At 37.3% G+C, this 72089-nt stretch overlaps 1 pseudogene; it reads left to right on the top strand.

Moving 5' to 3' along the window:
• Nucleotides 1-24792: 24792 nt before the first annotated feature.
• On the top strand, nt 24793-58157 carry LOC102666586 (ethylene-responsive transcription factor CRF1-like; annotated as a pseudogene).
• Nucleotides 58158-72089: the final 13932 nt, after the last annotated feature.

The following is a 72089-nucleotide window of genomic DNA, read 5'->3' as shown; positions in this document are numbered from 1 at the left end:
TTACGTAATCATCCCTTTTTTGCTTTCTGGAGCGTTACAGAACTTTACGGAATGCACACTAACACTTCCTTTTAATTTCCGGCATGTCATGGAACTTCACGGATTGTGCTACAACGCTTTTCTTTTGGCTTCTGGCATGTCTCGGAACTTCACAAATTGCCTAACGATGGGTGCCAAATACCTCGAAGTGGTCAAACGAGGGTTGCATCCCAACAATGGATGGTCCTCGGACGAAATTAGGGTATGACAGTTGCCCCTCTTTACTTGTGTTTTATTGGAGATAAAAGGGAAGTAAAGATAAGACACTAATTTCGTTCGAGCGAAACACCATTCAGCCAGTGAACCTCCTTGCCAGTGGAACCTGCAAAAATTTGAAAATGATCAGTACCGACACATCATCCTGATACTGTCGAATTTGTTCCTCTTGGTTGATACAAGACGCAGAATGACCATAATTTATCTCTGCATTTTGTTGGACATGATCGAGCCTGGGCAGCGAGACACAGAATGACCATAATTTGTCTCTGCGTGCCACCGAACACGATAGCCTCTGGATGGTGAAAAGGTGCACGGAATGACCATAATTTGTCTCCGCCCACATCTCGACTTACTATCCCCAAATGACAAAGGGCGCATAATCTGTCTCGGTGCATTTATCACTTGACTTGCTGTTCCTGAATGATAAAGGGCGCAGAATTCGTCTATGCACGTTTATCACCCAATTTGTGAAATTTGAATGGCAAAGGGCGCAGAATTCGTCTATGCGCATTTACCACTCGACTCGCTGCTCCTAAATGACAAAGGGCACAAAATCTGTCTCCGCACGTTTACCACCCAACTTGTTGTTCCTGAATGATAAAGGGCGTAGAATTCATCTATGGGCGTTTATCACCCAATTTGCGAAATTTGAATGGCAAAGGAAGCAGAATTCGTCTATGCGCGTTTATCACTTGACTCACTGCTCCTGAATGATAAAGGGCGCAAAATCTGTCTCTGCGCGTTTACCACCCAACTTGTTGTTCCTGAATGATAAAGGGCGCATAATTTGTCTATGCGCGTTTATCACCCAATTTGCGAAATCTGAATGGCAAAGGGCCCAGAATTCGTTTATGCGCGTTTTCCACTTTACTCGCTGCTCCTGAATGATAAAGGGTGCAAAATCTGTCTCTACGCGTTTACCACCCAACTTGTTGTTCCTGAATGATAAAGGGTGCAAAATTTGTCTATGCGCGTTTATCACCCAATTTGCGAAATCTGAATGGCAAAGGGCGCAAAATTCGTTTATGCGCGTTTACCACTCGACTCGCTGCTCCTGAATGATAAAGGGCGCAGAATCTGTCTCTGCGTGTTTACCACCCAACCTGTTGTTCCTGAATGATAAAGGGCGCAGAATTCGTCTATGCGTGTTTACCACTCGACTCGCTGCTACTGAATGATAAAGGGCGCATAATTTTGTCTTTGCGCGTTTATCACTCATCGAGCATGCGGATAACCGCATGTCATCGGGCCCGCCGCCTCTGGATGACAAAAGGCGCAAAAGACGACGTTAGTCTCTGCGTGCTATCATGCTTTGAGTCTTATAGATAGCAAAAGAAAGTGCGGGACCAAATGGTTCCCGCATGTCATCGGGCCCGCCGCCTCTGGATGACAAAAGGCATAGAAGACGACGTTAGTCTCTGCGTGCTATCATGCTTTGAGTCTTAAGGATAGAAAAAAGTTTATACGGATAACCGCTAGGGTATTTCCGCTTGTCGCATGACTCCAAGGTCAGTATGACAGAGATTGTGGGGCGGCCGACAAAAGCGAGACTCTTGCTCCTACGTATCCTCAATGAGGAACTCAGACCTACGTAGTTCTGGATAACTTGTGAGACTAAAAATAGTCTCGATGTTTTCTTCACTAAAATGCGAGCATGCTTTAGTAAAGAGAGAAAACTTCCAACTAATCAGAGCAACATATGCTTTTCGGATGAAAAACAACGTGTCTACCGAGGAAGGGGAGTATGCTGATGAAATCTTCTCATAACCACAAATGAGATTTTGGATGTTAGCATTTCGTTTCTAAATGACCATTTAGAGGAAACACTGGGTTCAAGAAAAATAGAAGAAAATCACTCAAAGTGTATCAATCTCACACAGGTAAGTGTTTCGTCCTAATTCCGAACCATAGATATGCCATGACTTGATCTTGCAAATCACTTCCTATCAAATCAAAGATTACATGCGTGATCATGGATCAATAGGACTTTTTCTTGGGAATGGTGTTTTTTTTGTGGGAATTTTGGCTTTGAATGTTTTTGGCCTTTTCCTTTTCTGTTTTTGTTTAGTGCGGGGCGAAAAAGTCGCTGACACATAGGATTTTGGTTGGCAATCAAAGGGAGAGGACCACTTTAGGTTGTGGTTTCCTTTCTTTTCTTGTTTACTTGGTGACAAATCTGTATTGTTCAGATATTGTCTGGTACTAAGACCTTTCTGCATATTTCTTCTTTTCTCTTCCGATCTTTGATCGAGAATTCTCTTTCTTTTTTTGCTTTCCCCCATTTTCCTTGATTGGGAATTTTCCTTTTTTTCTTTCTTCTGAGTCTTTTGATCGGGAATTTTCTCCTTTTCTCTTCTTTTCTTTTTCTTTTTTTTGTTTTCTTTTGAGGGCAAGGTTTATGGTGAGTTGGGACTTCGGCTCAAGGCTTGTAGGATGGACATGATATATGTCAGGGTGTTGGTCTGGTTCAGGGATAAAAGGGAATGTCCCACATTATTTCCATGACACAAATGCAATAATGATGATATGGAAATTTTATGCAAAACTAGTCATGCATGCACCTATGTGCACACTCAAGTGTCGAAATTTTTTTGGTCATGTGATGCTAGGGCTCATAATTCATTTTCTCTATTTTAGTCAACCCAGTGTTTCCAAAATATGTTATTTTATCAATTTGTGCATTCATCCGAGTCTATCTTGGGTGTTCGGAAAAACTTTCACAGCATTTACCCTTCAAATGTGTACACACATTTTTTTTTTCAAAAACTAGTTATGATCAGTGATTTTTTTCAAAGAAAAGTTGGAAATGATCTCTTTTCACAAGCATGTTGTTTTTTAGCTAGACAACTTATTTTTCTTTTTTCTCTTTTTCTTTTTATCATGTGTTTATTTCTTTTCCTTGTTTGTTTTTGTTTTTTTTTTCTTTTCATGAGGTATTTTGCAACCTAAACATGTGTATATTTTTGTGAGGTATTTTTGCTATATACATGCATATCCAAGGTATCTTGCTACCTAAACATACATATATATTTTTTGTGAGGTATTTTTGCTATATACATGCATATCCAAGGTATCTTTCTACCTAAACATACATACATATATATATATATATATTTTGTGAAGTATTTTTTTGTTACATACATGCATATCCAAGATATCTTTCTACCTAAGCATACATATATATATTTTGTGAAGTATTTTTGTTACATACATGCATATCCAAGGTATCTTTCTACCTAAGCATACATATATATATATATATTGTGAAGTATTTTTTGTTACATACATGCATATCCAAGGTATCTTTCTACCTAAGCATACATATATATTTTGTGAGGAATGACCACCTTCCGAGCTTGTGCTTGTTTTATTTAAATTCCCAGGATCATGAGCAACTAGGTGTGTCCTACTATGACTTGAGAAACAAAAGTGATCAAATAACAAGCAGAGATTTAAAAGGTACTAGGTTGCCTCCTAGTAGCGCTTGTTTACCGTCTTGAGCTGGACGCATGATGACTTGTCGGTCACGGACCTAGTACTTTGCTTACCTTTGGCCTTGGACTTGGTTGCCTATTTGTCGGTCATGTGTCGTAGGCAATACTCTAACCTTTTTGTGGATGAGCTGAGGTGAACTCTAGAGGTGGTGGTGGTGCGTCTGCTGCCGGCCATCCCCAGGCTGTTGTGGTGTTTCTCCCTGCGCCTGCCTGGGGGCGCAATACTTCTTGATGAAAGCTCGATTAGTAGGAGACCTGCTGACCTTGCTGGGGGCGACAGGCACTCTGTAGAACTGACAGAGGCCCGTAATCAGAGCTGGCATCTCCAAGACCCAGTTGGACTTCTTCGGGTCCACTGGGTGTCTTGCGGGCGCGATCCCTTGCTGGGGGCGACGGGCACTCCGTAGAACTGACAGAGGCCCATAATCAGAGCTGGAAACCCTAGGACCTTGTTGGACTTCTTCGGGTCCACTGGGTGCCTTGTGGGCACGATCTCTGCAAATAGTGGATGGCATTAGAAACCAATTTGAACCATACGCATACTTACCTATGTCGCGATGGCATGACTTTGCTGGGGGGGTACGGGCACCCTGTAGGACTGATAGAGGCCCGTAACCAGAGCTGGAAACCCCAGAGCCCTGTTGGACTTCTTTGGGTCCACTAGGTGTCTTGTGGGTGCAACCCGTGTAAATAGTAGATGGCATTAGAAATCAGTTGGAAATAATGCATACCTACCTATGTCGGGACGACACAGACCAACTGATACTTTCGTAGGGGGAGATCAACATTACGGTCGCTGGGCAGAATGTTGCTAAGTAGCAACGTCATCCATATCCGCACTCGTTTCTTTGCAGCGGCACGGGTGAAATCTTGCCCCGATATGCATAGTAGCTGCACGATAGCCTCCTCCTCTGGTTGTGCTTGCACAGTTAGTCGCCCTCCAATATTAGGGGGTGGCCCGGGAAAAAGAATGGTTGAAAAGGGAAATTACTGGTCCCTTAACCGGGAGCCCAAGTCTTGGTTAAGCATTAAGGGCAGAGGACCTTAAATCCTATTAAGGTGTGGATATGGAGCTCACTGAAAGTGAGGACGTGTAGCCCTCAAAAGGCGAGGGAGAGCGCAACCCTCTGAACGCGAGGACGTGTCGCCCTCTAAAGGCGAGAGCGTGTAGCCTTCTGAAAAGGGGGACGTGTAGTCCTCTGAAAGCGAGGGCGTGTAGCCCTCCGAAGGCGAGGGCGTGTAGTCCTCTCAAGGGGAGGACATATAGTCCTCTGAAGACGAGGACATGCAGCCCTCCGAAGGCGAGGACGTGTAGTCCTCTCAAGGCGAGAACATCTAGTCCTCTGAAGGTGAGGGTGTGTGGCCCTTTGAAGATAAGGGCGTGTAGCCCTTTGAAGGTGAGGGCGTGTAGCCCTTTGAAGGTGAGGGGGTGTAGTCCTCTGAAGGTGAGGGCGTGTAGCCCTTTGAAGGTGAGGGCGTGTAGCCCTTTGAAGGTGAGAGCGTGTAGTCCTCTAAAGGTGAGGGCATGTAGCCCTTTGAAGATGAGGGCGTGTAGCCCTTTGAAGGCGAGGACAGGTAGTCCTCTGAAGGTGAGGGCATGCAGCCCTTTGAAGGCGAGGACATGTAGTCCTCTGAAGGTGAAGGCGTGCAGCCCTCTGATGGCAAGGACGTATAGTTCTCTAAAGGCGATGACGTGTAGTCATCTAAAGGTGAGGGTACTAGTACCCAAAGGTCCATCCTTATGAGAAAGCAAGAGATCGACTCATTGAGAGAGCCGGTCATCCCAAATTCAAAAGATTAGATGTAGGAAATCTATGTAGTTAACATGATGTTTAGTGATGCAGATGCATGCAACCTTTGTTGTGAAATTTGGTAAATGCGGACTTCATATGAAATAATGCAATGTAATGGAAAGTTGTACAATGTTCATGTCATTCTTTCCTTGTTTTGTGATTTTGATTTTGATATAATTTTTTTTGGAAAACACAGATTGACTGTCCTTTTGAAAGAGGTGATAATTCATGCAACCTTACCCTATCTTTTGCAAATCTCTCCGAGAACTCCCTCCGAGTGTATGTTCTGTTTGATTTAGTCACTTGACCATTTTGGAGTGACGACCATGGAGCCGTTTGACCTTTAATCAATCCATATAAATTCCAGGGTTTGTCCCCTTTTTTTTTAAAAAAAACATCAACGGATGAGAACTTTTGATCTGCCCCTATGTTCACTTGAGGCTCATGCACGATGCCCCTCATTGCCCTAGTGTAGGGCTTTAAGGTACCAATTGTTATCTTTCGCATGACCTTGTAACAGGGAACCTATTGGGTGAGAACTTCTAATCTGCCCCTAGGTTCGTTTGAGGTTTATGCATGGTGCCTTTCATTGCCCCAGTGTAGGGCTTTGAGGTATCCATTTTTATTTTGTTTTCACAACCTTGTAGTGAGGAAGAATGAAAGAAGCAGTTGATTCTTGCAAAAAGAATTTTCCAAGGACGAGAAATAGTTGAAGGATTTTTTCAGTTGATGGATTAAGTCAAATGACTCCTATGTAGAAGCAAGATGCTTTGATGTTTTGATGATGCCAAAGGATCAAGTGTTTCTAAGTTTTATTCAAGACAAGAATCCAAGAAAATCAAGATATATGATCAAGTTGATCTCTAGAATCTTAGAAAGAAGTTCCCAAATTGGAAAAGCAAAAGGTTTGGCCAAAGAATTCTATCTAAATTATTTCAATTTGAGATTTACTCTCTGGTAATCGATTACCAGCAGCTGAAAATGTTTATAACAGTCACTAGAAATTTGAATTCAAAATTTATAATGTGTAATTGATTACACATGGATGGTAATTGATTACCAGCAGTTTACTGAACGTTTTAATTCAAATTTCAAAACCTGTAATCGATTACACAAGTCTTGTAATCGATTACCAAAGGAGATTTTCAGAAAATAATTTCCAAGAGTCACATCTATTCAAATGGTTTATGAATGGCCATCAAAGGTGACTTGGAAACACGAATTTAAAGAGAGTTTTCATTGCCCAAAAAGTTTTATCCTCTCAAAAGATTAAGAGTTTTTCTGAACTGAACTGTCTTATCCTCTCAAAAAGATTCCTTGGTCAACCACTTGCATATTCAATAAGGAATTTTGATTGATCTTCATTGTACAATCTATCTCTTTTAAGAGAGATTTCTTCTTCTCTTCTTCTTATTTCTGAAAAGGGATTAAGAGACCGTGGGTCTCTTGTTGTAGAGGATTCCTGAACACAAGGGAAGGGTTGTCCCTGTGTGGTTTAGACTTTGTAAAAGGAGTTTTACAAAGAGAGTGGAAAATCTCAAGTGGGTTGCTTGAGGACTGAAAGTAGGCACGGGAAGTGGCCAGACCAGTATAAATCAAGTTTACATTCCTCTCTTCCCTTAAACTTCTTTTATTTATTGCTATTTTTCTTTTGCTTTAAAGAAGTTTATTTTGAATTGTCTTTTAAGTAATTTATGTTAAGGGTGCATTGTTAATCCAAAAAGAGAGAGTGAAAGTTTAATTGGGGAATAGTCTTTGTATCTTAATTCAACCCCCCCCCCCTTCTTAAGATAACTGAGGCCATTTTTCCAACATCCTATTCTTGATAACTCACTTCTCTCTAAAAAGACAAACTTTCCGAAATGATAAAATGAGGTCACATGAACGTCTTGAAAACACAGTCAATCAAATGTTTTTTTTTTATCTTTTTGAACTTTTTTTATTTTTATTTGTTTTGAACTTTACTCGTTGTTTTACGGCACCCTCACCAACGTGCAAGACGAGTAATTTCTGATTGAACGGTCTTGGAAGTCAACACTCAGGAGCGTAGGTCACTTTGAGCAAACAAACCAATGGCTTAGACTCACATTCCAGTGGAAGTTGAATAAGCAAAGATGTGTTTGTGAAAGGATGAGAGAGACAAGGATGTCAAATTCATCCATTATTTAGCATTGTAATTGTGGTTTACAATAATGGCATAAACTTGAAAATCCTGATGAGTCATTAGAGACATCTAACAACTGCTTTCAAAATTGCCCCATGTGTGGTGTCGTTTGTCAATGTTAGGATTCACAAGCGATTCTCCTCAAATTTCAGCCAGCCCGCATCAATTAGACTTTGCACCTTACGCTTCAGGATCATACAATGCTCAATGGAATGCCCCGGGGCTCTTCCATGATATGCACATGTTGCGTTCGAGTCGTATCCTCGGACAAATGGAGGTTGAGGAAACCTAGCAGGGGTTATGGCAAACATTGAATCGTCGAGTAGATATGGAGCAAGTTAGCATAGGACACCAGAATTGGGGTGAATTCTACAGGCTTTTTGCTGCAAAATTCCTTCCTTGGTTGGTGTTTTGGTTTGTGCTAAAGGTGGTGTTTAGCATTGGTTGTGTGGAAGGTGGGTTTTGTGGTTGATTTAGGGATGGCCTTTGTGGATAACTGGGTGGTAGGTAAGGAGAAGGGTTGTTATTGGCTAAGTAATGACATTGTTGGGTTGGTGGGAAACTTGGCCGTATAGGAATGGCAGTCACAACATGGGTTTCTCCCTCATCCTCACCCTCTTCATTTGCCCCAGTTTTCTCATTCATCAAAGCAGGATGATTAAATTTGCCTCTTTTCAGACCCACTTCGATATTTTCACTGGCGAAACCAAATCTGTAAAACTTGAAGGTGTGTAACCCACCATTTTTCATAGTAGAACACCGGTAATGTGTCTACTATCATTGTAATAATCTCTTTCTCTGTTATTGGGGGCACTACTTGAGTTGCCAAGTCTCTCCATCTTTGGGCGTATTCTTTGAAAGATTTGTGCCCCCTTTTTGCACATGTTCTGTAGTTGCATCCTATCCGGAGCCATATCAGAATTGTACTGACACTGCCTAACGAAGGCAACCATTAGGTCCGTCTAAGAATGGACTCAGGAAGGTTCCTAAGTTAGTATACCAGGTGACAATTGTCCTAGTAAGACTTTCTTAGGAAAAATGTATCAGCAGTTTCTCATCTTTTGCGTATGCCCCCATCTTCCGACAATACATCTTTAGATGGTTCTTGGAGCAAGTAGTCCCCTTGTACTTGTCAAAGTCCGGCACCTTGAACTTGGGAATGACCATGTTCGGGTACTGGGAACAACTCTTCTAGGTTAGCAAAGGCACAATCTTCGCCTCCTTCAATGTCCTTGAGCCTTTCCTCTATATGATCCAACTTTCCCATTTCCGTCATAGCATGAAGGTTTTTAATCGCTGTGGAATGCAAGGGGTGTGGTTGTGGGTGATACTGAGGGCCCTCCAAAGTGTTTGGCATGGGTATACCACCAACTGCTTGCCCTCCAGTGGCATATCCGAGGCAAGGCTCGAAGTCGGCTAGATTGTGGTGGGGAATTTCATGTGTCTCCCCCATGGGTTGAGAGACATGTGCATGATCAACTTGAGGTTGTTGGCTTTCAATGAGTATGGGAGCGGAGTTATTGACATCCTCCTTGGGAGGCGAGCCATATGGCGGGAAGGCGTGCTTGTTTCGAATTTGCACATCATGGGGTCGTCCGTACTTCCCAAATCTTTGCCCACCATATCTGAGGTTGGATGATTCATTTGGTTTGAGATCAGATGGGGGCATCTGGTTCACCTTAGCAACAGCACTGGTAGCGGCAACTGCAACCGTATTGGCTTCCATTATCTTCTTCATGCTCATCATGGCCTCCACCATCGTGGCCATTTTCTCTTCCATGTCGGCCTTTATCTGCTCTTGCACCTCCTCTACTTCACCCATTACTCTAGCTCTAGCATGGGTTTGGTAGGCCGCACTGACCTCCATTATGGTCATCATGACCTCCATCATTGTGGCCATTTTCTCTTTCAAGGCCTCCGTGTCGGCCTTCATTTGCTCTTGCACCTCCTCTACTTCACCCATTACTCTAGCTCTAGCATAGGTTCGGTAAGGGCGCCGTAAAGCGTGTTTTTTCTTTTTGATAATAATGATTAAGTTCATTTTTTTTTGGCGAGGAAAGAATGCAATGAGCAATGCAACCAATGAAAAGGATGGATATATGGGAATGATGCACAGTTGAAGTATTACGGATTTTTATGCAGGACATGGGGTTGAATCAATTTAGATTTTTCAACATGGTCTGTGACATCTTTGTCAAGGCAAAACTGGAAGTAACAAGGACATCAACAATCCTAAATGTGTTAGGTAGTAGACGAAGCAGCGATGTAACTCGATCCCAATTTTTGCAAGATGGTTACTTCCATGCTTCAACTTGACATGATGGACCTTTTTGTAAAAGTATGAGCTTGATTCAACCCTATAATCCAAGGAATGGCAATTCTGATCGCCAATACTTCAACAACCTTTCCTAGGGATGAATGACTCGGACATACTTTAAGCTATGCATGGAAAATGTAATTATGAAATTGAGATGTCCGAAGAAACATCATTTCCTAGTTAACCATGCATTCAGTACCATGTTCACTCATTTTGTTTTTAAGTGAAACGGGTTTATGATCCCAACATGGTTGGCTCATGGTACCGAATATATGCAACTAAGAATGCATCATGAATTTTCATGCTTCCCTTTTTGCTTTTGTTTTGTAGAGGAAAATGCAAGGATCATGCATGAGCGAACATGAAAACAAAAGGTATGCAGTTTGTAGAACAAAAAGTATGTTGAACGTATATGCATGATGATGCAATGACTCATGCAAAATGTGAGGCTGGAATATGATAATAGACAATTGCAGGAACGATATGTTCATTATGATGCCATGAAGAGATGTTTATGCGATGCATGATATGAATGCATGCTTGAGATAAAATGCGGGAGTGATTTGATTCGCACTGATCTTTGAAACATGGGATAAACTCATTTTATTCAGAAAGTTTATAACTAGTCAAGATCTGAGCGACAATACTAACTTCCTAGCGGTTTCTAATTATATGGGCCATTAAGTCTATCATATGCTGACAATAGCTGAGAAGTCCATGGATCTCCTCGGGGGTGGAGTAGGTGTCCGCCATTGCTTTGGCCTTGTCTAGCAATCGGGGAAGTTCTTGACTCCCGTTCAAGGTAAGAGCAAATCGGTCCATCCATATTGTTGCCTCTTGATGTAACGAGTCGATCACCCTTCCTCTAGCCTCCTTTTCCGCGTACACTCGGGCATACTCGTTCGCCACTTTATGCTCATGGGCCGTGGCTAGATTTAATTCTTCTTGGTACTTGCTGATGATGGCTAACATGTTGGTCTTTGTCTCGCATAACCGCTGAGACAAACTTCTTTTGGACCTCGAGCAAGCCTTCAACTCATCCTTCAAGATCAAACTGTCTACTCGTGATTGGTCCCTTTCCTCTCTCCGGAGCTTAAGCTCGTTGTTGCTGCCTGTCATACCCTAATTTCGTCCGGGGACCTTTGCTCGATGACGTGCGACCATTCTTTGGTCCTCGTGAGGTGCTTGGCACCCATCATTAGGCAATTTGTGAAATTCCAGGACATGCCGAAAAAACCAAAAAATATTGATGCACAATCCGTAAGTTTCCGTGACACACCGGAAATCAAATGGAAGCATCGTTGCATAATTAAGTGAGGTTCCGTAACATTCCGTAAGTCAAAAAGGGGATGATTATGTAATCCGCAAGGTTCCGTAACATTACGGAAAGAAAACAAGTATCGTTACGAAATTCGTAAGTTTCCGTAACTTTACGAAAAAAGAATCACCAAAAAACAGCAGAGGGGGGTGTACTTAGTAAAAATGGGGGTGCAAATAGCACCCAGGCCCATTTGGGCCCTCCAGAAGATTCCTCCAGAAGGCGGTTGCTTCTGGAGGAAGCAACCCTGCTCGCCTGGGCGAGCTGAGCTCGCCTGGGCGAGCTGGGCGGCAACCACCTCCCCTATTTTGCTATAAATAGGGGAGGAAATGAAGAAGGAAGGGGTCCAGCCCCTTAGGCACTTCTCTCTCTTTCGAATTTGCTTGGAAAAATTATTTCCGTGAAGAAAATCTAAGCCGAGGCGCTTCCGAAACGTTTCCGTAACGTTTTCCGTAAGGAATCTCGCAAAGGTTTGAACCGTTCTTCGACGTTCTTCATTCGTTCTTCATCGTTCTTCGATCTTCAACGGGTAAGTACCTCGAACCAAGCTTTTCGATTCATTCTATGTACCCGTAGTGGTCCACATTGTGTTTCGTGCATTTTTATTCTCGTTTTGTTTACTTTTTATACCCCCTGTTGACGTGCTTAAGCCATTTTACTTAAGTCGTTTCTCGCTTAACTTAAAAATAAAATAAATTTCCACCGAACGTTTGAATTGTATTATCCATTAACTTCGGTTAAAATAAATTCCGACCGTTCGGTCATGCCGTAACCACGTTGGAAATCAAAAAAGAGGTAAAAAATAATATAAATAATAAAAAAAAAAACATCTTTTAGTAAAATAAAGCGGAAAATCAATCGGACGTTTTCTCTTTGGGATTTCTCATTCTTAATCGAATTGATTAATAACTAAAGTGAAACTAAGGCTAAAATCAACTCGCCTAGTCAAGCTCGTCCACAAAAATAGGCTTTTGAAGTTCGTCATTTCAATTTCCCACTAAGTAAAATGGATCATTTTTTAAGGTCCAACGCCTTAAAATGATCACCTCTTAAAGTAAAAAGAATCACTTGATAAAAAAAGAACTATGTAGGTCTGATTTTCTCATCCCAAATTGAGGAATACGTAGGAGCAAAGGGAAACACCCTTGTCGACCACAAAAAGGGAAAAAATATAAAAAGGGTATAAAGGATATAAGAACATAAAAGGGAACATAAAAATCAAAGTCATGTTTGCACATTCGATTAAAGGCTGTCGTCCCTTGGGACGGGCGTGTGGGGTGCTAATACCTTCCCCGTGCGTAAATACAACTCCCGAACCTTTCACTAAAAAGTTCGTAGATCTCGTCTTTTCCGGTTTTTCCGACGTTTTCCTCAAATAAACGTTGGTGGCGAATCCGCGCGTATTCCTTTCGTGGAACACGCATCCCGCGAGTCACGCGTCACCCTCCCGCCGAAGGGTAGGTTGCGACACTGCCCCACAGAGCCCCTCGGAACTTGTTTCGGCCATGCTCTTCCCTACGAGCCCTCTTGGTTTCTTGTTCCAAGGCTTTGGTGGTAGCTATATTTATATATCTCAGTTCGGCATTCTCCTTTCGGATTTTAAGAGATGCTGATTTGAACCTTTCTTTGACTGTTTGAGCTTGCTTGAGTTCCGTCCTAAGGGCCTGCACCTCTTCGTCTTCCTCCGGTGCCTCAACTTCCTCCCTTTTAGCGGTTCTCAAACTCGGGAGCCAATTCAAACCTTGCACGTGGGCTTTCAACTACTTACGGTAGCCACCGATGGGCCCATTGTTACTGCCCCTGAGTTCCTTGTCCTTCTTTTGCAACACCTCCCATGCCTTGCGGACCTTCTGAAGTGTCTCCACGTTGGTCTTATTGAAGCCTCGTGAAATGACAGGCGCGAGCTTATCCTCTAGTGGCGCCCCTCTCATAGGGTAGCCAAGTTGTCTTATAGCAAGAACGGGATTGTAGCTGATGCAACCCCTCGTCCCCATCAAGGGAACATTTGGAAATCCTCCGCATGAAATAAGAACCCCGGTTCTTCCTTCCTTCCATCGAGGGAACCAATTGACAGATGCTCCTTCTTTGCTTGCTAAGAGTTGGTCCCAATTTGACCCTCCTTTCTCTATGCATGAACGGTGGCTATCTAGTGGGCAAGCATGCCTCACCTATTGGCAAAAAAGGTGTGAAACTAACCATACATAAAGAGCTGGAGTACAGCAAACAATCCTTGTATTGCTCTTTTCACATCTTTGATTGAAGGTGTCATATAAGTCGGCTAGCATAGCGACAACCGGGCTTTCCTTGTGGTTATGATAGGCAAGAAATGCGTCGATCATTGCTAGGTCCACCAACCCATCCACATTCGGAAAGAGGACTCCTCCGAAGATCAACAGTGCGAGAATATCTATGAATGGGGCCCACTCGCCTTTACCTGCCAATATTCTTGCTTTTGCCTCCAAATATTTTCTTGGTATTCCAACCACCCCATTTTGGACTAGCTTCCTGTGGTCTAATTCCTGGGCCGAGGTTTGGACTATCTTGGAAATTCTAGCTAATGAGCGATAGAACTCTGAGAAGAGGTATGGTTTCCGTCCCCCTAGAGGGCATCCTAGGATCTCTTCAAATTCTTCTACCATAGGTGACAGTTGGAAGTCCCCAAAGGTGAAGCACCTCATCGGCTGATCATAATACTGGGCGAGGGAGGCAATGGCCTTTGTGGAGACTTCTACCATGGCTAAGTCCCAGATTTTATCGTAAGCTTTGCGAAAATCTTGCCGCTGGAGCTGACCCATTAGCTGCCCTAACTCCTTTAGACTGGTGGTCCCTAGGCTCTTGACCTTGACTTGATAGAACCTCTTTTTAAGTGAAGGCATTTGACTTGATCCCATGTTTTACTAAAGTGAACAAAAATCGGTGCGAATCAAAACTCCGACATCTATCATGGGTGGAATGGATGAATGCATGAAGAAATGCATATGACACAGATGCGATTTATGAATACGGGAGCCCGAGAAACTGTCTCCTTCTTAGATACAACGTCTTGGGGGTAGCAAAGTGCCCGACGTATGTATTTAAGAAGGTGGTACGGACCCTCCATTGGTTTGACAAAGAGAGGGGACCAAAACAGAATCCGTGCGTGATGCATATGCGAAAGGCGCAACACGGGAGTGTACAGTATGACAATATTCACAAAATATATGCAAAAGGGTACATGACACTTATGCATGGCAGTGTGAAAAAATGGCATGCAGCGTGTCCGCTTCGTGCCCCTATTCAAGGGACCTATATGGGAGAGAGCTAAAAAGGTTTTTAGTGATAATCCCCAAGGTGGTCATATCTCTCTTGATGGTCTCTAGAGGTATCATCCTCTTCAAATAACATATTGCAGCAGTAGGGACTACTAGCAACAATATGTTATCAAAGAGAAAAACTCTAGATAAGGGTTCATTGTAATCAAGCAAGTCGGAGACCTAGCATGATCACAAATTCACCTCCACTCCTTATGTTCCCACGAACCCGGGTATAGGGCCCTTTTTTTTCAAATCATCATGTGTGCAAATAGTGTTGGGTGTTTGTGTGCATCAAATGAACATATTTACCTCATGCAAACATTTTAAAACACACTAAAAGCATCAAAGAGTTATATATACAAGAGCATAAGGAAAATAGAGGGAAACCAACAAAGGAGGATGTTATGATAAAACATTGCACAAGATTAAATGGCCTAACTCTCAAAAAATAGTCCCCAGTGGAGTCGCCAACTGTCGCAACCTACCCTTCGGCGGGAAAGCGACGCGTGACTCGCGGGTGCGTGTCCCAAGAAAGGAATACGCGCGGAGTCGCCACCAACGTTTATTTGAGGAAAATGTCGAAAAAACCGGAAAAGACGTGATCTACGAACTTTAAGTGAAAGGTTCGGGAGTTGTACTTACGCACAGGGAAGGTATTAGCACCCCACGCGTCCGTCACAAGAGACGGCAACCTTTAATCAAATGTGCAAATATGACTTTATATTCTTTTCCCTTTTTACGTTCTTATGTTTTTTTATGCCTTTTTATGTTTTTATCTTTTTGTGGTCGACAAGGGCGTTTCCCTTTGCTCCTACGTATTCCTCAATTGTGATGAGAAAATCAGACCTACGTAGTTCTTTCGTGAACAAAGCGTGTTGGTTAAGTTATTTTTTTATCCTTTTTTGCAAGATATGTTTTTATTCAATGAAAGGTCATTTAAGGCGTTGGACCATTAGACAATCTTTCGATTCTTTTGAAAAGTGAGAAAACATTAAGGCATTGGACCATTAATGATTTCTTTTATTTTTTGAAAGAGGTAATAAAGTTACATATTGATTTTAAGCTTTTTAGAAATCTACACTTAACCAATAAAAGCGGAAAAGACCATTTTAAGGCGTTGGACCTTTGAAAATGGCTTTTTTTAGGTGATGACTATGAATTGATTTTAGCCTTAGTTTCACTTTAGTTATTAGTCAATTCAATTAAGAAAGAAAAATCCCAAAGAGAAACGTCCGATTGATTTTTTTTGTTTTATTTTACTAAAAGATATTTTTTGATTATTATATTATTATTTTACCTTTTTTGGTTTCCAACGTGGTTACGGCATGACCGAATGGTCGGATTTCATTTTAGCGGAAATTAACGGATGTTACAATTCAAATGATCGGTGGAAATTTATTTTATTTTTGATTAGGCGAGAAAATGACTTAAGTAAATGACTAAAACACGTCAAAAGGGGGTACGGAAAGTAAATGAAACGAAAATAAAAGTACGCGAAACAAATGGGGACCACTAAGGGTACATAGAATGAATTGAAAAGTTCGATTTCAGGAACTTACCGGTTAAAGACTGAAGAACGACGAAGAGCGATCGAAGAACGGTTGAAAATCTTCGCGAAATCACCCACGGAAACGTTACGGAAGCTCCTCGGCTTGGATTTTCTTCACGGAAACAATTTTTCTCACTAATTTTAAGTGAATCTCTGATACCAGGAGGGATGAACATTTTTCTCCTTCACTCCTCCCCCTATTTATAGGAAAATAGGGGAGGAGCTTGCCACCCAGCTCGCCCAGGCGAGCTAGGTTGCTTCCTCCAAAAGCAACCGCCTTCTGGAGGAACATCCTGGAAGGCCCAAGTGGGCCTGGTTGCTATTTGAACCCCCATTTTTACTAAATACACCCCTTCCCTTTTTTGGTGATTCTTTTTCCGCAAAGTTACGGAAACTTACGAATTTCGTAACGATACTTGTTTTCTTTCCGTAATATTGTGGAACTTTACGGATTACGTAATCATCCCTTTTTTGCCTTCTTGAACGTTACGGAACTTTACGGATTGCGCACTAACACTTCCTTTTAATTTTCGGCATGTCACGAAACTTCACGGATTGTGCTACAACGCTTTTCTTTTGGCTTCCGGCATGTCTCGGAACTTCACAAATTGCCTAAGGATGGGTGCCAAATACCTCGAAGTGGTCAAACGAGGGTCGCATCCCAACAACGGATGGTCCCCGGATGAAATTAGGGTATGAAAATATCACACATCATTATAGGATTCAAAATGGAATTTCATAACTGTTAGTGGTAGACATAGTGAAATTAGAGAAAATACTATCAAAGGTGAAGAAAGCAGGATTAGGGTAAATCGGATGGCTTAGCAAATAGCGGAGTAAAGCTATTTAAAGTGAAAGGACTTGCACAGGGGTAACAACTAAATATGAGAATTTAGTTGCAAGAACTAAAAGGAGAGATAGATTAAAATGAATATATCTTAAACCTTAACTTGACCAATCAATGTCAAGATATAGGGGGCATTTGTTACCAGTCAAAATATTTTGAGTTAGCTGAATGAATGGGGATAAAGACTTAGCCGAAAAGAGTTTGTTATGATTTTAGATAAGATGATGAGATTTGATTGTTATGAAAGCTAATTCGGCCAATGTTTTAAAATTTAGATAAAGGTCAGAAGATAAGTGCGTCAGAGTTCAAGTTGTGGCTAAAATCAGTTGAAAGTGTGAAGACCCCAAGATCTAGGAAATGGTTCCTGAATAATCGGAACGTGTGAAGCATGCCTTGTTGTTGCCTAGCTGAATTGTGAAGATATTAGCTGAAATCAGTTAAAAGTGAAGAGGTCATATATTAATGTGCATAAACATGATTTAGGATCAAGTAGTTTAGATTTTTCAAGTATAAATAATAGCTTTTAAATGTTTGTATGGACCTTCAATAAAAATAACAACGAATATATGCAATTATATTTCATTATCCTTGCTGATTTAACTATTTTTCTGCTAAATTTAGCCTTTGCTTTGCTTCTTTAATATTCTGTTAAGAATCACCCCAAATGAAGTGCTTTATGTAGTAACTTGAGAGCCCACACCCATTTGAAGAGGAAGATTTTCCCTCTCTACAACCAAATCGCTTGAATCATTTTTCAAATTTTGGAATTGTGTTGAAGCAATCATAGCCAAGTCCATTTCGGTTAATCGTTAAGATTTCTTGCGACAACAAGGTCGAAACTGAACATCCAACAAAAGTGTCATTTTGTAGGAATTATAGCAAATTCATTTCTTACTCAATTTAAACATATTTTATATTGGATTTATATGCTCTAAATGTCTAATTTCATAATATAATTTTACTTTTAGCATACAAAGTCTTAGTCAATCCCAACATTCAATTTCATGAGACATATCACAGTTGGAATTTTCACAAACACCTTGTGAAACAACATAGCAATATATATATATATATATATATATATGCAATGACTCTAAAACATCTATTTGTATCTTTTTCTTGCTTCGATATATACCACAATTCCTCTTGTTATTCATATCATTCATGATTGAAGCATAATTCAGAAGCAACTTTTCCCATTGACATAAACCTCCAAGTTTCAAAAACTCTATATGCTTCTCCAAGTTTTCAAGCATTCTAAATCCTTTTTTGGAGTCCAAAAGTCTCAATTCTAGCCCCAATTTCATTTTCCCCGAAATAGTGCAAAATCATCCTAAAGGGTTCAAAACTTGATTTTTACATAACTTTTGCTACACAAACCCAAATTCAACAAACTTTATATGCTTTCCTAGGATTTTGGGTTCAAGGAACCCAAGTTTGGCATCCAAAACAGAAAATAACAAACAAAGAAGTCCTAGATGCATTGGCGAAGGCAAATACGAAAAAAATACACAACATTCCACAACATAAAAATTAAAGCTCTATGCATTGCAAACACACATAGACCCCAAGGATTTGTAAAAACTCCCCTTACCTTTTTTCCACAGTTCTACATGCTTAAAATGGAAAAATGGACCACCCACTTGTAACCCTTAAGAAACTCTACCACATATAAAAAAGGGAGAATATTAAAAGGGAAAAAGAAAGAGAAAAGATGGAAAAGCCAAGAGAAATAGTCTAAGAGAGATCTACCTCTCACAAACCAAGCACCAAGCTTCCCTTTCTCTCTCCTAAAACTCAGCCACAAACTCCTAGGGTGCGGGGTCTCTCTTAGGTTATATAGAGACTCGAAAATTAGGTATAGGGGCTCTTTGGCCATTTCCAAAGTGTGATTTAAAAAAACGTTTACTAATCATCCTATTGTAATGAGTTTGAATCCAAATAAATAAACTATATTTCATAAATAATTTTATGAGTTCAAGGCCTTTGGAATCACTCAAATCAAGTTTGAAAAGAATTTTTTATGATTAAAACACTAATTATGCTCAATAAATTAATTATTGATGAATAATAAGATATTTCCTTGAACTAATCTTAACTATAATTAAAATAATTTTATCAACGTAAAAAATTATTTTTAGCTTAAAAAATCATATAATTAAAAAAATTCCCTTGATGAGGAGATTCTCTTACTTTGACTGGTTCACTATGGTTGACAAATTTTTGTCCAAGGCTTTTTAGGCCTAAAACACATCTTCTTAAGCCTAGAATTAAAATTCTAGAGCACTTATCCATTGAAGGATATCACACATGCACAAAATAATTATTCCACTACTTAAAATGCTTTAACATTAACTACCTTTCAAATGTCAACTATTTTTACTAGAAATTTTGTTGGGATGTTACAGTCACTGTATGCTCGAAGTCCATACTGGCATAGGGTGGCCCTAGCACATACTCCGACAAGTCCAAATAATACAATGAAAACAAAATCTCTATGACATATACAAGCTTGACATAACGGTAGTAAGGCGGTGTAGGTTGTACCCTCCATATGAAATACTCCACATACTCTGGTGCTTCCTCGAACTCAACTAGGGATGTCACTGTAAACTGAAGGTACTCAATGAAGTAGTCAACACCCTGTGCCACATTTGGGAACCATCTCCTAACTCCATAGTCAAGTTTGAGAAGAAGTTTTGGCTCCATCTGACCCCAAACATCAAAATGTAAAGGGTGATTTTTTCCACTTTGTCAGCCAAAACATAGAAAGACCTAAACATAGTTCAATGCATATAAGATTAGCAACCACCGTGTTGTTGTTATCTACCGAATCTCACACAAATCCTAAGGTGTCAGCTGTTTACTAACTCAACATATATATCACACTAGTTAGCTGCCACTAGAACCCGCAAAACTCAGTGACCATACTGTAACACCCTATTTTTCATAAAATAAATAAAAAGAGTTTTATTTAAAATTAATAGAGTTTTCAGAAATTAATTAAATGAGAGGAAATATTTTTTGTTGATTAAAATAAGAGTTTCATAGTATTAGAAAATAAATAGAGTAAAACAATGTTTTAGAAAATAAAGGGATGTTTTAATTGGTTATTTATTTAATGAAAAAGTAAAATAGAGTTCCTTTTTATACAATAATAAAATAAAGAAAAATAAAGTAAATAATGGGTCCAGAGTACCCTAGCTATAAATAGAGACATATTAAGTTAGTTTTTCACACATACAATATGTTTCTATGTTTTTTCTTCCCGTCAAATTCGTTCTCCTTTCTTCCTCTCCCAAAATTCTTTCTTTTTCTTCCATACACCAAAATCGTCTCAGTAAAACTACAATCTTAGACTTGTAAACCGTTCGATCATCCTGAAATTAGGTCACCACCTTCCGAACGCAGTTGAACACATTCTCACCGTTGAGATTTACAAAATAATGTTTGTAGTAAGAGAAACTATCCTCCCACAGAGGCAGTGAAATTGAGGCTCCAATCCCTTCTCCTTTTCTCTACCGCTTAGAAACCTTAGCAGAGAAACCAGAGGAAAAGCTTGAGGAATCTTAGGGAACTACTAGTGACGCTGCTATCTCTTCCAAACTACACATGTGAGCCCGCTTAGAGGTAAGGGATGAGTTTATTGCAATTGGGGTTAGAGCGAACATGTGTAGGGATCTTCAGAGGATCAAATTGGGGATAATTTTGGGGTGTTTTATGCATTTTAATTTTTCTTGTACAATGATAACTATGAATTGCTCATATTTGATGGGTCAATTGATGCCCTAATGTGAATTTGATGGTTTAATTGAGTGTTTGGCTTTGAATGTTAGAAACCTAAAAATTCGAGAATTCTTGCATGTTTTCTTGAAATTGATTTAAGGGTTTGTTTCCCATGATGTGATCACATGTTCTATGCTATTAATTGAATGAATAAGTGAATGATTATTTTCCTTAAATGTTAGAAGATTGTTATTTTATGATAATGTGTTAGTGAGAAGGTGTGATGAGAAATGTATTATGAACATGTGTGCGACTAATACGTTTCTCAATGTGATTATACATGTTATTGCAAAGTGTAAATTGATGGTATTGAGTTGTGATCTATGAACAGTACAATCACACAACTATAAGATCCTTTAAGAGCGATGAGTTTTTGCGAGACAAGTATTGTGATGTGATCCACTGTGGGAACTCGACAAGTTGAATCACGTTAAATTAACCAAATTTCATTATCAAACATATGTTGAATTTATACCTAAAATATTATTTGACCTAACAATTAACTCGTAGACTGAAATTTTCATAAATACCATTTATCTTACATATTTCAACATATAAATTAAGTCACCCAAAGTTCATCACCAAAGTATTATTTTTCATTTAAAGTTCTTTGTTTGACTACCTCGATAAAACATAGTTTGAAAATTTTGAAAATTAGTAAATCAACTTAGAATTTCAAGATATTGTATAGAGATAATCCTCAATATCAGAAATTTCTCAACTTATATTTTTCCAACATTTATTTCACATTAAACTGATTTTACATTCACAAAAACTCTATGGGACAAATTTCTTAAATCACTATATGATCAATTTAAAATATTAAAAGGGCTCATAAAGTTCCACGAAAAATCAGAGATGATGTGTCATCATTTTCTTCTATTTTCTAAACCCTTTTTGCACCATTTTAATTACTGATTGGTCTTAATTGTCAATTAATCAGGCAGTTTTATTATTTGGGCTCATTTAGCTAATTTGATGTTTTTAATCTAATTTCAGGAATTAATGAAACATTGGACTTAATCCGGATTTTGGTTATGGACTTGAAGAGGGCAAATAAAGCAGCGCTTACCTTAGTTAATTTCTAATTAGGAAATTTCGCAATTTTATGTTGTTCAGTGTTTATTTCATTTTGGGCCAGAATATTGTAATAGGGCCCAGTGACTTTGAGTGACTCTTTTTAAATAGCAGCCTTGGGATTCGTGCAAGGCATTCTGTTATGCTATTCATTATTCAGAGCTTTTGTTTTAGGGTTTTTGTTTTTCTGCTTAATGCTACTGTTCACGTAATTCAATTTTGCGTTTTCTGTTTCTAATTACAATTTCGTTCTTGCTTCTTCTTCTACTCTCATTTACGTTTCTGTTTCATCTACGTTTCTGTTCATTTACATTTTTGTTCATTTACGTTTCTGCTTCATGTTTCATTTGCATTTTCTGTTTGAATCCACGGAAGGCTAGATTTTCTGGTGTTGTTTCCTTTTGAGGACGAAGCCCAACTCTCTTTGAGGTTTCGCTTGTAATGTGGTTCCCTGGCAATTTTCCCTTCACCAGTTATCCCAAATTTGTGAATATTAATTAGTGCACGCTTCGTGTTCGATTAATTGCCTCTGAGCCTAACTTGCGTTCATGCTTAATGGACGAAGGGCTAACTGGTGTATGTGGTGCCTAATCACGTATTGACAACCCTAAGTTGATTTTCGCTTAGTAAATTGAAATAGGGTTGGATTAAGTGGTTGACTGTTAGGGACGAATTCTCCATAACCCAGGATAAGAGAATGGCTTCTGAATCAAAGGAAACAACCCATTTTTAATATTAGTAATTTCGTATTCCAGTTTACTTGTTCTGCTCTTTAATCACAAAACAAACAACCCCCCCCAATCGTTACTGTTACTGCAAGTATATTATGAACATTTGGTTTGTCACTGCTCGTTGGGAAACGACCTAGGATCACTTCCTAGTTACTGCATTTTCATGTTTATTTGATTCGGGTACGGTCTCGATCAAGAGACATCACCAATTATTTATAGAAGGCATTTGTTGTTCCAATTTTCAAAAATACATCACTTGGTAATGGTCCCACTTCTAAAAAAAGTGCACAAAAATAATTAAGAAAAATAAAAATAGAGACAACCACATTAACAATAGAGAAAATTCCATGAAACAACCCAAAAGGCTAAAGGCAAGTAAGAAACCCCATATCTCAATGAAATAAAAAAATCCAATCGATGGGTTTGAAAGCCCTTGAGCTCCTCACTAACATACTTGAAATCTAAAGAAAAAGCTTTGATCTTGAGGCTTGAATCTTAGAGAGTATAGGAGGGTTTTAGAGAGAGGTTGGAGAAAATGAGGGTTTTACTTTTGGAGAAGGAGAGAGAAAATGAAAAGGCAAAAGTGAGCCCCCTCCCCCTTTTAGGGTTGGCACCCTTTCCTCTTGGTAGAGATCCACTTTTTCATTTTAGGCTTTCTAAGGCCCATTTAAGGTAGAATTAGGTTTAAGTTATGGTGTTTTTAGACCCTCTAGTATAAGTTAATTTAATTAATTCATATCATGTGTCACCTTATTAAATATTTTTTTACCACTCATATTAGACTAATAATTTAATTGGGCTTTAATTAAAATTAATTTCCTCAATCATGTCTCTAAATCATTAATTTTCATCAATTACTTTATTAATTTAAATCATCGCAAGCATTTATCGATTTAATTTGGCCATTAAAGAACTAATTTCACTTTTATTTAGAAAATTTGAGTTAATTGCAACAATACCATTAATGAACGCTACTCCTTACTTTGACCAAAGTTTGACTTTGATTGACTAAGGTCAAATTAACTTAAACTTAGTTTAAATTAATTGTTCCCATCACAACTACACTATTTTTATTCTTTAATCATATATATTCACATAAAACACATATTTCTTATTTAACACAAATAATTCATAATTAAATCACATAAACATACAATTACTAAGTTGTAAATATTAGAAGATTACAATGTCAATATGAGAACCATAGGTAACTTAGTAAAGTTAGATTGGGTTAAATGTTTGTCAAAAATAAAATTTGAAAAAGATAAATTTCGCGAGGTGTGTTAGAGGTAAATAAACTCAAGCTAGTTTAGAAAATAAAAATGTAACATCAACCACTAGACCACTTGAGCTTTATTCATTGTCAAGCAAAATCCGTACCATTTTGCATTAGCTCTACACCACCCCATTTATGCTAAGGTCAAACTAAAACAGCATGCACCATATTTGTCATCAAACCCAATCCATTCTTGAATCACTACTAAAAAATATGTTTTTAACTTCACTATCTTAACATCAATTTTTATCAAAACCGATGTTAAAAAAACAATGTGACATATTTGTAAATAAATTGAGTTTGTTAACATCGATTTTTCAAAAACAAATATTGTGTGTTTATGTTAACATCGATTTTTATAGACACCGATTTCGTATTTTTATAAAAGCCGATGTTGTTTGATGCTTTTTTTCCAAATTAAAAAACCCAATCTGTTTTAGGCTCAATTTCACCACTCTCAATCCACCTCCAAAAACCCAAAACAACGCTTCCCAAACCCAATCTTTAGTATAGTAGACTTTGGCCAACCACGCAGTGTCGTAAAGTTCCACGATCAACGTCGTTGCTAGCGAGAGAGGTCTCAAGTTCAAAGCCCAAGGCGAGTGTCCTCACGCTTCCTATTCTTGAATTCAAGGAAGGCAAGCGGTCCGAGGTCATGCAAGAGCGAGTGCCATTCCTACAAAAGTGTGAGTATGATCTCGTCATGGAGAAAATGCTCTAGATGCAAAAGATCCTCTAACACCAACAAAAGGTCAACGCCAAACAACCCCTTGTCCTGCTTCCCAAACCCGCCAATGCCTTATTCATTCACGATAAGCTCCTCTCTTCTTTCTTTTTATTTCTTCAACTATCATTAGTGGGTTTTATTTTAGTTAGTTAATTAATAAATATGCGGCTAGTTTCAAGGGTGAAAAATAACCCTTATATTGCTGATGGTTTGGGGTATGTAGTATATCGTTAATCACAATGTTGGCTGCAGGGGAGTAGAATTGTCACCTGGAGTGAGAGTAAACACCAAATCAATTATAGAGAAGAGTAGGAAATTTTTAAGATTAGTAATGATGCATACATATTGCTACACCCTTCTTCATATCTTTCACCAATGTGTTCGTTATAGAACTTTGCATATTTATCTATTGTCTTTCTAATTGTTGTGTGTTTGCATCCTCTGATTGATAAAAGAAAAGTACAGTTTCCAACAATCACGGTACAATCTTAGGCCACACCTTTACAGTTTTCAAGTTCAAATTAACCATTTGGATAGATGTCAATCTTAGGCCATGTCTATACAGAAAGATTTGTATAGTCCTAGGACTGCTTCCATGGATTTTATGGGTGAGTTGGCTCGAAAACACAAGAAAGAAAATCTTCAAAAATTTATTCAATTCATTGTTGAAATTTTTAGAAGGTACGAAATAGCTTACTTACTATTAGAATGAATGATCTATAATTGGGTGCAATATTTAGGATTTGTTTTGTTCTAGGTATGATGAAGCTTCTGTAGAATACAAGCCCTATAGACAAAAAGATGGTGCTCTTCTTGCTATTGGGGCACTTTGTGACAAATTGAAGCAAATCGAGCCATACAAATATGAACTTGAGTGTATGTTGGAATTTTCTATTCCAATAATTAATGTGGACTAATATTATAAGATAATTATATTAGCTATTTATCATTAGTGAGTTTTATTTTATGTGATCAAATTAAGTGAGTCCATTAGACAACTAAATTAGATGATATGGACTTAAATGAACTGATGTCAGTATTGGTCCATTAGGGGATAATGGGAATCCTATTAGATTAACACACTATAAGAAGGCTATGGTCCCCAATATACCGAACCGACACATATAATTTCTTTTCTCCTCATCTGAAGAGTTACGAATGTCCTATTAAGGAAAAAGAGGTTCCAGTTGAGGAAGAACCATGAAACCATCGATTACCTATGAGTTCAGATTCTGCTGCATTTGTTTGATCAATCATTATGGATCCAAGTATTCCCTAAAACTCTTCTTGATAATCTAACGTAATGTATTCTTGATGGTTATTGGTATTTTATAAGGACCCCCTTAAAATTCCAACAAGTGGTATAGAGCCATCATTACTATTAGATTATTGGAAATTAAAGTTTTTTTTTTCTTGCAATAGACTGGTTTGTAGGAATTGGGTTGTTTTTCTGTTTCGTCAAGAACAAAAATAATGCTGCTTTGCTGTTTTCCTGATCATGGTTTCTGATGATTGGCTTTTAATGTCATCTAATCGTGTATTGGTTTGTTTCACTTCCTTTTGGATAAAATTTGTGCTTCACGTTTCTTGTAATGCTAATAAATTAAAGGAGAAACACTATTATATATTTTACTTATATAACTCTGATTTTCTAACGTGGGAGCAAATTAAAGTTGAGGGTGAAGTGAAGTTTCTCTAGTATCCAAGGTGCATTGCACAAACATAAATCAGTACTATAGAAATATTTTTTTTATGAATAATCTTATTTTTTTATTTATATAAAATATTTTAAAGATTTCTTTTAGGACTTTATACATGATTTTTTTTTTAAATTCCTTTCATAAATTTGTGATAACGTTATTTATGGATGCAATATTTACTTAGGGTATTTTAAGTATAAATCAATGATAGCATCAAACAAATATAATTTAAGGATATGATATTTACTTGTCGTAATTAATATTTTAATTTTTTTGCTATCATGATTCAGTGTAAATTTAGCAGTACCAGATCCTTCCCATTTATTTGTATGTCTAGTATTTTTTAATTAAATTAATTGCCACAATATATTGCAAAACTAATCCCTATTGTAAAAATTGATTTAATTAAAATTACATAGATTTTGTATGAAATTATTTATGCAAATTATGTTCGACCCAAAGGAAGACGTAATTTGACCGAATAATATTTTGTACCTGTGATGATAAACGTGTGACAATTATAAAGATATTTTCATGTGAATAATAGTCAGTCCAAAGAAAGACTATTATTTGATAGAATTTATCGTCAATATTTAATCATTGCATTGAGAGTACCAATTACAAATTAATTTATCTAGGAATTGATGTTGTGCAAAATATTTGCATGTTCTGTTATATATATTTTTATATAACTAAATTATATGTGAAAGTTGTGTAATTTTTAGACCTCTCATTTATTATATTAAATTGTCTTATATTTTTTGGTTAAATTGATTGAAACATGTTGTCAAAGTAACCTCTGTTGTGTAAGTTGATCTGATTGGATTTACATGGATGTTGCATGGAATTATTCATGCAAATTGTGCTCGGCCCAAAAGAAGACACAATTTGAAAGAATAATTACATGTTTGCGATGGTAAACATGTGACGATTATAAATAATATGATTTTCCATGTGAATGATGAAATGTTCAAAGACAATCATTATTTGATCGGAATAATTATCATATAAGTTTTCGATGTGAGCAATGAAGTGTCCAAAGACAATCTTTGTTTGATAGGACTTATTACCAATGTTTGATCAATGCGTTGAGAGTAGTACCACCTGTAGTTAGTCTTTTTCAATCCAAAGATTGAGGATTAATGGTGCGCTAGGTATCTTGTTTGGGTCTTGAAATTTACCATAAAGATTATTTATGCATTGTATGTTTATTGTTCTCTTCTTTAATTGTTGTTATTGTTACTACTATGGTTTAAATTAATTATATTATTTAATCCCAAAGTTGCATGTATAGAATTTAGAGTTTAGGGGAGTCAGTTGAGAGTTGAAAATATTACATAATTTTTTTAGAGAAGAAACATGAGAACAAGATATGAAATTTCCTTTTTGCTTTTGTAGGATGAGGCATATATAAAAAAAAAGGGTCTCATTTACACTATTTAGTTTGTGAAAATGGTAAGCTTATGATTTTTGTTTGTTTTAAAGTTAATTTAGTTTTGTACCAAAGGATGTTAGTGGATAGATTTTGGTTCTACTACTCACTAAAGCATGTCTATATGATGCTACCTTTGGAGTCATCCGCCAAGTGATAATAAAAGATTCTTCTATGTGGGTGATGACATAAAGTTATAGTTGAAGCTATGAGAACTTTTATGTTGCTTTAAAAGACTCAATTTCATATTTTTTTAAGAACATGAATATGACATTAGGTTGACTAAGAAAGTCTAATTGACCTTAGTCAAGTCATGTTGTGCTCTAACTCTCAAGTGGATTGATACCATAAATGATGTAATAAAACCGATGGTTGAACATGACATTTTGGGATATCGTCAAATTTCTTGAAAGTGTGAAACCCATAAGTTGTTGATAAATATCTATAGTAGAAAGGGATTTGATGTGTCATCATTTTCTCGTGTTTCTTAACCCTTTTTGTCACCATTTTAATTATTGATTAGCCTTAATTATCAAATTAGTTATGCAGTTTTATCATTTGGGCCAAAGGTTCATAATAGTGTTTAGTTATCTTATTTTGTGTAGCGTTCTATTTTGCATTTCAGTTCCATTCCCTTTTTAGCGACTGTTTTAGCGATTATTTTAGCGACGGATTCAGCGACTGATTCAGCCTGTTATTTTGCTGTGAGCAGTGCTGAACAGTGATTAGCGACGGGGAATTAGCGACAAATTTTGCAATTTAATTAACGATTTTTGTTTTGATAGTTACAGTTGTTATTTTTGGCTGAATTTTTGCATGGTAGCTTCTTTTGATCCATATTTTGTGTGAAAAATACCAGGAGCACTTGGTGTGGCATTATTTGAGAGAGACAAAAATTTTTGGAACTTGTTTTTAGAAAAACTTAAAACGACCATAACTTTTGCTCCGGTTATCAGAACGACTATTATTATATATGCATTTGGGGTTAGAAAAACATTTCTCATACTGTGGCAACCCGCTGAAGCCGGTTAGGGACTCCCAAACTCCAAAAATCACCCGTTTACTAAGTTTTTTTTTAAGTATTATTACCTTATTTTTCTAAACTTTGCTTAGGTAGTTTTCATAGTTAGATTTTGAATTTTTGTTTGAAAATTTTTGTGCTATCTTTTCATGATTTTAGGGTGTTCCTCACAAAATTTCAGCTTATTTTGATATTGTTTGAGTATAGCTGTAGTTTTACCCGCTTGTTAGGTGCTTGCTGAGAAACACATTATTTGCTACATATAGTGCATGACTAGGGGCAATCCAGGTGATTTACAACCCTTTGATCCTGAAATAGATAGAACCTTTCATAGATTAGTTAGGCATAGTGTCCATCCTGGTCATTCTGTGCATTCTGAGCATTCTGTTGAGGGTGATTCTGAATATTCTGATTTTGAGCATTCCACTACTAATTTTTATACTAAGAACATGGCTCAACCTCCACCTTGTGAGAGGACTCTTAGGGAGATGGCTGCACCTGATTTCACTTATGAAAGCTTGTGCATTCAATATCCTGATGAGGGTGTTCCATATGTTCTCAAGACTGAACTAATACATTTGCGGCCCAAGTTTCATGGTCTTGCAGGTGAAGATCCTCATAAGCATCTTAAGGATTTCCATATTGTTTGTTCCACCATGAAGCCCCCTGATGTCCAAGAAGATCATATCTTTATAAAGGCTTTTCCTCATTCTCTAGAGGGAGTGACAAAAGATTGGCTATACTACCTTGCTCCCAGATCTATTTTCAGCTGGGATGACCTTAAAAGGGTGTTCTTGGAGAAATTCTTCCTTGCATCTAGGACCACTGCTATCAGAAAAGACATTCAGGCATCAGGCAACTTAGTGGAGAAAGCTTGTATGAGTACTGGGTAAGATTCAAGAAATTGTGTGCAAGCTACCCTCACCACCAGATTTTCGAGCAACTCCTTCTTCAATATTTCTATGAGGGACTTAACAACATGGAGAGGAGTATGATTGATGCTGCCAGTGGTGGAGCCCTTGGTATGACTCCTTCTGAGGCTAGGAATTTGATTGAGAAGATGGCTTCCAACTCCCAACAATTCAGTGCAAGAAATGATGCTATTGTCCTTAGAGGAGTCCATGAGGTGGCCGCGGATTCATCTTCATCTGTTGAAAATAAAAAGCTTGAGGGAAAACTTGATGCCTTGGTCAACCTAGTAACTCAGCTTGCCATGAATCAAAAATTTGCACCTGTTGCAAGAGTCTGTGATCTATGTTCTTCTGCAGATCACCATACAGATCTCTGTCCTTCTTTGCAGCAATCTGGAGTCAATGAGCAACCTGAAGCTTATGCTGCAAACATTTATAATAGACCTCCTCAGCAGCAAAACCAACAACAGCGGAATAATTATGACCTTTCAAGCAACAGATACAATCCAGGTTGGAGGAATCATCCAAATCTGAGATGGGCAAGTCCTCCACAACAACAACAGCTTGCCCCTCCCTACCAGAATGATGCTGGTCCAAGCAAGCCATATGTTCCTCCTCCAATGCAACAACAGCAGCAACAACAACAAAGACAACAAGCAACTGAGGCCCTTCCTCAACCTTCCTTAGAGGAGTTAGTAAGGCAAATGACCATCCAGAATATGCAATTTCAGCAAGAGACAACAACCTCCATTCAGAGTATAACAAATCAGATGGGGTAGATGGCTACTCAGTTGAACCAAGCTCAATCCCAAAATTCTGACAAATTGTCTTCACAAACTGTGCAGAATCCAAAAAATGTAAGTGTCATCACCTTGAGGTCTGGCAACCAAATTCAAGTGCCTCCACTAGTAGCAGCACCTGCACCTGAACCTGTCAAGCTTCATTCTACACCTGAAAAAGAGGATGAGATAGTTGCACAAAAGAGAAAGCTTCCTAACAAAAATTTTCATGCAGGTGGACCTTCTTCTAGTAATTCTGACTTACCGTAGCCTCCTATCCCTTTTCCATTCCTACCTAGAGCAATTCCAAACAAAAAAATGGAAGAAGCGGAAAAGGAGATCTTAGAGACCTTCAGGAAAGTAGAGGTGAACATACCTCTGCTAGATGCCATCAAGCAGATTCCAAGATATGCCAAGTTTCTAAAGGAGTTGTGCACCCACAAAAGGAAGCTCAAAGGCAATGAAAGGATTAGCATGGGCAGAAATGTGTCAACATTGATAGGTAAATTTCTTCCTCACATTCCTGAGAAATGTAAGGACCCAGGTACTTTCTGTATACCTTGCATTATTGGGAACAATAAATTTGAGAATGTCATGCTAGATCTAGGAGCATCAGTTAGTGCCAGGCCTCTGTCCATTTTCAATTCTTTATCTCTTGGACCTTTGCAATATATAGATGTGGTAATTCATTTGGCAAATAGAAGTGTTGTTTACCCCGCAGGTTTCATAGAGGATGTGTTGGTTCAGGTTGGTGAACTTATTTTTCCTGTTGATTTTTATGTTCTTAATATGTGTCATACCCTAATTTAGTTCGGGGACCATCCGTTGTTGGGATGCGACCCTCGTTTGACAACTTCGAGGTATTTGGCACCCATCGTTAGGCAATTTGTGAAGTTCCGAGACATGCCGGAAGCCAAAAGAAAAGCGTTGTAGCACAATCCGTGAAGTTCCGTGACATGCTGGAAATTAAAAGGAAGTGTTAGTGCGCAATCCGTAAAGTTCCGTAACGTTTCGGAAGGCAAAAAAGGGATGATTACGTGATCTGTAAGGTTCCGCAACATTACGGAAAGAAAACAAGTATCGTTACGAAATTCGTAAGTTTCCATAACTTTAAGAAAAAAGAATCACCACAAAAAAGGCAGGGGTGTATTTAGTAAAAATGGGGTGCGGTGCTAATACCTTCCTCGTACATAAATACAACTCCCGAACCTTTCACTTAAAGTTCGTAGACCACATCTTTTCCGGTTTTTGCGACATTTTCCTCAAATAAACGTTGGTGGTGACTCCGTGCATTTTCCTTTCTTGGAACACGCACCCGCGAGTCACGCGACGCGCTCCCGCCGAAGGGTAGGTTGCGACAATTGGCGACTCCACTGGGGACCATTTTTTGAGAGTTAGGACATTTAATCTTGTGCAATGTTTTATCATAACATCCTCCTTTGTTGGTTTCCCTATATTTTCCTTATGTTCTTGTGTATATAACTCTTTTATGCTTTTAGTGTGTTTTAAAATGTATGCTTGAGGTAAATATTTTCATTTGATGCACACAAACACCCAACACTATTTGCACACACGGTGATTTGAAAAAAAGGGCCCTATACCCGGGTTCGTGGGAATATAAGGAGTGGAGGTGAATCTGTGATCATGCTGGGTCTCCGACTTGCTTGATTACAGTGAACCCTCATCTAGAGTTTTTCTCTTTGATAACATATTGTTGCTAGTAGTCCCTACTGCTGCAATACGTTCTTCGAAGAGGATGATACCTCTAGAGACCATCAAGAGAGATATGACCACCTTGGGGATTATCACTAAAAACCCTTTTAGCTCTTTCCCATATAGGTCCCTTGAATAGGGGCACGAAGCGGACACACTGCGTGCCATTTTTTCACACTGCCATGCATAAGTGTCATGTACCCTTTTGCTTATATTTGTTTGTGAATATTGTCATATTGTACACTCCCGTGTTGCGCCTTTCGCATATGCATCACACACGGATTCTGTTTTGATCCCCTCTCTTTGGCAAACCAACGGAGGGTCCATGTCACCTTCTTAAATACGGAGACAATTTCCCGGGCTCCCGTATTCATAAATTGCATCTGTGTCATACGCATTTCTTCATGCGTTCATCCATTCCACCCATGATAGATGTCGGAGTTTTGATTCGCACCGATTTTTTCACTTTAGTAAAACATGGGATCAAGTCAAATGCCTTCACTTAAAAAGAGGTTCTATCAAGTCAAGGTCAAGAGCCTAGGGACCACCAGTCTAAAAGAGGTAGTGCAACTGATGGGTTAGCTCCAACGGCAAGCTTTTCGCAAAGCTTACGGTAAAATCTGGGACCTAGCCATGGTAGAAGTCTCCACAAAGGCCATTGCCTCCCTTGCCCAGTATTATGATCAGTTGTTGAGGTGCTTCACCTTTGGGGACTTCCAGTTATCACCCATGGTGGAAGAATTTGAAGAGATCCTAGGATGCCCTCTAGGGGGAAGGAAACCATACCTCTTCTCAGAGTTCTATCGCTCATTAGCTAGAATTTCCAAGATAGTCCAAACCTCGGCCCAGGAATTAGACCACAGGAAGCAAGTCAAAAATGGGGTGGTTGGAATACCAAGAAAATATTTGGAGGCAAAAACAAGAATCTTGGCAAGTAAAGGCGAGTGGGCCCCGTTCATAGATATTCTTGCACTGTTGATCTTCGGAGGAGTCCTCTTTCCAAATGTGGATGGGTTGGTGGACCTAGCAACGATCAACGCTTTTCTTGCCTATCATAACCACAAGGAAAGCCCGGTTGTCGCTATGCTAGCCGACCTATATTACACCTTCGACCGAAGATATGAAAAGAGCAATACAATGATTGTTTGTTGTACTCCAGCACTTTATGTATGGTTAGTTTCACACCTTTTTCGCCAAGAGGTGAGGCATGCTTGCTCGCTAGAAAGCCACTGTTCATGCACAGAGAAAGGAGGGGCAAATTGGGACCAACTCTTAGCAAGCAAAGAAGGAGCATCTGTCAACTGGTTCCCTCGATGGAAGGAAGGAAGAACCGGAGTTCTTATTTCATGCGGAGGATTTCCAAATGTTCCCTTGATGGGGACGAGGGGTTGCATCAGCTGCAATCCTGTTCTTGCTATAAAACCAACATGGAGACACTTCAGAAGGTCCGCAAGGCATGGGAGGTGTTGCAAAAGAAGGACAAGGAACTTAGGGGCAGTAACAATGGGCCCATCGGTGGCTATCGTAAGTGGTTGAAAGCCCACGTGCAAGGTTTGGATTGGCTCCCAAGTTTGAGAACTGCTAAAAGGGAGGAAGTTGAGGCACCGAAGGAAGACGAAGAGGTGCAGGCCCTTAGGGCAAGCTCGAGCAAGCCCAAACAGTTAAAGAAAGGTTCAAATCAGCAGCTCTGAAAATCCGAAAGGAGAATACCGAACTAAGAGATGTAAATGTGGCTACCACCAAAGCCTTGGAACGAGAAACCAAGAGGGCTTGTAGGGAAGAACGCGGCCGGAACAAATTCCGAGGGGCTCTGTGGGGTAGCAACAGCGAGCTTAAACTCCGAAGAAAGGAAAGGGACCAATCGCGGGTAGACAGTTTGATCTTGAAGGATGAGTTGAAGGCTTGCTCGAGGTCCAAGAGAAGTTTGTCTCAGCGTTTATGCGAGACAGAGACCAACATGTTAGTCATCATCAGCAAGTACTAAGAGGAACTAAGTCTAGCCACGGCCCACGACCATAGGGTGGAGGACGAGTATGCCCAAGTGTATGTGGAAAAGGAGGCTAGAGGAAGGGTGATCGACTTGTTACACCAAGAGGCAACCATGTGGATGGACCGATTTGCTCTTACCTTGAACGGGAGTCAAGAACTTCCCCGATTGCTAGCCAAGGCCAAAGCGATGGCGGACACCTACTCCGCCCCCGAGGAGATCCACGGACTTCTCAGCTATTGTCAGCATATGATAGACTTAATGGCCCATATAATTAGAAACCGCTAGGAAAGTTTGTATTGTCACTCAGATCTTGACTAGTTATAAACTTTCTAAATAAAATGAGTTTATCCCGCGTTTTTACTCCAAAGATCAGTGTGAATCAAATCACTCCCGCATTTTATCTCTAGCATGAATTCATATCATGCATCACATAAGCATCTCTTCATGGCATCATGATGAACATATCGTTCCTGCATTTGTCCGTTATCATATTCCAACATCACATTTTGCATGAGTCATTGCATCATCATGCATATGCGTTCAACATACTTTTTGTTCTACAAACTGAATACCTTTTGTTTTCATGTTCGCTCATGCGTGATCCTTGCATTTTCCTCTACAAAACAAAAACAAAATGGGAAGCATGAAAATTCATGATGCATTCTTAGTTGCATATATTCGGTACCATGAGCCAACCATGTTGGGATCATAAACCCGTTTCACTTAAAAACAAAATGAGTGAACATGGTACCTAATGCATGGTTAACTAGGAAATGATGTTTCTTCGGGCATCTCAATTTCATAATTACATTTTCCATGCATAGCTTAAAGTATGCCCGAGTCATTCATCCCTAGGAAAGGTTGTTGAAGTATTGGTGACCGAATTGCCATTCCTTGGATTATAGGGTTGAACTAAGCTCATGCTTTTTCGAAAAAAGTTCATCAAGTCAAGTTGAACAATGGAAGTAACCATCTTGCAAAAATTGGGGCACAAGATGAATCAAGTTACATCACTGCTTCGTCTACTGCCAAGCACATTTAAAACCGTTGATGTCCTTGTTACTTCCAGTTTCACCTTGACCAAGATGTCATGGACCATGTTGAAAAATCTAAATTGATTCAACCCCATGTCCTGCGTAAAAATTCGCAATACTTCAATTGTGTATCATTCACATACATCCATGCTTTTCATTGGTTGCATTGCTCATTGCATTCTTTCCTTGAAAAAAATAAAAAATGAAAAAATAAAATAAAGTAAAATAAAAATGAACTTAATCATTGTTATAAAAAAGAAAAGAACATGTTTTACGGTGCCCTTACCGAACCCGTGCTAGAGCTAGAGTAATGGGTAAAGTAGACGAGGCGCAAGAGCAGATGAAGGCCGACATGGAGGCCATGAAAGAGAAAATGGCCACAATGATGGAGGCCATGATGAGCATGAAGAAGATAATGGAAGCCAATACGGTTACAGTTGCCGCTACCAGCGCTATTGCTAAGGTGAACCCGATGCCCCCATCTGGCCTTAACCAAATGAATCATCCAACCTCAGATATGGTGGGCAAAGATTTGGGAAGTACGGACGGCCCCCCATTATGCGCAAATTCAAAACAAGCATGCCTTCCCACCATATGGCTTGCCTCCCAACTATACACCACCCAATGTGGCATACATTCCCAATGAGGATGTTAATAACTCCGCTCCCATACTCATTGAAAGCCGACAACCTCATCATGCACATGTCTCTTAAACTGTGGGTGAGACACATGAAATGCCCCGCCACAATCTAGTGGACTTTGAGCCTTGCCTCAGATATGCCACTGAAGGGCAAGCAGTTGGTGGTATACCCATGCCAAACACTTTGAAGGGCCCTCAGTTTCGCCCACAACCACAACCCTTGCATTTTGCGGTGGGAAGAGCCCCTCCTACTATGGCTGAAAAGGGAAAGTTGGATCATATAGAGGAAAGGCTCAAGGCCATTGAAGGAGGAGAAGATTATGCCTTTGCTAACCTAGAAGAGTTGTTCCTAGTACCCAATATCATCACCCCTCCCAAGTTCAAGGTGCCGGACTTTGACAAGTACAAGGGGACTACTTGCCCCAAGAACCATCTAAAGATGTATTTTCGGAAGATGGGGGCATACACAAAAAATGAGGAACTGCTAATACATTACTTCCAAGAAAGTCTTACTGGGGTAGCTGTTACCTGGTACGCTAACTTGGAACCTTCCCGAGTCCATTCTTGGAGGGACCTAATGGTTGCCTTCATTAAGCAATATCAGTACAATTCTGATATGGCTTCGGATAGGATGCAACTATAGAACATGTGCAAAAAAGAGCATGAATCCTTCAAGGAATATGCCCAGAGGTGGAGGGATCTGGCAGCTCAAGTAGCACCCCAATAACAGAGAAAGAGATTATCACAATGATAGTAGACACGTTACCGGTGTTCTACTATGAAAAATGGTGGGATCGAAGTGGGTCTAAAAAGAGGCAAATTTAATCATCCTGCTTTGATGAATAAGAAAACTGGGGCAAATGAAGAAGGTGAGGATGAGGGAGAAACCCATGCTGTGACTACCATTCCTATACGGCCAAGTTTCCCACCAACCCAACAATGTCATTACTTAGCCAATAACAACCCTTCTCCTTACCCACCACCCATTTATCCACAAAGGTCATCCCTAAATCAATCACAAAACCCACCTTCCACACAATCAACAACAAAACACCACCTTAAGCACAAACCAAAACACCAACCAAGAAATGAATTTTGCAGCGAAAAGCCTGTAGAATTCACCCCAATTCCGGTGTCCAATGCTGACTTGCTCCCATATCTACTTGATACTGCAATGGTAGCCATAACCCCTGCTAGGTTTCCTCAACCCCTCCATTTTTCCGAGGGTACGACTCGAACACAATGTGTGCTTATCATGGAGGAGCCCCGGGGCATTCCATTGAACATTGTATGACCCTGAAGCGTAAGGTGCAAAGTCTAAATTGATGCGGGCTGGCAAAAATTTGAGGAGAATCGCGTATGAGTCCTGACATTGACAAGCGACACCACACATGGGGCAATTTTGAAAGCTGTTGTTAGATGTCTCTAATGACTCATTAGGATTTTCAAGTTTATGCCATTATTGTAAACCACAATTACAATGCTAAATAATGGATGAATTTGACATCCTTGTCTCTCTCATCCTTTCACAAACACATCTTTGCTTATTCAACTTCCACCGGAATGTGAGTGTAAGCCATTGGTTTGTTTGCTCAAAGTGACCTGCTCTCCTGAGTGTTGACTTCCAAGATCGTTCAATCAGAAATTACTCGTGCTACACATTTGGTGGGGGTGCCATAAAACGATGGGTAAAGCTCAAGACAAATAAGTTTCAAAATAAAAGAAAAAAAAGGGCATTTGATTGACTGTGTTTTCAAGTAAAAATATAGACATTCATGTGACCTCATTTTATCATCCCTAGAGAAGTGAGTTATCAAGAATAGAAGTCATTTGACTTAATCCATCAATTGAAAAATCCTTCAACTATTTCTCGTCCTTGAAAGTCCTTTTTGAGAATCAATCGCTTCTTCCTTGCTACAAGGTTGTGAAAACAAGACAACGATTGATACCTCAAAGCCCTACACTGGGGCAATGAGAGGCACCATGTATAAACCTTAAGTGAACCTAGGGGTAGATTAGAAGTCCTCACCCAATAGGTTCCCTGCTACAAGGTCATGACGAAAGACAACGATTGGTACCTCAAAGCCTTATACTGGGGCAGTGAGGGGCTTCGTGCATAAGCCTCAAGTGAACCTAGGGGCAGATTAGAAGTTCTCACCCAATAGGTTCCCAACTACAAGGTCATGATAAAAGATAACAATTGTTACCTCAAAGCCTTACACTGGGGCAATGAGGGGCACCGTGCATGTGCCTCGAGCGAACCTAGGGGCAGATCAAAAGTTCTCACTTGTCGATGTTTTTAAACAAAAAAAAGGGGGACAAACCCTAGAATTTATATGGATTGATTAAACGTCAAATGGCTCCATTGCCGTCACTCCAAAATGGTCAAGTGACTAAATCAAACAGAACACACACTCTAAGGGAGTTCCTAGAGAGATTTGCAAAAGATAGGATAAGGTTGCATGAATTATCACCTCTTTCAAAAAGACAGTCAATCTGTGTTTTTCAAAAGAAAATAATAAATAAATTAAAATCAAAATCATAACATAGGGAAAGAATGTTATGAACATTGTACAAATTTCCATTACATTGCATTGTTTCATATGAAGTCCGCATTTACCAAATCGCATGACAAAAGTTGCATGCATCTCATCCCTAAAAATCATGTTAAATGCATAGATTTCCTACATCTAATGTCCAATCTTTTGAATTTGGGATGACCGGCCCTCTCCATGAGTCGATCTCTTGCTTTCTCATAAGGGTGGACCCTTGGGTACTAGTACCTGTCGCCTCTAGAGGACTACCTGTCCTCGCCTTTAGAGGACTACACGTCTTCGCCTTTAGAGGACTACACGTCCTCACCATCAGAGGGTTGCACGCCCTCACCTTTAGAGGACTAGACTTCCTCGCCTTCAGAGGACTTCATGTCCTCAGCTTCGGAGGACAACACGTCCTCACCCTCGCCTTCGTAGGGCTACACGCCCTCACCTTCTGAGGACTACATGTCCTCACCTTCAGAGGACTACACGTCCTCGCCTTCAGAGGACAACACGTCCTCGCCTTCAGAGGACTACACGTCCTCACCTTCAGTGAGCTACACGCCCTCGCCTTCAAAGGGCGACACGTCCTGAACTTCAGAGGGATGCACGCCCTCGCCTTTAGAGGGTTACGCGTCCTCACTTTCAGTGGACTCCATATCCACACCTTAAGTGAATTTAAGGTCCTCTGCCCTTAAATGCTTAATCGAGACTTGAACTCTCGGTTCAGGGGCCAGTAATTTCCTTTTATCAGTTCCTGGGTCACCCCCTGATCCTGGAGGAGGGCCAACTATGCAAGTACAACCAGAGGAGGAAGCTATCGTGCAGCTACTATGCATACCGGGGCAAGATTCCACCCGTGCCGCTGCAAAGAGACGAGTGCGGATCATGCACACCAACATGACCACTCTTACACAGATATGTATGACATTTCTACTTAGCAACATTCTGCCCAGCGACCGTAATGCCGATCTCCCCTTGCGGAAGTATTAGTTGGTCTGTGCTATCCCGACATAGGTAGGTATGCATTATTTCCAACTGATTTCTAATGCCATCTATTATTTGCAGGGATCACACTCACAAAGACACCCAGTGGACCCAGAGAAGTCCAACAGGGCCCTGGGGTTTCCAGCTCTGGTTATGGGCCTCTATCAGTCCTACGGGGTGCTCGTACTCCCCAGCAAGGTCATGTCATCGCGACATAGGTAAGTATGCATATGGTTCAAACTGATTTCTGATGTCATCTATTGTTTGCAGGGATCGCGCCCGCAGGACACCCCGTGGACCCAAAGAAGTCCAACAGGGTCCTGGGCTTCCAGCTTTGATTACGGGCCTCTATCAGTTCTACGGAGTGCCCGTCACCCCCAGCAAGGTCATCAGGCCTCCTACTAACCGAGCTTTCATCAAGAAGTATTGTGCCCCCCAGGCAAGCGCAAGGTGAGACACCACAACAGCCTGGGGATGGCCGGCAGCGGGCAACAAATGCACCGCCACCACCTCAAGAGCACCTCAGCTCATCCACAAAAAGGTTAGAGCGTTGCCTACGACACATGGCCGACCAATAGGCGACCAAGTCCAAAGCCAAAGGTAAGCAAAAGTACTAGGTCCGTGATCGAAAAGTCATCATGCGTCCAGCTCAAGACGTTAAAGAAGCGCTACTAGGAGGCAACCTAGTAACTTTTAAATTTCTGCTTGTTATTTGATCACCTTTTGTTTCGCAAGTTATAGTAGGACACACCTAGTTGCTCATGATCCTAGGAATTTGAATAAAACAAGCACAAGCTCGGAAGGTAGTCATACCTCACAAAATATATATATGTATGTTTAGGTAGTGAAAATACCTTAGATATGCATGTATGTAAACAAAAAAATACTTCACAAAATATATATATGTATGTTTAGGTAGTGAAAATACCTTAGATATGCATGTATGTAATCAAAAAAAATATTTCACAAAATATATATATGTATGCTTAGGTAGAAAGATACCTTGGATATGCATGTATGTAACAAAAAAAAATACTTCACAATATATATATATATATATATATATGTATGTTTAGGTAGAAAGATACCTTGGATATGCATGTATGTAACAAAAAATACTTCACAAAATATATATATGTATGTTTATGTAGAAAGATACCTTGGATATGCATGTATGTAACAAAAAATACTTCACAAAATATATATATGTATGTTTAGGTAGAAAGATACCTTGCATATGCATGTATGTAGCAAAAAATACCTCACAAAAGATATATATGTATGTTTAGGTAGCAAGATACCTTAGATATGCATGTATGTAGCAAAAAGATACCTCACCAAAATATATATATATATATATATATATATATATATATATATATATATATATATATATATATATATATATATATATGTTTAGGTAGCAAGATACCTTGGATATGCATGTATATAGCAAAAATACCTCACAAAAATATACACATGTTTAGGTAGCAAAATACCTCATGAAAAAAGGGGGAAAAACAAAAACAAACAAGAAAAAGAAATAAACAAATGATAAAAAAGAAAAAAAGAAAATAAAAATAAAAAGATGTCTAGCTAAAAAAACAACATGCTTGTGAAAAGAGCACCCAAAATAGACTCGGATGAATGCACAAATTAATAAAAGAACATATTTTGGAAATACTGGGTTGACTAAAATAGAGAAAATGAATTATGAGCCCTAGCATCACATGACCAAAAAATTTTCGACACTTGAGTGTCCACATAGGTGCATGCATGACTAGTTTTGCATAAAATTTCCAAATCATCATTGTTGCATTTGTGTCAGGGAAATAATGTGGGACATTCCCTTTTATACCTGAACCAGACCAACACCCTGACATATATCATGTCCATCTGTTCTACAAGCCTTGAGCCAAAGTCCCAACTCATCATAAACCTTACCCTCAAAAGAAAACAAAAGAAAAGAAGAGAAAAGGAGAAAAGGAAAAAATTCTCGATCAAAAGAATCAGAAGAAAGCAAAAAGGGAAAATTCCCAATCAAGGAAAATGGGGGAAAGCAAAAAAGAAAGAGAATTCTCGATCAAAGATCGGAAGAGAAAAGAAGAAATATGCAGAAAGGTCTTAGGACCAGACAATATCTGAACAAATACAGAGTTGTCACCAAGAAAACAAAAAAAAAACAAAAAAGAAAGGAAACCACGACCTAAAGTGGCCCTCTCCCTTTGATTACCAACCAAAATCCTGTGCGTCGGTGACTTTTTCGCCCCACACTAAACAAAAATAGAAAAGGAAAAGGCCCAAACACTCAGAGCCAAATTTCCCACCAAATGAACCCATTCCCCAGAAAAGTCCTATTGATCCATGATCACGCATGTAGTCTTTGATTTGATAGGAAATGATTTGCAAAATCAAGTCATGACATATCTATGGTTCGGAATTAGGATGAAACACTTACCTGTGTGAGATTAATACACTTTGAGTGATTTTCTTCTATTTTTGTTGAACCCAGTGTTTCCTCTAAATGGTCATTTAGAAACGAAAAGCTAACATCCAAAATCTCATTTGTGGTTATAAGAAGATTTCATCAGCATACTCCCCTTCCCCGGTAGACACATTGTTTTTCATCCGAAAAGCATATGTTGCTCTGATTAGTTGGAAGTTTTCTCTCTTTACTAAAGCATGTTTGCATTTTAGTGAAGAAAACACCGAGACTAGTTTTAGTCTCACAAGTTATCCAGAACTATGTAGGTCTGAGTTCCTCATTGAGGATACGTAGGAGCAAGAGCCTCGCTTTTGTCGGCCGCCCCACAATTTCTGTCATACTGACCCTGGAGTCACGTGACATGCGGAGATACCCGAGTGGTTATCCATTTAAACTTTCTTTTGCTATCTCTAAGACTCAAAGCATGATAGCAAGCAGAGACTAACGTCGTCTTCTGCACCCTTTGTCAATCGCGGCCAACAAGCCCGTTGACACGCGGAGATTTACGTCATCTTCCGCGCAAACAATTTCTGTCATACTGACCTTGGAGTCAGGTGACATGCGGAGATAACCAAGTGGTTATCCGTTTAAACTTTCTTTAGCTATCTCTAAGACTCAAAGCATGATAGCACGCAGAGACTAACGTCGTCTTCTACACCCTTTGTCAATCGCGGCCAACAAGCCCGTTGACACGCGGAGATTTAAGTCATCTTCCGCGAAGACAATTTTTGTCATACTGACCCTGGAGTAACGTGACATGCGGAGATACCCAAGTGGTTATATGCACTTTTAAAAATTTCTTTTGCTATCTCTAAGACTCAAAGCATGATAGCACGCAGAGACGAATTCTGCGCCCTTTATCATTCAGGAGCAACGAATCGAGTGGTAAACGTGCATAGATGAATTTTGTGCCCTTTGCCATTCAGATTTCGCAAATTGGGTGATAAACGCGCATAGACGAATTTTGCGCCCTTTAACATTCAGGAACAACAAGTTTGGTGGTAAACGCGCAGAGACGAATTTTGCGCCCTTAATCATTCAGGAGCAGCAAGTCGAGTGGTAAATGCACATAGACGAATTCTGTGCCCTTTGCATTCAGATTTCGCAAATTGGGTGATAAACGCACATAGACGAATTTTGCGCCCTTTATCATTTAGGAACAACAAGTTGGGTGGCAAACACGCAGAGACAGATTCTGCGCCCTTTATCATTCAGGAGCAGCGAGTCGAGTGGTAAACGCGCATAGATGAATTCTGTGCCCTTTTCCATTCAGATTTTGCAAATTGGGTGATAAACGCGCATAGACGAATTCTGCGCCCTTTATCATTCAGGAACAACAAGTTGGGTGGTAAACGTGCAGAGACAAATTATGCGCCCTTTATCATTCAGGAGCAGCGAGTCGAGTGGTAAACGCGCATAGACAAATTCTGCGCCCTTTTCCATTCAGATTTCGCAAATTGGGTGATAAACGCGCATAGACAAATTATGCGCCCTTTATCATTCAGGAACAACAAGTTGGGTGGTAAACGCGCAGAGACAAATTATGCGCCCTTTATCATTCAGGAGCAGCGAGTCGAGTGGTAAACGCGCATAGACAAATTATGCGCCCTTTGCCATTCAGATTTCGCAAATTGGGTGATAAACGCGCATAGATGAATTATGCGCCCTTTATCATTCAGGAACAACAAGTTGGGTGGTAAACACACAGACAGATTTTGCGCCCTTTATCATTCAGGAGCAGCGAGTCGAGTGGTAAACGCGCATAGACGAATTCTGCGCCCTTTGCCATTCAAATTTCGCAAATTGGGTGATAAACGCGCATAGACGAATTTTGCGCCCTTTATCATTCAGGAACAACAAGTTGGGTGGTAAGCGCATGGAGACAAATTTTGCGCCCTTTGTCATTCAGGAGCAGCGAATTGATTGGTAAACGCGCATAGACGAATTCTGCGCCCTTTGCCATTCAGATTTCGCAAATTGGGTGATAAACGCGCATAGACGAATTCTGCGCCCTTTATCATTAAGGAAGAGCAAGTCGAGTGATAAACGCGCAGAGACAAATTCTGCGCCCTTTGTCATTCAGGGACAGTAAGTCGAGAGGTGGGCGGAGACAAATTATGGTCATTCCGCGCACCTTTTCGCCATCCAGAGGCAATCGTGTCCGGTGGCACGCAGAGACAAATTATGGTCATTCTGTGTCTCGCCACCCAGGCTCGATCATGTCCAACAAAACGCAGAGATAAATTATGGTCATTCTGCGTCTTGTATCAACCAAGAGGAACAAATTCGACAGTATCAGGATGATGTGTCGGTACTGATCATTTTCAAATTTTTGCAGGTTCCGCTGGCAGGGAGGTTCACTGGCCGAATGGTGTTTCGCTCAAACGAAATTAGTGTCTTATCTTTACTTCCCTTTTATCTCCAATAAAAGACACGTAGAGAGGGGCAACTATCATACCCTAATTTCGTCCGGGGACCATCCGTTGTTGGGATGCAACCCTCGTTTGACCACTTTGAGGTATTTGGCACCCATCGTTAGGCAATTTGTGAAGTTCCGAGACATGCCGGAAGCCAAAAGAAAAGCGTTGTAGCATAATCCGTGAAGTTCTGTGGCATGCCGGAAATTAAAAGGAAGTGTTAGTGTGCAATCCGTAAAGTTCCGTAACGTTCTGGAAGGTAAAAAAGGGATGATTACGTAATCCGTAAGATTCCGCAACATTACGGAAAGCAAACAAGTATCGTTACGAAATTTGTAAGTTTCCGTAACTTTATGGAAAAAGAATCACCAAAAAAAAAGGCAGGGGTGTATTTAGTAAAAATGGGGGTTCAAATTGCAACCAGGCCCACTTGGGCCTTCCAGGATGTTCCTCCAGAAGGCGGTTGCTTCTGGAGGAAGCAACCTAGCTCGCCTGGGCGAGCTGAGTGGCAAGCTCATCCCCTATTTTCCTATAAATAAGGGGGAGGAGTGAAGGAGAAAAATGTACAACCCTCCTGGTATCTGAGATTCACTTAAAATTAGTGAGAAAAATTGTTTCCGTGAAGAAAATCCAAGCCAAGGCGCTTCCGTAACGTTTCCATGGGTGATTTCGCGAAGATTTTCAGCCGTTCTTCGAAGTTCTTTGTTCGTTCTTCGTCGTTCTTCGGTCTTCAACCGGTAAGTTCCTGAAATCGAACTTTTCAATTCATTCTATGTACCCTTAGTGGTCCTCATTTGTTTTCACGTGCTTTTATTTTCATTTCATTTACTTTCCGTACCCCCCTTTTGACGTGCTTTAGTCATTTACTTAAGTCATTTTCTCGCCTAATCAAAAATAAAATAAATTTTCACCGATCATTTAAATTGTAACATCCGTTAATTTCTGTTAAAATGAAATCCGACCGTTTGGTCATGCCGTAACCGCGTTGGAAACCAAAAAGAGATAAAATAATAATATAATAATCAAAAATATCTTTTAGTAAAATAAATCAAAAAAATCAATTGAACATTTTTCTTTGGGATTTCTATTTCTTAAATCGAATCGACTAATAACCAAAGTAAAACTAAGGCTAAAATCAATTCATAAACCAAACTTTTGTCATCACCTAAAAAAGCCATTTTCAAAGGTCCAACGCCTTGAAATGGTCTTTTCCGTTTTTATTGGTTAAGTGCAGATTTCTAAAAAAGCCTAAAATCAATATGTAACTTTATTACCTCTTTCAAAAATAAAGAAATCATTAATGGTCCAATGCCTTAATGTTTTCTCACTTTTCAAAAGAATCAAAAGATTGTCTAATGGTCCAACGCCTTAAATGACCTTTCATTTAATAAAAACATATCTTGCAAAAAGGATAAAAAATAACTTAACCAAAACGCTTTGTTCACAAAAGAACTACGTAGGTCTGATTTTCTCATCACAATTGAGGAATACGTAGGAGCAAAGGGAAACGCCCTTGTCGACCACAAAAAGATAAAAACATAAAAAGGCATAAAAAAGACATAAGAACGTAAAAAGAGAAAAGAATATAAATTGAAGTCATATTTTCACATTTGATTAAAGGTTGCCGTATCTTGTGGCGGACGTGTGGGGTGCTAATACCTTCCCCGTACGTAAATACAACTCCCGAACCTTTCACTTAAAGTTCATAGACCACGTCTTTTCCGGTTTTTCCAACGTTTTCCTCAAATAAACGTTTTTCCTTTCTTGGAACACGCACCCGCGAGTCACGCGTCGCCCTCCCGCCGAAGGGTAGGTTGTGACAATATGGAAGAGGGATTTTCCCATGGTTCAGTTCCAATTATTTTAGGCAGGCCATTTATGAAAACAGCCCGAACCAAGATAGATATTTATGCTGGCACATTGTCTATGGAACTTGGTGATATTGTTGTCCATTTTAACATTCTTAATGCCATGAAACATCCATCTGAGGATCATTCTATTTTTCGTGCTGAGATAATTGATCAGATTATTGATGATTATGTGTTTGATTTTGATTTTGTTCTTCATGGTAGGAAACATTCATTTTTATCTAATCTGCATACTTGTCATTCCTTATGCATTGAATCTGAATCTGAGTTTGAATTTGATCCTGTATCTGATTTTTATGCTGAGAATGAATCTGAATTTGAGTCTGGTTCTGATTTTCTGGGTGTTGTACCTCTTGATGTTGATTTTTTAGAGTCAGAATGCACTTACCATGTTGTAGGAAGTACATATACTTTTGACTTGCTTTATGAGGTACAGGCTGAGGAACCTTTTTCTTCTCATACCCTGGTTCCTCCCACTGTTCAGCCACCACCCACACTAGAGTTGAAGCCCTTACCAGCAACCCTCAAATATGCTTACTTGGAGGACAAGGAAAAATTTCCAGTGATCATCTCTGCCTCCCTTGCTGCTGAGCAAGAGGAGAAGTTGTTGCTAGTTCTCAAGAAGCACAAGAAAGCCATTGGATGGACTTTAGCAGACATTCTTGGTATTAGCCCATCTACCTGCATGCATAGGATACTTTTAGAGGATGGAGCTAAGCCACATCGGCGACTCAACCCCGTCATTCTAGACGTGGTGAAAAAGGAAGTGACCAAGCTCTTACAAGCTGGAATCATCTACCCCATATCTGACAGCCAGTGGGTAACTCCAGTCCAAGTGGTTCCTAAGAAGATAGGCCTCACAGTAATCAAGAATGAAAAGAATGAGCTTATCCCCACAAAAGTGCAGAACAACTGGCGAGTCTGCATTAATTATAGGAGGCTGAATCAGGTAACCAGAAAAGATCATTTTCCCCTGCCTTTCATTGATCAAATGCTTGAGCGCTTGGCAGGTAAGTCTCATTATTGTTTTCTTGATGGTTTTCCTGGTTATTTACAAATTCATATTGCTCCTAAGGATCAAGAAAAAACCACATTCACCTGTCCCTTTGGCACTTTTGCCTATAGGAGGATGCCCTTTGGCCTATGCAACGCCCCTGGTACCTTCCAGCGGTGTATGCTTAGCATTTTCAGTGACTTTTTAGAGAGTTGCATAGAGGTGTTTATGGATGATTTTACTGTTTATGGATCCTCTTTTGATACATGTTTAGATAGTCTGGATAGAGTTCTTAATAGATGATGCATTGAAACTAACCTTGTGCTGAATTTTGAAAAATGTCACTTCATGGTAGAACAAGGTATAGTTTTGGGGCATATCATTTCGAATAGGAGCATAGAGGTAGACCCTGCAAAAATAGATGTTATTTCACAATTTCCTTACCCCTCTTGTGTGCGAGAGGTTCGTTCTTTTCTTGGTCATGCAGGGTTTTATAGGCGTTTTATCAAGGATTTTAGCAAAGTGGCCCTTCCACTATCCAATTTGCTGCAAAAGGAGGTGGAGTTTGATTTTGATGACCGGTGCAAAGAGGCTTTTGATTGCCTCAAGCGTGCAGTGACTACCACCCCTATCATTCATGCACCTGATTGGACAGCCCCATTTGAGCTAATGTGCGATGCATCCAATTACGCATTAGGGGCTGTTCTTGCTCAAAAGTGTTGGATCGAGTGGCCTTAGAATAATTAAGAAGGGGGGTTGAATTAATTATTCCTAAACCTTTACTAATTAAAAAATTACTCTTCTAAGACTTTTACTAAATTTTTAAGAGAATGAGGAGTAGAAGAGAAACTTAACTGAAAGTAAAAGCGAAAATTAAATGCACAGTGGAAATTAAAAGAGTAGGGAAGAAAGAGACAAACACACAAGAGTTTTTATACTGGTTCGGCAACAACCCATGCCTACTTCCAGTCCCCAAGCAACTTGTGGTCCTTGAGATTTCTTTCAACCTTGTAAAAATCCTTTTTCAAGCAAAGATCCACAAGGGATGTACCCTCCCTTGTTCTCTTTGAACCTAGTGGATGTACCCTCCACTAGAACTGATCCACAAGAGATGTACCCTCTCTTGTTCTCAGTCAAACCCAAGTAGATGTACCCTCTACTTGTACCACAAAGGATGTACCCTCCAATTTGTTAAGACAAAGATCTCAGGTGGTTAAACCTTCGATACTTTGTGAATGGGGATACAAAAGAATTCTCAGCCGGTTAGTCCTTTGAACACTTTTGTATTAGGGAAAGGGAAGAATCAAAAGAATTCTCAGACTGTGTCGTTTTGAATTCTTTGAAAAGGGAGAAGGGAGACACAAAAGAATTCAGGCGGTTAGTCCTTTGTTCTTTTGGAAAAGGGAGAAGAGAATGAAAAGATGAATAGCACAAGTTTTCAAGGTTTAGAAAACTAGAAAACTTTAGAAAGATTTTGGTACAAAGAAGAAGAAGAAGAAGAAGTTCAAAGAGATTCAAGGCTTGTAAAGGACTGTAAGAGATTGATTGGAAAAGTATTCAAGATTGAATGAATGAATAAATTGAAAATGCAAAACAAAGCCTTTCTTTTATAGACTCTTCATGTCTGGTCAAGAAGACCATTTAGAAGAGTTATAACTTTTAGAAAAACTTAAAACCAATTTGAAAAAGTCAAAACCTTTTTGAAGAGTTGCATCTTTTGATTTATTCAGAAATAGTCACTGGTAATCGATTACCAAATAAGTGTAATCGATTACACAAAGCTTTTATGTGAAAGGATGTGACTCTTCACATTTGAATTTGAATTTCAGCGTTCAAAGGCACTGGTAATCGATTACCAAAACATTGTAATCGATTACAACCTTTTGAAATTAATTGGAACGTTGTAAATTCAATTTGAAAACTTTTTCAAAACAATTATGCTACTGGTAACCGATTACAACAATCTGGTAATCGATTACCAGAGAGTAAAAACTCTTTGGTAAATATGTTTTGAGAAAAATCATGTGCTACTCAATTTTTGAGAAAAACTTTTCATACTTATCTTGATTAAGCCTTATCTTGATTCTTGAATCTTGAGTCTTGAATCTTGATCTTGATTCTTGAGATTGATTCTTGACTCTAAACTTTCTTCTTGAGTCTTGAATTCTTCTTGATTCTTATCTTGAACTCTTGAATTGTTCTTGATTCACTTGAGTTGTTCTTTGATTGATCTTTGATTCACTTGAGTTGTTATTTGATTGATCTTTGAGCTTTTTGTCATCACCTTTGTCATCATCTTTTGTTATCATCATTGTTATCATCAAAACACCTTTGAATCACCTTTGATTCACCATGAAGCTTTGCTTCTACAAAAAGATTTATAAGCTGCCTCGGGTGATCTACTACGCTTCCAGAACTTTGGATGCTACTCAAGCAAATTACACTACCACAGAGAAGGAGCTATTAGCGATAGTTTTTGCTCTTGAAAAATTTTGTTCATATTTGCTTGGTACTCGCGTTATTGTTTATACTGACCATGCAGCTTTGAAGTACCTGTTGAAGAAGGCTGAATCAAAGCCTAGATTGATCAGGTGGATGCTTTGGCTCCAAGAGTTTGATTTGGAGATCTGTGATCGGAGTGGTGCGCAAAACCTCGTGGCTGACCATCTAAGTAGGATTGAGCGTGTGTCTGAGGAATCACCCATTCGGGATGATTTTCCATATGACCATTTGTACATTCTGTATAGTATTTCTGATTCCTTCCCCACTCCCTGGTTTGCTAATATTGTGAATTATTTGGTTGCTTCTGTTTTTCCTCCTTTAGCATCTAAAGCTCAAAATGATAAAATTAAGAGTGATGCTAAGCATTATATTTGGGATGACCCCTATTTGTGGAAGTTGTGCAGTGACTAGGTTATTAGGAGATGCATTCCAGACCATGAGATTGACTCGGTCCTGCAATTTTGTCATTCTTTCGCACCAGGTGGCCATCTTGGCATACAGAGGACAGCTCGCAAGGTGCTTGACTACGGTTTCTATTGGCTCACCATCTTCAAGGATGCGTGGAGAATCTGTAGCACTTGTGAGCCTTGTCAAAGAGCAAACGACTCACTTTCATGGAAACAACAAATGCCTCAACAACCCATGTTATTCTGTGAAGTGTTTGATGTCTGGGGTATAGATTTTATGGGGCCTTTCCCTATCTCTTTTGGTTTTGCTTATATTCTCCTTGTTGTTGATTATGTTTCAAAATGGGTGGAAGCCAAACCCACCAGAACTAACGATGCTAAGGTCATTGTGGATTTTGTTAGATCTAATATGTTTTGCAGGTTTGGATTCCCTAGAGCCATCGTTAGTGATCAAGGCACCCATTTTTGTAACAGATCCATGTATGCCTTGCTCAAAAAGTATGGGGTCCTGCACAAAATTTCCACACCATACGACCCTCAAACTAATGGGCAGGCTGAGATTTCAAACAGGGAGATAAAAAGGATCTTAGAGAAGATTGTGCAGCCGAACAGAAAGGATTGGAGCACCAGGCTAGATGATGCTCTTTGGGCGCATAGGACTGCCTACAAAGCACACATAGGAATGTCTCCTTATCGGGTTGTCTTTGGCAAGACATGTCATCTTCCTGTAGAGATAGAGCACCAAGCCTACTGGGTTGTAAAGACCTGCAACTTCTCTATTGATCAGGCTGGAGAGGAAAGGAAGTTGCAACTAAGTGAGCTAGACGAGATCCGGTTAGAAGCCTATGAGAATTCCAAATTCTACAAGGAGAAGACCAAGAAGTTCTATGACAGCTTGATAGCTAGGAAGGACTTCGTGGTTGGACAGAAAGTTTTATTGTATAACTCTAGGCTCGAACTCATGAGTGGTAAGTTGAGGCCAAAGTGGATTGGTCCTTTTGTGTTGACTAATGTTTTTCCTTATGGTACAGTTGAGATCAAAAGTGAATCCACAGATAAGAGCTTCAAGGTCAATGGACACCGACTAAAACCATTCCTCATAAATCCCTTCTTAGTGGATGTAGTGGTGGAGGAGACCTCCTTACTTCACCCTACTTCTCTTTCGCCATGACTTAGGGAGTTTTCTTTTTCTGTCTCCTTCTTTACTTCTATTGCACTTGTCCAAATTTATTGATTGTTTTGATTGTTCTTGATCTTATGATTGTGCTACATTGAGGACAATGTGTTGTTTAAGTGTGAGGGGGGGGATTGTTCTTTAATTTTGTTGGGTATTCTAGTTTAATTTTATTAGGTTTTTCTAGGTTAATTTTGTTATTTTGGTTTTATGTTTTGTGTACAACATTGCATGTTTCTCTTTGAATTTTGGGTTATGTACAGGTAATGGGTAATTGTTTTTGAAATAGGATTTTCTTGGCATTTTGTGAATGGAAACCCTTGTTTTTCTCTACATGTCAAGTTAGTTTTGAAAGTTCGAATTGAAAGTGATATATTTACCCTTGGTGAGAATTTGAGCCATCATCATCTATTTTATTCGGTGTGTTTTGCCCCATTGATTGCTTGCACAATAGCCTTGGCTTGACTCTTGTTGATACTTCTTGCTTCACATGTATGTTGGGAGATGATTTAGGCATTTTGCCTCTAGCCAAATGAGCCTACCTTGAATTAATTCCTTTGATAGCCCCTTTGAGCCTATGTTCCCCTTTCTTTGTTTTGAAGCTCATTACAAGCCTTAAGTGAAAAACCATCATTTCACCCTACCCTTAAGGAATTTTGGAGCTTTGGAATTGTTTTGGGAATAAGTGTGAGGGGGGGTATGTTTCATTGGATGATATGTTTTTATTGGCCATGCTTGATGATGTATACATATATTGCCTAATTGTTGCTTTATTTTTCAAATGCTTTTAATTGCTACTGTTCACGTTCAAAAAAATACAAAAATAAAAATAAAAAAAAAATACAAAAAAAAGAAGAAAAAGAATGAAGTTGAATAAATGAGGTCTTGGCTTGAAGACTTGGATTGGTTGAGGACTTGGTTGATTTTGTTTTGGGTTACTTTTTAAAGCTTAATTTGTAATTTTGGTTTTGGGGTTTACTACTTTTTCTTACTTCCCACTTATTCCCCATTGCTCCTCTATTCCTTTGGATTTTAGCTACTATCCCATACTTTCATCTACCTTGTCCTTGGCCCCATTACAACTTTAAAAGACCTTTTGATCCTCATGTGCATGTGTTTGTGATGTAGTTGTTAATTTTAGAGTCTTGCCAAGTCTATGTGGTGTTTGTTTTCATGGGTGCTCTGAGAGTAAACAGTAGCCTAGACACTTGAGAGATAGAGTGCATATCTTGTGAGGCTTTATCACTTTTCATTCTTGAGCTGATTGACTATCTTGCCATGTTTGAGATGCTTGGATATTTTCATGACGGCCTTGATTCTTTAACTCTTTACGTGTTGGATGTTACCCATTCTTTTCATTCCTTGAGATTCATTGAGAAATATGTAATTGTTTTTGTGTCTGTTTGTTTCTCTTTAATGTCTCTGGATTTGTTCCTTGCTTTGCTTTTTTTTTTTTTTATTTTGCCCAGGAGTGCAAAAGGTAAGTGTGGGGGGATTTGATGTATCATCATTTTCTCCTATTTCTTAACCCTTTTTGTCACCATTTTAATTACTGATTAGCCTTAATTGTCAAATTAATTATGCAGTTTTATCATTTGGGCCTACTGGACTAATTTTGTATTTTTAATTTAATTTCAGGAAAATTATAAGCAATTGAATCCGGAATTGGGCTTGGACTTGAAGAGAGCAGACAATTTTATTTTATCAAATCTTATCTTATCCAGATTTTATCTCATCTAGATATTATTTCATCAAGATTTTATCTTATCTTATCTTATCTTATCTAGATTTTATTTCATCTAGATTTTATTTTATCAAATCTTATCTTATCTTGTCCAGATTTTATTTTATTTATGGGCTTGGACTTAAAACATATTTGTAAGCTTTGGGGCTGAGAGCCTATATAACAACACCAATGTTTTAGTTTATGAGTTCCTTTTCGTTTTGGGGAGAAAGAATAATTTTAGGTTTTGCAATTCCGGTTTTAACTATTCACGTAGCAATAAAATTTCGTTTTCTGCTTCAATCTGCAATTTCGTTTTCTACTGATTAATGGAAGGCTAAGTCTCCAGCGTTATTTTCTCTTGAAGATCAAGCACAACTCTCTTTGAGGTTTTATTATTTCTATTGAATTCTGATCAGTTTTTCCTCTTCACCAATTACTCTATATTTGTTGCTATTAATCCATGCATGCTTAGTGCTTGATTAATTGTCTCTGCGCTTAATTTACGTTCATGCTTAATTATCAGTTTCATTCATGATTAATTGGTGTATGTGTTGCTTAATCACATAATGAATGTCTTATGTTAAATTTCGCTTGGTAATTTAATTTAGGTTTGGATTAAGTGGTTGAACTGATAAAGGATAAATCCTCGTAACCTAGGATAAGAGACTTGCTTGTGAATCAAGGGGAAACGTGTTTTAATTTTGATATTTTCTAATTCAAATTTACTTGTTGTTTAATTTATAAAAACAAACAACCCCCCCCCCAATTCGTTACTATTTTATTACTATCTATTATGAACGTTTGGTTGACCATTGCTCGTTGGGAGACGACCTAGGATCACTTCCTAGATACTGCATTTTTAATGTTTATTTGATTCGGGTACGGCCTCGATCAGGATTCAATGGGTAATATTGAGATATATAAAGTTTGTTTTGTCACCAAAAGTTTTATAAGAAGGACATTAATCACAAAGAGACTTTCTCTCTGATTTCCTAGAAAGACTTTCTTACGACTATAATGACACTGTAGATCATTTTGATAATTTTTTTGCATAGATGGATTTAAAGATTATGTTTCTAAATAGAAACATTGATGAAACATTATACGATGCTACAAGAAAAATTTGTTTAAGATGATCTAAAGTTTATGGTATGCAAATTAAAGAAATCCATTTATGCTTTTAAACAAGTCTCTTGTCTATGGTATTACAAAATTCATCAAGATTATCTCTTATGACGTTGAGGTAAATTTGGTTGATGATTGTGTGTGTTAAAAGTTTAGTGAGAGTAAATTTATTATTTTGGTATTATATGTTGATGACATCCTATTATCATCATACGGTTTATTGTTGCAAAACAATTATATTGTAATTTATCATGTATTCTTAAGTTTATTTTTATTGTCCTAAAATAATTTTTTGTGGAAGTCCTAAGGTGATATATGAGTAATCTGGGTATGCAACACTAGAAAGTAGTAAAGTGCATTATGCGCTAATTCAAGAGAACAAGAAAGTACATGTTTTCATATCCAAAGTCTAAAAGTTTAGAGATCATTGGGTATTCTGACTTCAATTTTTTTAGAATGTCTTAATAGTAATCACTCCACATAAGGCTCCACATTTAACCATGTTGGTGGAGTTAATATTTTGCTATGAGACATCGTACTAGAATTTATGATTGCTAAATTATTGTAATTGGCTTGCTTGTTGTTGCCAACATTAAATGGCCATCGGGTGTTTATTGGGACAATATCTTAATGGTCTTATTAAGGATTCAACCAAGTAAAAGTTTATTGACATAAAGTATTTGGTTGTTAAATAAAGAATTCAGAAAATACAGTTTTGTATAAAATATATAGGGACTCATTCCATACTAGTTGATCCACTTACTAAAGGTATGACACTTAAGTTTTTCATGAGCACATTGCTCATATGAGTGTAATTCATGATAGTATCTTAGTTTAGTGGGAGTCTTACTTATGTTTTATATCTTATGGTTTAGAAACATTTTGTTGTTTGAATTTTTTGTAGAAATAAAGTTGAAGTTTATTCTTTCATTATCAGCTTGTTTTGTTTGCAATATTTATGTTGTATTTGGATAGATCTCTATAAAGAATAAAGTTTGGACCAGTTGGAATATGTAACCCAAGTGGGAAATTGTTGAAATTTTCTATTCCAATAATTAATGTGGACTAATATTATAAGATAATTATATTAATTATTTATCATTAGTGGATTTTATTTTATGTGATCAAATTAAGTGAGTCCGTTAGACAACTAAATCAGATTATATAGATTTAAATGAACAAATGTTAGTGTTGGCTCACTAAGGGATAATGAGAACTCTATTAAGTTAACACACTATAAGAAGACTATGGTCCTCAATATACCGAGCCGACACATATAGTTTCTCTTATTCCCATCTGAAGTGTTACAAATGTCCTATTAAGGAAAAATAGATTCCGGTTGAGGAAGAACCATGGAATCACTGGTTACCTACAGATTCAGATTCTGCTGCATTTGTTTGATCAATCATTATGGATCGGTATTCCTAAAACTCTTCTTGATAATCTAATGTAATATATTCCTAGTGATTATTGATATTTTATAAGGATTTCATTAAAATTCCAACATATGTTAATGCAACATGTCTTTGTCTTTTTTGGCTGTTATTACCTAGTCTAACTATTCAATTAAATTGGGTTGTTATAGGCCTTGTGGAAGTATTTTTTCCTGTAACAAATGGGCATGGCTGATGGTTTTAGAATAACTCCTAAAATATTATTTCTCTTGGGATTTAACTACCCACGGTTGCATGTTAATGAGAATACAATTTTACCTATTATGTCTACATACGACCTGTATCTTAGTACGGAATATCTGATGAACCATTATACCAGTGTGATTGAGATGTTTTCTCTTTCCCACTGGTTATCTCATAGTAAGCACCAAGCGTTGCTCCAAAAAAATGAAAAGATACAAAATCATCTTGATGATGGAGACAGGCACGTTATAGAGGAAGTGGGATCACAGAGTTTCATATTCTAGAACTATATACATATAATCTTAGTGATTTTATATTATATATACTTAATTGTTTCAATATATTAGTTTTGTTATATAATAGTAGGAGAATATTAATGTTTTCTTAATTAATTTGCTTTTCAGTTTCTAAACTAATTCTCTGTTTTCTTTTCCTGCATATAATACCTATAATCCACCTCATGTTATATTTCCTTGAGTGTCAGACACTCTTACCACCTCTAAAATACGTACTAGCTAGCTAGCAACTTGTCCTAGTTTTGTTGTTTTATGTAGAGAGTGGTTTTGTCCAAATGAGGAATTTGTCACTTGTTTGTTGATATTAAATGACAGTGTTTAAGGATAATTCTTAAAATATTATTTTAAAATAAGGATAATCGTGGAATAATATATAAAATTAACTTAAATACATTCTAATTATATTTAATAGTTTGAAATTAATATTACTGTATCTAACTTTAAAACAAATCCACTTAAACTTGTGGGTATAGTATTAATTAAAGTGACATATATATCATTTATTTAGAATGAAAGCAATAAAATTTTAACCTATAACTATAATCTCGTGTATACATGTTGCTTAGGGTAATTCTATTATAGAAATAGTATCTATGAGATAAATTTTCTTGCATGGGTGACGTAATTATAAGGTGGGACATGTATAGAGGAATTGATTTTCAAGTAGAGTTAATATGGTGACAATATGACTCTATAATTAATGGTGACAATATGATTAATTTTCAAATGTTTTATTGATTCTCAATCATTAGTCTTTATTTTTCCCTCATTGTATCATACTTAATAAATATTTGTTAACATTTGACTTAAGAATTCTAGTTTAACATATTTTATTTTCTTGGTCGAAGATCTTTTCATTACTAAAATAATTATTTATTACGACGCACTAATAATTATGGTCGGCCATAGATCGTCTTTGAAAATAATATAGTATTGCAATTAAGCGCATTACTAATAAAGGCAATTTTTAAATAACCGTCTTAAAATTCTGAGTTTAAGTATGGTTATTCAAAAACAGTAGTAATTGAGTTTTGTACAAAGGCGGTTTTCTAAAAAGAGTCTTTGAACGTTTACACTTTTTCTTGTTTTCTCATTCTTCCGTATTGGGCCGCACAGACCTTTTCGCTTTCTCTCTCTTATTGGACAGTGCACTCGCTTCGTCACCTCGACTTCTTTGAATGGTCTCTCTCTCTCTCTCTCTTTCTTCTCACACTCACGCTCCTTCACTCCTCACACAATTTCAAAATCCCTATCCATCCTTTATGCTACATTCTTCTCAGATGTGTGTGTGTTTGGCGTTCTGCATTTGGCTGTGTTGAGGCATTTGGTTTCCTCAGATGCCTCATGTGAGATGAGGAAGAAAATCATAGATCCCTCCTCCGGGAAGAAGTTCTGCGGCATCCGGCAGCGACCGTGGGGGAAATGGGCGACGGAGATTTGGGATCTGGCGAGAAGAATGTGTCTCTGGTTGGGAACCTATGAAACTGCTGAAGAAGCTATTATGGTTTATGACGATACCATTATTCGTCTTCGTGGCTCTGATGCATTAACAAACTTCATGTTGCCGCAAAGAGATTCTCCGTCTCCACTGTCGGTGGTGGCAGAGACTCCAACGGAGGTTTGTGAAATGAAGGTTGTGGTCACCGAAGAAGCCTTCAACTCCAGCTATGACTCCAGCGAGGATCATTGCCACCACAAACTCTCCTCTCCCACTTTGGTTCTTTAGTTCCGAAGCAACTCGAGCAAAGAAAAATTCGAGTCTCAACAGAAAGTAGAAGAAGTGTTGAGAGAATGTGAGGGTGAAACTGAAACGAGTTTGTTCGAGGAAACAAGTGAGTTTTTGGCACTGGATAACATGCCTTTACCTGCCTGGGATGACGTGTTCAATTTCGAAACGCCAGAGTACCCTCCTATTTTGTTTTAAGAGGAGGAGAATCTGAATCTACTTCATCAGTCCCAGATGTTGGGTGAAACGGTGTTGTTTTCCTCGGAGGAAGGGTTCAGTGATGAAAGTAGTATCACGTTGGCAAACTGGCTCATAGATTTCGACAGAGCGTGCCCATCACCATCCTCCTTGTGCCAAGTGGACGATTTCTTCCAAGACATTTTGTTAGCTTCTGATCCTGTCACTACTACAAATATGTTATTCTAGGACGCACCTTCAAGGACGGTGCTTTCAAAAATGACATTGTTTTAGACGCGGTGGCATTTTAGAAAATAGGAGATTTATGTCAACGACGTTTTTGTTAAAAACGATGTCGTCTGCGCATTACAACGACAGGTTTAGTGCACACCGACGTTGAACTGCACTACCCTATCCCGCACTCGCACTCTACCCTACCCCGCACTACCTAACTCATTTGCTAAAGGGATTGTGCGCATCGATGGAGAATAGAAGAATTAGGGTTTAGATTTGTTGCATAGGGGAGACGCTGAGCATGGGACCGCCACCGTGGCGTTTACAGCGACGCCGACAGGGACTCACTCCATGTGGCGTCTGCTAACGAGGCCATCCGAAGCGGACCGCCACCAGCGCAGCTCAGTTACCTAAGCATGCTCATGTCTTTTCTCTTTCTGTCTCGCACGCGCAAACACTTGTTCCGGTGGCCCCTTTCTCTTTCGCTTCATCTTCAACATTAGGTCTTCTTTGACTCTGCGGTCGTCACTGCTTCTCAACTCTCTTCCCCTTTCCTTCACTTGCTTACTCCCATTCGCAAACTGTAACAACCAACGTAGCAAGTTGAATTTTTAGAATCGATTCATCCAAGTTTGATTCGAAGCAAAAAGAAGCGAAATTGGAGTTTTAGGGAAAGAAGAAGAAAAAAAAACATGGCGTACAATGGTGCAAGTCCCATAGGTGGTTCGGGTTTGGCATTGACAATAAAGCAAGTCAAATTGGAGAGAGAAAGCAAACTAAGAATAGAAGTTGGTAACGACGCACCTCTTCACCTTCGACTCCTTAACGGCACTGCCGAGAATTTTGGCACCGAGCTTCCACCTGAAATCTGGCTCAATTTTCCTCCCAGGCTCAAGTTTGTTGTAATTTCTTTTTATATCTGCATTTTTGTTACATTTACATGCCTATTTTCTTCTTTTTATAAGAAAAATGTTCTTTTTATCTTTCAGGTGTTTACTTTGTATGGTGCAACCATTGAAATGGATGGTGCTACTGAAACTGATTATACTGCTGATGAGGTAAGCCAATGTAACTGTCATATTGCGTGCATTCTTTCTGTCAAACATATTGGTAAGACAAAAAAAAATAGAGGATATCACTGATGAGGAGATTGCAACTTTTTGAGTGCAGACTCCAATGGTTAGTTATCTAAATGTAGATTTTTTTTTGCAGTAACAATGTAGAATTGTATAAAGTGCTTCTTAAGGAGCTTGCAGGGATGATTGACAGGCAATTTACTGGGAATGCTGAATCTAGAGCTTCAGGCATGGTGATAAATACCACGGGATGGATAGAGGGTATAGGCTATGATGTATTTGGCCTTTGTATATAACAATGTTGTCTTGGTTTTGGGTGAGGTATATGCGTTGTATATATACTATATACTATATTTAACATTTGCATCATTGCATCTTCCACATTAGTTATGCATTGAAAGCCAGTTCCAATGATCCCCACTATCATATATTTTTGAATATCATACTTTCCTTATGCATAGTTGTTAATTCATGCCTTCTGTAGAAGCTCAGTGTCACAGGCTTTGCTTTGAATTCCTTGTAGGAAAAACTGTGCAGCATGCTCAAACATGTGCTCAAGAGTGAGCCCAAAGTAGACGTAGTTAAACATCAGATATTTTCCTTCTACACGTGTCCATATTTGAATATCTTCTACACGTGTTTACCATATCTTGATATTTTCCTTCTGTTTTTTCATTTTAAAGGATTTCAATTTAAACTATGAGAATCTGTTGTCTGTTGGCACTTGTTCTGCTCAATTTAAACCTACTTGTCCATATTTGTTAAATAATTCTCATTTCTCTGGTAGTATGACTATGAGGTGAATAGTTTTTTTTTTCTGATATATAATCTATACATCAGGGGATGTTAAGTTTAAATGTGATTTTAAACATATGTTTGATGTTAAGATTTTACATGGAAAGAAAAGAGAGTATAAAAAAAATAAGTTATATAATGTTTATAAAATGGACAACAAATTAGCATATTAAATATATATTAATATATTGATTTTAAGAGCTTTTCCTAATGGCATCCGCTACAGGAAATTTACTTGCTGTCAAATCCAAATGGAACTATGAAGCTTTATGAGTTTGTAGTGATATTTGGATACTTCATGCTGATTTTGGCTCAAATGCCACATATTAATCTAATGTCTTTGGTCATGCGCTTATCCTACAGTGCCTATGCTACTGCAGCTTCCATATATATTGGTATTTTTTTTTCCCTCATTAATAATCCAATTACCTAATTAGCACCTATGCTTGCAATTGAGTGCATTTTTTTTTCTGAATTTTTTTCAAAATGTCTACTGAATCAGGATAATCATCAAATGGGCCAGAAAACTATTACTCTTTAATAGATTCCAAATCGCTTATTTGGAATCTTTAATGCCATTCCCATCGTTGCCAACACTTATGGTTGCGGAATAGTTCCAGAAATTGAGGTTAGAAACAATCAAATGTGTTCACTCTAACATATAGAACTTGTTAATGCTACCCACGCCATCAAAGTATTTTAACTTCTAATTAGAAAAATACACATTTTTTTATAGGCAACTTTAGCACCCCCGGTAGAAGGGAAAATGCTCAAAGGACTATGTGTTTGTTATGTTGTAGTTGCATTGAGTTTCTTTAGCGTAGCTATCTCTGGCTATTGGGCATTTGGATATCAAGCTGCAGGCCTCATTTTTAGCAACTTTGTAGATGATTACAGCAAGCCTTTGGCTCCCAAGTGGCTTATTTATTTGCCCAACATTTGCACAATAGCTCAATTATTAGCTAATGGTGTGGTAAGTAACACCCTGATTCCCACTATAGTCTATAACATTAATTGCATGTTTAGATCACGGTATAGTTTGTGCACACCATACATTAGTTTAGAGAATGTACACTAAATTTAATACTCAATAATGTGTTTTTTTTTATTATCTAAGTGTTGATAAATAGATAGGATAAAAAATGAGTGGACTTAATTGCGGGTTAAAAGCATAAAACAGTTGGCACATCTTTTCTTTTTATCTTGAAATTTGTGGGCTTAATATTTAATTATGTGCCCTTAATTGCTGTTTAAAAGCATATTTTTGTGCAATCTAAAAACTACATTGACAGTAGATCACTTTTACAGGTTTTGATCTTTTTTCGGTTCATGGGTCTTGGTACGATCCTTCCATGCTTTTTTCTCATGGAAAAATTTTAAATTTGTTTCAAAGCTTTTTACTCGTAAAAGGACTGTTGTAGAACACGTGGCAAACTACATCGATCGTAAAACGACCGTCGTAGAATACGTGACAAACGAAGTCGTTCCTACAACAACACCGATGTAGAAAGTAGTGCTTTCTACATCAGTGTTGTCTTAGACACGACTTTGTTTATCTTGTGTTTCTAAGACGGTCCTTTTATGACCGTCGTAGAAATATTCACCTCTACAACGTCGTTACTTTCAAAGACGTGTGTCCCCCGTCTTTGAAAAGTGTTTTTCACCGTCTTTGAATTCTATTTTTCTAGTTGTGTGTCGTTCTGCTCTAAAAACTCAAAAAAGTTAGTGAGTGACTCAAGTTAGTAAACTGTCATTTGTGAACTTGTGCTTAACTCTTGAGATACGCTTTATTGAGGATGATTCCTTTGAGAGAGGAAGTAGGGTCTGTACTAACATAACATTTCGCTATGCTTGCTTACTTATTACTTCTCTCTCTATAAATGATAGTGCTTTCCTAGCTCCACCTCACCGCTTCATATTTTCAGGTTATTGCTATATTAGATAAAATAAAGAATGACAAGAGCCAAAACAAGGAGCTGTTGGGTTCATCACCAAATGAGGATGACGATGATTGGGATGGTGAAGATCCTGAAGAAGGCATCATTTATGTGGAATAGATGCCTCCCACTATATCAGTATCACTATTGTGCCTATTTCATATTGACAAACCTTTCAGTACATGTTGATAGGTATGTTTTAATGAACCTACATCAAGCATTACTTTTGATAATCTTACTTAGTGCTCAAGTATAGTTTTATTTTAAGATAAATAGTTAGTCTCAAGCTTTCAACAAGATTTGTCCCAAGTTTGGTTTGCTTCGTTCAGTTAACAAATCAATTATTTATGTGCAGTGATTGGAAACACTTCACTAAAATGCTTGCTGGAAAGATGCTGTTCTAGTCTTGTAGTTGTGACAACATTATCTGAACACAAAAGTCTTGCGTTGTCTACCCCCAAGTGATGTAGACCAATTTTTGGGTTTTCTCTCCTTAATCCTTATATGGCTTAACCGCAGGATGTTACTATACAAGAGGACTTGCTGTATAAAGTTCTTTTCCTTGCTTTATTTATTCCTGTAAGTCGAATTTATAATGTTTACTATTGCTATCCGAATTTGGGGAAGCCATAATGACCTCTAACTTTTTTGGATCTCTTTTTTTAAAAATTATATCTAATATGAATTTTATTTAATTAATAACATACTTTTACTGTAATAATGTATTAAAATTAAACGAAATTTTTAATAACAGTTTTCTATTATTATTTCCTTAGTTAGTACCTTAAAAATACGAGTTAAAAATAATTTTTATATTATAATAAGTACATTTTTTATGATTTACACTGTATTGAGTTAATTTTTTTAATCAAAATAGTTTTTCAATATTAATATTTAATATGATGACGTGTTTATGATTAATTAGTAAAATAATACTATGGTGTTTTTTTTATATAAGAAACAAGTTTGAGGGTATTTTTACCCTAAAACTTATTTGTTATAATAAAGATCAAAAAGTATTATTGTGTTACGTAAATTAAATTTTAAAATAGAAGAGATATTTGACAATAAATTTGTGCTATAGACAGAAATTCATTAACGAACTTGTTCTTACAAATAACTGCTACCTTTGTATTGTTGCTTTTGCAAAGTGGCATTGGAGCTGCTATGTATAATATCTACATAGATATAAATTTTTGATAGATGTAATGACATGTTTGAAATTAGAAAAATGGGGATGAAGGAGACAAGGATATTATGAAAAAGCATCGTCGGCAAGTTTTTTTCAGTGGAATTGTTACAGCTGTAGGTATGGTTGTCTGGGTACTTTGAAACCTAACATTTTTCTTACAACGTGGTTCTTTTTGAAACCTAACTTCAATTCTCATTTTTCTTTGTTTCTTTGAGTTCTGTTATTTTTCTTCTTTTTTGTTCATTTCCTAGGCATAAGTTTGCACAATTTTCCAGAAGGAATGGCAGTGTTCTTTGGATCCTTAAAGGTACCCATGAACCTATTGATGTGTATTAATAATGTTTTGAACCAAATAGGATTAATTATCCAGATAAGCACATCTCTTACTCTGCAGTTGTGTTTTGCAGCATTATTCAAAAGGCTAGTAATGCATTAGAAGTTTTAAAAGAAGTCCTCGACGCTATCGATGCCCAACATCCTCAGGTGAGCCAAGGACCTGTCATGCTGAAATCAGATTTTGCATTCCTAGGATATGACTTGCTCTTCATTTTGATTCATACTTGATTTACCTTTGCATTGATACATCTTGTGATGCTTCTTCAATCATCGGTCAAAGTAATAGGCCTCACTCTCAAATTTGTTTTGCTTCTGTTTTTGAGATTGACAACAAGGAATGAGGTTGAGAGCCTCGAGATAGTTCTTGATGATGATAAACAGAAATAATATGGAAACAATAGGAACTTCAAGATTCTACAACAAAATTAAAAAAAATCATGAGGCATAAGCTGTCACTTGGAAGGGATTTGACATATGACTATTATGTTCTTTAAATACTTTTTATTTTATGAATCAAACCTGAGATACACGTATGTAAAATGTAAATAATCACATTCCTGCATTAGCTAAAACTGTATCTTTTTTTCTTTTCTAGGCTGCTAGAGATGAATTCACCATTGACCTTGTTGAACAATGTTCATTTCAGAAGCAAAGGGTAATGCATCTTGTGATGGATTCTCGGTAAGGCTGCTGTAAATTTTTCTTTTCTGCTAAAATCATATACAATTTAGGTTTCTCATTTCTAGACTTCAAATGTTTAACAAGATGGATTATAATGCCTTTGCTTTTGGTCTGTCGTATCTTTAGAGATTTTGCTTTGATAATTGATCCACTTTAACAATTCATATGCAGTAGATTTTTGCTATTGAACTAAGAAAGGCATAATTTTTAGTTTTTTCATGTTGCTTCTTTTTTATTTTTTAAGAGGTACACAATTTATTAGATGTACATTTTATTTACTTTTTCAATTAATATATAATATAATGGAAAATTGATATATTAATTTAGGGAAAATTATGAAGGAACAATTTCTAGAAATTTGTTTTAAAAAATTAAATCAATAAATGGCTACTCATTAATTATTATTTGAATATAATTTTTTTATTCAATGGTTATTTCTATACATTATTATATGCCTACATTATATGCCCTGGGTGATGATGATCAGTGTCAATGATGATAAAGATCTTCATTTTGGGTAAGGTCAATAAGGTTTGATTGGGCTTATTTCTATACATTATTATATGCCAACATGAGCCTAAGTCAGAAATGTTGTGATTTAGTTTGATATGCAAACGTATTCTGGTTTTAATTAATCACCATTACACTTATTTTTTAATACACTTTTATTTTAACACTTTTTATTATAAATTAAAATTTACTAAAAAAATAATACGTGACACTCATTACATAAGAAGTCAAAATTGTGCAGTAAAAGAAAAGATTCATAATATTTTCCTATTTTTAATAAATTTTACCTAATAATAAAAATGTTTAAAATAATATCCTAGAAAGTTTGTTAGTCTTTGAACACATTTATTAAAATACTTTGTTATATCTAATAAATCCTGTTAAATACATTTTTTTTCAGCAAAAATAATATTATATTATAAATATTGTCAAAACAGATTAAGCACGGGGAGCCTACCTAAGACTAACAATGGGAGCCTACCTAATTTGACCTTGAAGCCACAATCATGGACAAAGGTTGATATAATAGATTGATTTGATTTTTTGCAGCTAATTCTTTTTATTCAAACTTTTTATATAACTATGTTAAATATATTTTAAAATATTTATTACAAATAATTAATAATCTTGCTATGCGTAACAATATATAATTAGATAGTGTACAAAAAAATATATTATCAATATATTTTAATTAGATTCAAAATATTATCCAATTTTTTTTTATCTACGTGATTGCATACCAAAACAGAAATAAGTGCAATTAATTTTTTCTTCTTTGATGTGAAACTCTTTTAATAATTACATCATTAATTCTCATTATCTACGTAATGGAAGGTGCACAACCTACAGCAGGTTAACAAACATTTTGAATCTCGGGTTTTCCATAAAATAATTAATCATACCAATCTGTATAGTAGGAGGATACTATCAAATTGGAATAGTTTGTGATATGGCTTTTTTTAATGTGCATTTTCAACCTTTTATGCTCCAGGAAAGAGGTATATGCACCCAAACTTGTGAAGGTTCTGCTAATAACCATATTTGGCTGCAAGATGCACAAGCCAATCAATTTGAATCTGAAACAACAGGGTATGATTATGTTATTTGCTGTATGGGTGTATGCATATATAACTAGAGTATTTGACAATCAATTTTTTTTTTGTTGAATAGAATCGTTGGACTCTTGAAACACAATTGCCGTAAGTATTATTTAATTAGTATTATATATTTACACTATCATACTTATTGCTAAAATCTCGTCAATTACTATGATTGTGTTATTTGTTGTACTTGATTTTTTGTTTTGACTTGTGTTTTATATTGATGATGCTGGAAGCTGATGATGAACGGGATTTGGCGTAGATTTATTTCCAGTTTAATTTTTTTAATATTTTTTTAAAAAAAAATACATTCTAAGACGGTTTTATGAGAAAATCGAATGGAGACATTCTAAGACGGTTTTTTTATGTAACCGTCTTAGAATCCTCAATATTTTTTTTTAAAAAAAATACATTCTAAGATTGTTCTTAGACGGTTTTCTAAAAATCGTCTTAGAATCCTAACTTTATTTTTTTAAAAAAAAAATTTAGTCTAAAACCATACTTGAAAAATCATCATAGAAAAACTATACATTCTAAGATGGTTATCAAGAAAATAACCATCTTAAAATATGTAACTTTTCTAAGACGGTTTTTCAAGAACCGTCATAAAAAATTTTGATTTTTTACAATGTTAGTTATAACAACGGTTCAAAACCATAATTAAAAGTCTCTTAGAATCGATGTAAAATCATATTTTGTAGTAGTGTTTGTAAGTTCTTTGAATTTAGACTAACGAGAAATACCAACAACAAACTTGATATATTATTTTGCTTAAATTGTAAATTATGTTACATAACTTGTAGCAATTTGTCCACTATTGCACTATTTTTTCAATGACTTCAATCATGATTTTGTGATAACATATATATATATATATATATATATATATATACAAACTGTTAGGACTAGTTCTGATTTTGATTTGTAGGTTGTTGGTTCATTGTAAAAACAAACAAAATATTAAAGAATTGAGGAAAAAAAAAGATTATGAGAAAGTGAGAGACAAAGAGATTAGTGCATTTTAAGAAGACATGAAGGGAAAAGGAGATGATTAGAGGTTGTGAGCCAATAAGGAGTGGGGTGTCACAGTGATGATGAACAGGCATGTTTGAAAAAAAGGAAGAAAGGAGAAGATGAATAGTGATGAGGAAGTTGAGAGTTTTGACAGGGAGAGAAATTAACAGAGAAAAAATAAAATTAAAAAACTAGAATATTGACAAACAATAAATGTAATAATAGTTATTAGTTTTCTTATACATTAAATAGCCTAGAACTTACATATCCCACCACCATAGTTTACTCCGAAGGACTTTGCCACTCAAAGCAAATTTAATCAAATTAAATTAATTTCAAATCTATAACATTTCAATAATATTCTAGAATGAGTTTATTTTGATTTTCAACGTTTCCAAAATACCACTAAGTTCAATATTAATCACTTAACTACAAGAATATAGTTTAGAATATTCTTAAGGCTTTTTGACTTGAAATTTTTATGAGAAATTTATAATATTATTAAATAATAATGAACATTTTCTCTTAATCTTGTTAGGCTTTTAAATGTGGAAAGACAATTTTGCCCCTAGGTTCACTTTACTAAAATCTTCGAAATTAACTCATTAAGTATCAAATTAAATTAAATTTTAGTTGGATGAATAATTTAAGATACAGTTAAATTATTATCATAATGAAATTAATTTAATCACAGTAAATTACAGTTTTACCCCCAATTACCCAATTTTGACTATAATACTCATAATTAATTTATTTTAACTTACAAATTATTATTTCTTCAAATATGAAAAAAAAATATTTAATCGTAATATTGATTAGTTGGGGAAAATTTCAAGTTTGGCCTTAGTTAATCTAATTATCAATTTAATTACCAAAAGTAGTCTAGCTTTTTCCCTTTCTTAGTTTTAAGCCTATTAACTCATAATTGATCACTTTTAACAAATAAGAAAGTAGTTAATCTCTCCGTATTAAACTATAAAAACCAGATTATGTCACTATTTTTCCCTAATACCACTGATTATTAAGCATGAGATAATTATAAAGGCAATGTAGTACCTATAGTTCAGTAATATTCACATACACACAAAAAACCATAGTCCAGTATTGCGCAAAGAGAAAGAGAGAGTTAAATGAAGTAGTTTTTTTTTTATTTATTTAGCGAGTGACGTGGAGTAGTGTTAATTAATAATAATTGTATCTCTCAAGGAATGGTCACAAAGTATATATATATATAAAATTCTGATGATAAAAAAAAGTATAACAAATCTCTAAGAAATATAGTCTTGTATATAAGGCAACCATGACAAGAGATAACTATACAACGATTCCATGCATTAAATGAATATTTTAGAATATTCATCTAACTCCGGAAGCACAAGTCACAATGATCATCTTCTTAAATAGCTATATATTTAGGAATCATTTATATATAAGGAAGAAAAGGAAAGTCATTAATTGATGTGAATCAAAGAAGCTATTAAACAATTTCGTTTCCTATTCACTTATTTGATTATCATTTTTTTCCAACAAATATAATAAGATATTATCGTCACAGGGAACTAGGAACTAACTCAGGTGAAAGATTTTATTTAAATTCATTTAAAAAATATAATTTATTTATTTATAAAAATACTTGTAAATTTTTCGTATTTCAAAAGCCAAAAGTTAAAATGTGTAACATGCACCCTAATCTTTAAGACTGTAATTATGTCTTAATTATTCTATTTCTCTATTTTATAAAACGTGTTAATCATTTAATTTCATAATCATGTAAGGTTAAGAAAATGTGAACTAGAATTTTATTGAATTTTTAAAACTTTTCATCGTAGTAAATAAAATGGTTCATTCATATTTTCCAAACGAAAGCATAATGCGGTTTTTCTTAGAAGCATACTTCTTTAAAACAATTAAAGCGACATAATTGATATGAAACGTCAAATTACATGATACAAAAATATGCATAAGTGCGTATATACATAAGGTACTGAGTTCTTAGAATGAAGAAATACATCATAGTACTGCATATACAACCTAAGTTACCAAAATGCATGTGATGAAAACAAGATGACTGAAATGTACATGCAAAAGTCTAAAATCAAGCCCTATTGTTGATGGATTGACACATACATCAATTTTTTTAAATAGTAAAGTTAAAATGAAAGTTTGAGTATCAAATCCATATGAACTTTGTTTGTATTTAGGTAGATGAATATTTCAAAAGAAATTAAAGAAAATTTATTTGAAATGGTTTTGAGAGAAACAGTAATTTAAATTGACAGAAAATTAATTCAAACAAAAGTAGAAATTAAACAAGAATTTAAATTAATTAATTAAAGACAAAAAGGAGTAGAAAAACCAATTATTATAGAAGTTAAATTCAGAAAATGAGAATGTTGGGAACTTAGCCTACCAGAGATACTCTTTGATGTAATGTTAATGATTTTTATCTATTTATAATTATTTCAATTTACACTTGCATCTACTAGTAAATTGTTGAACTAATTTATCTATTTTATCTCCCAAATCTCTTTACAGAGCTAAAATAATAAATTACATTAAAAATAAAAATTTATAACAGGCTAAATAAATATCAACATATTTCTAGTGATGACTTTATTTAAATATCATTTCCCAGTCCTATTAGAAAATAATGTTTTCCAACGCTAGTAGTCCCTAAAACTTACCATGCAAATGGGTGATCAAGCCACAAACAATAATGTTAAGTACAAGAAAAGATAATGCAAATGTAATATTCATACATAGATAGAAAGAGAAATTATATTAAGAGTAGTTCACTGCCAAGTTTCCAACAAAAGGGGATTAACCTCTCATTGTCATGGAGGCTTTACAATTGTAAGAGGGGAATATTTAGTAAAGGGGAAGAAGATAAGAAAGGGAATTGAGGGAAGAAATGACTCCCAATGTTTGTTTCTCCTTCTTCTAACCTTTGTCTTCTATAAGGAATTATATTGTCTTGGAATTTTAGTGTGTCTTTTCCTTCTTCTCTCTTCTTCTTTTATAGGTGCAGATTAACTTAGCTATGCAGATTTCTCGTACTAAGTCTGCCTTTACTTTCCTGAATTAGCTTGCTTTCCTGAATTATCCTACTTTCCTTAATTAGCCTTGCTTTCCTTAATTATCCCTACTTTCCTTAATTATCCTACTTTTTTTTTGGGATTTATTTTGCTCATTAAGCATCATAAATTCATCACTTTTAATATTTTTTGCACAAAAACTTTAATGATATTAATTTAACAATTATTTTCTCAAAAAGGAAGAATTAGGAGAGAACAATTATAAATTCCTATATAATTTAACTCCAAAATATACTCATAATTAGCAGGTATCAAACTCCCCCAAATTTAAATTTTTGTTTGTCCTCAAGCAAAAGGAAAAACTTCAGAGTTTACCAATCACAATTCATGAGATAACTGCATACATTCCAAAAACCTTCATTGACCAATTCTCAAGTTCACGGTTGTCATAAGTTCATGAAAGGAGTAGAATAAGATGCACTTCAAATGAAATGGTTAGCAAGAATGACAAATCACAAGGAATAATAACCAACTTCAGTCCTCACAAGGCTAGTGTTTCTCTCAATCCCACTAGCGTTTTGGTAAAAGTGTTTCAATTATAACAACTAAATAGTAAAATTCCTAACTTTGCACATCATCTCAGTCAATGCTATCATACATGCTCAATGTGGATCACTAAGGACTTTATTAGGCTTGTAATGTGGCTGGGCTAACAAAGAAATCATGGTTTTTCTAGGATTCAAAACTTAGGATCTAGGAAAGCATTCATTCCCCCAAATTATTAACAAACCACAACTTAGAATTTTTCACAACACCAACCTTTTTGCTTTGCTACTCTTTTCAGCACATTCATTTCCTTTGATGATGGTTTACCCCAACTTTTATTCTTTACATTTTTTTTTTTGCAAATGTAAAAACATTCATACTGGGCTGGAGTAATACCATATTTTGTAACTCTATTTAACTTGTGTTGTTTATTCATTTTCCTGCAATAGAAAATCACCCAAAAACATTCCCCTAAATTTTGAACAAATTTGTTTGGATCCATGAGTACTCTCCTACAAGATAAGAAAGGGTGGTTAGTAAATATCACATTTTGGGCTTGGGTTCCAATGACAAAAATGTTACATTAGGCTAAAAAAGGGTGCAAGGGATGTATTCATTCACACGATGCCTTTTTGGCTAAGTAGTTGAATAAAATAACAAACAAGGCCTTGATCATTTCCACGTCATACATGCATTTCAAGCAATCCAAGAATCATGCAAAATTAGGAAATTAAAACCAGCCATTCTCTCACAGTTTAAAGTTCGCACAACTTATCGATTTTCATTGAAGTATTCAGGTTCTCACTCCATGCCTTTCTGTCAAAAATACTAACCTTTTCACTCTTGTACTTTTAGTTCATACTCCTTCACTTACACTGACGCCTGCTTGCACGAGAATCAACAATTCACAAAAATACTCATTAGTATGCAACTAGTCTCACTTATGCAATCAATTTACTCAAATTGTGATGCAATCAATTAATAACTTCCTACTTCTCTATCAGAATTAAAATTAAGTGACTGAATTTAAACTACTGAAATTAAACTGTCCTAAATGCAAGAAATTAAAATGAACAAAAATGAAAACAAAATAAAATAAATAAAGACAAATAAAGAAAATTAAAGAAAAATCTTGATGAAAATGCGCCTCAATCCTTTGTGGGCCCTGGATCCCAAGCTTCATGTGTAGTAGTGATGTGTGCAATGTAATCATCATCAACTTCAGCCTTTGCGGCATCATCATTACTAGTACCAGAGGTATCACCCCACTTTACAGAAGGAAGCTGGACTCTTGGCCAGGCAACCTGAGATAAGAATGCCTCTAATGTCATCACTGGCTGCTGGAGAGATAGCCGGTGAAGGATCTGCATCAAAAGGTGATGCCTTCCTCCCTAGGAAGGGACTAGTCACTAGAGCCATGAGCAAGAGGCTCCAATAGGATTGGGCTAGAGCTGCTGAAGAAAGTCCTAAGTTTCTCATGAACCTCAGGGTAGATTTCTGAGCCCATGGGCCAAGGTTGGGTCCACTTTTCTCTGTAAATATTAGAATAGTTTTTTCTTCTTTTAGGTTTGTAGGGTATCCTACAAAGTAAGGGCACCCTACCCTACAAGTTAAGGGTACCCTAGTAGTATAAGGTTTTAGCCTTGTATTTTAGGGCATTTTGAGTAGTCTTTGTAATAAAGACTTTTTTTTTTGTATTTTCGCGTATTTTGGCATGGGTGTGAG

This window comes from Glycine max, chromosome 4 (assembly GCF_000004515.6).
Source record: "Glycine max cultivar Williams 82 chromosome 4, Glycine_max_v4.0, whole genome shotgun sequence".
In the NCBI taxonomy this organism is placed as follows: Eukaryota; Viridiplantae; Streptophyta; class Magnoliopsida; order Fabales; family Fabaceae; genus Glycine; species Glycine max.
Note: the sequence above shows the minus strand (reverse complement) of the source record. Positions and strands in the feature narration are given on the sequence as shown.